Source organism: Hibiscus syriacus, unplaced genomic scaffold, assembly GCF_006381635.1.
Source record: "Hibiscus syriacus cultivar Baekdansim isolate YM2019G1 unplaced genomic scaffold, ASM638163v2 tig00112498_pilon, whole genome shotgun sequence".
Lineage (NCBI taxonomy): Eukaryota > Viridiplantae > Streptophyta > Magnoliopsida > Malvales > Malvaceae > Hibiscus > Hibiscus syriacus.
In genome coordinates, this window is record NW_024063347.1 from 329,575 (window position 1) to 390,522 (window position 60,948).

General features: G+C 35.4%; 9 protein-coding genes and 3 pseudogenes across 9 annotated transcripts; 6 read left to right on the forward strand and 6 right to left on the reverse strand.

Moving 5' to 3' along the window:
* Positions 1 to 5,707: 5,707 nt before the first annotated feature.
* LOC120180709 lies at positions 5,708 to 7,813 on the reverse strand (annotated as a pseudogene).
* Positions 7,814 to 15,430: 7,617 nt separating this feature from the next.
* LOC120180711 lies at positions 15,431 to 17,730 on the forward strand. Its single transcript, XM_039185998.1, has 3 exons — positions 15,431 to 15,732; positions 16,621 to 16,777; positions 17,546 to 17,730. Exons 1-3 carry the CDS (start codon positions 15,486 to 15,488, stop codon positions 17,607 to 17,609), a joined length of 468 nt encoding a protein of 155 aa, XP_039041929.1. The 5' UTR covers positions 15,431 to 15,485; the 3' UTR covers positions 17,610 to 17,730.
* Positions 17,731 to 20,544: 2,814 nt separating this feature from the next.
* LOC120180708 (probable serine/threonine-protein kinase At1g09600) lies at positions 20,545 to 24,200 on the reverse strand. Its single transcript, XM_039185997.1, has 7 exons — positions 23,627 to 24,200; positions 22,780 to 23,064; positions 22,375 to 22,692; positions 21,959 to 22,186; positions 21,719 to 21,819; positions 21,239 to 21,566; positions 20,545 to 20,800 (listed from the first exon to the last, which is right to left on the reverse strand). Exons 1-7 carry the CDS (start codon positions 24,044 to 24,046, stop codon positions 20,666 to 20,668), a joined length of 1,815 nt encoding a protein of 604 aa, XP_039041928.1. The 5' UTR covers positions 24,047 to 24,200; the 3' UTR covers positions 20,545 to 20,665.
* A 2,547-nt stretch (positions 24,201 to 26,747) lies between these two features.
* LOC120180597 lies at positions 26,748 to 29,068 on the forward strand (annotated as a pseudogene).
* A 336-nt stretch (positions 29,069 to 29,404) lies between these two features.
* Positions 29,405 to 31,642, reverse strand: LOC120180485. Its single transcript, XM_039185800.1, has 3 exons — positions 31,165 to 31,642; positions 29,805 to 30,065; positions 29,405 to 29,707 (listed from the first exon to the last, which is right to left on the reverse strand). The coding sequence occupies exons 1-3, from the start codon at positions 31,570 to 31,572 to the stop codon at positions 29,519 to 29,521; spliced, it is 858 nt and encodes a 285-aa protein (XP_039041731.1). The 5' UTR covers positions 31,573 to 31,642; the 3' UTR covers positions 29,405 to 29,518.
* A 1,049-nt stretch (positions 31,643 to 32,691) lies between these two features.
* Positions 32,692 to 35,533, forward strand: LOC120180615 (annotated as a pseudogene).
* Positions 34,433 to 36,938, forward strand: LOC120180492 (pentatricopeptide repeat-containing protein At1g06270-like). The gene is made up of 2 exons (XM_039185805.1): positions 34,433 to 34,519; positions 35,517 to 36,938. Exon 2 carries the CDS (start codon positions 35,557 to 35,559, stop codon positions 36,586 to 36,588), a length of 1,032 nt encoding a protein of 343 aa, XP_039041736.1. The 5' UTR covers positions 34,433 to 34,519; positions 35,517 to 35,556; the 3' UTR covers positions 36,589 to 36,938.
* Positions 36,772 to 39,866, reverse strand: LOC120180617. The gene is made up of 3 exons (XM_039185918.1): positions 38,538 to 39,866; positions 37,951 to 38,447; positions 36,772 to 36,901 (listed from the first exon to the last, which is right to left on the reverse strand). The coding sequence occupies exons 1-3, from the start codon at positions 39,864 to 39,866 to the stop codon at positions 36,772 to 36,774; spliced, it is 1,956 nt and encodes a 651-aa protein (XP_039041849.1).
* LOC120180618 lies at positions 39,866 to 40,945 on the reverse strand. Its single transcript, XM_039185919.1, has 2 exons — positions 40,486 to 40,945; positions 39,866 to 40,437 (listed from the first exon to the last, which is right to left on the reverse strand). Exons 1-2 carry the CDS (start codon positions 40,943 to 40,945, stop codon positions 39,866 to 39,868), a joined length of 1,032 nt encoding a protein of 343 aa, XP_039041850.1.
* Positions 40,946 to 42,736: 1,791 nt separating this feature from the next.
* On the forward strand, positions 42,737 to 44,920 carry LOC120180511 (pentatricopeptide repeat-containing protein At1g71460, chloroplastic-like). The gene has a single exon (XM_039185825.1). The coding sequence runs from the start codon at positions 42,775 to 42,777 to the stop codon at positions 44,839 to 44,841; it is 2,067 nt and encodes a 688-aa protein (XP_039041756.1). The 5' UTR covers positions 42,737 to 42,774; the 3' UTR covers positions 44,842 to 44,920.
* A 2,089-nt stretch (positions 44,921 to 47,009) lies between these two features.
* LOC120180619 lies at positions 47,010 to 53,684 on the reverse strand. Its single transcript, XM_039185920.1, has 2 exons — positions 53,557 to 53,684; positions 47,010 to 47,754 (listed from the first exon to the last, which is right to left on the reverse strand). Exons 1-2 carry the CDS (start codon positions 53,682 to 53,684, stop codon positions 47,010 to 47,012), a joined length of 873 nt encoding a protein of 290 aa, XP_039041851.1.
* A 6,005-nt stretch (positions 53,685 to 59,689) lies between these two features.
* On the forward strand, positions 59,690 to 60,445 carry LOC120180540 (ethylene-responsive transcription factor ERF022-like). Its single transcript, XM_039185852.1, has one exon. It carries the CDS (start codon positions 59,781 to 59,783, stop codon positions 60,315 to 60,317), a length of 537 nt encoding a protein of 178 aa, XP_039041783.1. The 5' UTR covers positions 59,690 to 59,780; the 3' UTR covers positions 60,318 to 60,445.
* The last annotated feature ends 503 nt before the right edge of the window (positions 60,446 to 60,948 follow it).

Here is a 60,948-nt window from a genome sequence, read left to right on the forward strand (position 1 = left end):
GGAAACTCATGATCCCCTCGAGAATCCAACCATTGAAGAAAGGGAAGTATCTTTTCCAAGAGAGTACAACTATGTCAAGGATGGTGAAATTATAGGTGATCCATCAAAAGGGGTAACTACTCAATCTTCTCTTAGAAATATCTGTAATTATGTTGCATTTATTTCATGCATAGAGCCTAAGAACATCAAAGAAGCATTAAAAGATGAACATTGGATTATGGCTATGCAAGAAGAATTAAATCAATTTGAGAGAAGTAAAGTATGGACATTAGTTGAAAGGCCTAGTAATAAATCTACTGTAGGTACTAGATGGGTTTTTAGAAATAAACTTGATGAAAGTGGTAATATAGTGAGGAACAAGGCTAGACTTGTTGCTCAAGGCTATACTCAAGAAGAAGGCATAGACTATGATGAAACATACGCTCCCGTAGCTAGGATGGAAGCAATTAGAATGTTATTGGCATTTGCATGTTTCAATGAATTTAAATTGTATCAAATGGATGTTAAAAGTGCATTTTTAAATGGTTTTATAAAAGAAGAAGTGTACGTGGAACAACCTCCAGGTTTTGAAGATTCGAATTTTTCGGATCATGTTTTAAAATTGACAAAAGCTCTTTATGGTTTAAAACAAGCTCCTAGAGCTTGGTATGAAAGATTGTCAAATTTTTTAATTGAAAAAGATTTTTTAAAAGGAAAGGTTGACACTACATTGTTTTTAAAGAGAAAAGGTAAAGATTTATTAGTAGTTCAAATTTATGTTGATGATATAATATTTGGTTCTACTAATGATGTTCTTTGCCAAGAATTTTCTAAGCTAATGCAAAGTGAGTTTGAGATGAGCATGATGGGGGAGCTCTCATTTTTCTTGGGACTCCAAATCAAGCAAAGAAAAGATGGCATCTTCATTAATCAAGCTAAGTACGTCAAAGATATGCTCAAGAAGTTTGGACTGGAAAATGGGAAACCTCATAACACTCCAATGAGCTCTTCAACAAAGCTTGACTTAGATGAAGGAGGTAAATGTGTAGATGTTAAATTATATAGGTCAATGATTAGCTCTTTGCTTTATCTAACTGCAAGTAGACCGGACATTATGTTTAGTGTTTGCTTATGTGCTAGATTTCAATCATGTCCTAAGGAATCACATTTACTAGCTGTTAAGAGAATCTTTAGATACCTTAAGGACACTCCTAGTTTAGGACTTTGGTATCCTAGAGACTCTAGCTTTAGCTTGCATGCCTTTTCTGATGCGGATTATGGAGGATTCAAATTAGATAGGAAAAGCACCTCCGGTACTTGTCAATTCCTTGGAAATATGTTGATTTCTTGGTTTTCAAAGAAACAAAATTGTGTTGCATTATCTACCACTGAAGCAGAATACATTTCAGCCGGTAGTTACTGTGCACAAGTTTTATGGATGAAACAACAACTTTTTGATTATGGAATTGAAGTAGGTATCATTCCTATCAAGTGTGACAATACTAGTGCTATTTGTCTCACTAAAAATCACATCCAACACTCTAGAACTAAGCACATTGAAATAAGACATCACTTCATTAGAGACCATGTCACTAAGGAAGATGTAGTTCTAGAATTTGTTGATACTTTGCACCAATTAGCGGATATCTTTACAAAACCCTTAGACAAGGAAAGATTTTGGACACTTAGGAGAGAATTAGGTTTGACCAACCTATCTTCACTTAGTGTTTAAAATAATTTTAGCACTTTTAATAAATCTTGAAAAATGCTTATAATAATAATTTTTGATTGCATTCTTGCTATTAGTTAGGGGGAGTTTGTGATTTTTAATGAAAATTAATTTTATGTTCAAAAATCGATTAAAGATTAATTTAATTGTTTGAACATAATTAATTTTTGATATATGAGTTGCCAATACCACTAGAAAAGATTAATTTAGCATTTTGTGCTTAAAAAATCGGATTTTAGCATTTTGGTGCAGAGGGAATCGATCCCCCCCTGAGGGAACCGATTCCCCCTTTGAAGGGGAATCGATACCCCCCTGGGGTTCTGTTAAAATCGGGCAGAACACCCAAAAACGCAAAAACCCTCATTTCCTCTCTTCTTCCGCCGTTCCTCTCCTCTAGATAACCCAAATCTCCATTTTTGTCTCAAATCAACGATATTAATCGGAATTTGCTTCAAATATCATCTTCTAAACCTGTTGAAATCATTAAAATCGTGCAAACAACATCTAAATCCCCTCAATCTTCATCTTTCAAGGTAATTTTTCTAAACTCTCTATTTCATTGTTTTTGAACATAGGATTAGTTTTAATTAGTTCTAGGTTGAATTAGTGATCGGGCATTGATTATTTAGTGATTAGAAACTAGATGTTACAACTAATTTCATCAAAAACACAAGAATTTTTCAAAATTTTTTTAAAATTTTCGAATAAAAAAAAATATTTTTCAAATTATTGTGTTTTGATTAAATTATGTTGTTGTTATGAAAAACTATACATATATTGTTTCTCAAAACTATATTTTCCAAAAGTTTTTCAAAAACTTTGCCTATTAGGATTGATTTAGAGAATCTTGAAATATTGAGGACTCATTTGAGTTTTGGGATTAATTGAATTGCATACATTTGTTTTTAAAATTACAGGTTATCAATTCTATTCCGATTTCCTAAACCATGTCCAATCCTAAACGTGCTAGGTCTTCATCTAGTCGTTCTAGTCGTCAAAATCCACCTTCAAATCCTCCTCCTATCCCTCAAAATCCTATTCCAAATCTTGATCCTAACTTGACTATCCAAAATTCTTGTTTCAATCAACCGGGTCCTAAAGATTATCGTTATTGGTTTTACCAATATTTTGACTCGTATAAGATTAGGGAAGAACGTTTCCCATCTCTTCAAACTATGGTTGATATTAACTTTAAATATCTCCCTATCTTGCACGAATGGAAATTTGATAAACTTTTCGAACTTGAACCCATTGTCTATCATCAACTTGTTCGTATATTCTACTGTAATGCCGTTTGTATCAAAAATCGTGACAAAACCAAAACCATAGGAGTGCGTTCCTACCTCTTAGGTCAATATTTCCATCTTGATCCGGATTACATAGCCAATGCCTTAGGCTTGGACAATGAAGGTTTATCAAACGAAAAACAAGTTTTAGGCTCACGATATAAACGGAATGATAGTGCAAGTGTTTTAGATCTCCATGAGCGTTTCCTTCATCTCATGATCACTTGGTGGTTTCGACCATCTGGGGGTCGATTCAACTCTTAGAGCTTTAGATCTTTGGTGGTTGCACTGTTTTGAAAACAATATAAAAATAAACCTCTCCGAGATTATCTTTGCTGAAATTGTTGAAACCGTTAACCTAGTGCCAAATAAGAAACTCTGTTCTTCACTAGTTTACGGTTGTATCCTTAGTAATCTCTTTTCTAAAGCTGAACTCCGAGTTGGTCTAGATGCCTCATTTCCTCTTAAGAAACAAATCAATCTTCTTTCTTTAACAAGAGCGGGATGGGTCAAAAATAAGGAAACCGGTGCATGGGTTCGATCTTCTACTCCGGGAGCTAGTTCTTCACAAGCTCCACCCGAAGCTGACGAAGATCCCGAGTTTGAACAACTAATGAGGGATATTGATGAAGCTGAAGAAGAACCTGAACAACCCGAGGAGCACGCACAACAATCAACTCAAATGCCTCCATATTTTCAATCCTTTATGGAGACATTTGATTTCCGTTATGCGACAATGGATTCGCGCTTTTCCTCTATAGAGTCTCATTTATCCACAATGAGAGCTCAACAATTAGAGATTCTTCAGGAGATGCGTGCAAACAATGAAGCAACCAATGCTCGTATTAATGAACTAACTCATGAAATGGATGCTATGCGAGCCCGTTTTCCACCTACCGATCCGGATGTTTGATTTTATGTTTAGCTTTAAAACTTTGAACAAAATGAATATTGTTTCAACATTTTGAATTGTTTGATTTTGTGGATTGTTGGATTTTGGATTTATGGATAATGTGAACTTATATGTTTGGTGTGTTTTATTCGTTATTGCATTTATTGCATCATTTACATCATTATTAGCAATATGACCAATTTTGCCATATCACATTATTTATGAATATTGATGAAACTAATGGCTAACCTCTCTTTTGATTGTGATCTTAGCAGCTTAAGCTTATAATTAATAAATCAATTGGCTAAATGATTTCAAAACCTTGTTTTACAATGTCTTTTTGATTTAACAAAAAGGGGGAGAAGAATAAGTTAAGTGTTAAATGTTTTACATAATAAATTGAAGAAGTGTTAAAGTAAGGGGGAGTAGTGTTAAATGTTTTACATAATAAATTGAAGAAGTGTTAAAGTAAGGGGGAGTAATTTCAAAACTTGATTTCAAAAATCTTAAAATTACTAAAATGTTTTGTTATATCAAAAAGGGGGAGATTGTTGAAACATTTTGATATTTCGATATAACAAATTAAGTTAAATGGATTTTAAGATTTTTCAAATGATTTTCTAAGTATATTCGATATAACTATTCGAATATCAAAACATTACTCCAAATATTTCAAAAATCATTTTTAATCCTTACTTAAGTGTAAAATTAAGTTTTAATCATAAAACAATTTCAAAATAATCTTACAAAGTATTTCGAACCAATTCAAAGCCAAAAATTCCAGATTGCTCATAGGGAACCGATTCCCCCCATAGGAGGAACCGATTCCCCCCTGAATGGTTTGGCTCCGAGATTTCCAGAATGCTCGGAGGGAACCGATTCCCCCATAGGAGGAACCGATTCCCCCCTAAACAGTTTTGTTCCGAGAATTCCAGTATGCTCGGAGGGAACCGATCCCCCCCAAGGGGATACCGATTCCCCCCTTGTACACCGGTCGAAATATTTGAATTTTACACTTAGGAACTGATTCCCTTCAAGGGGGAACCGATTCCCCCCACGCTCCAAGCTGTTTTATTAAATGTTTTCACACTAAAACGGCTATAATATCTTCTCTAATCATCCCCAACGTTCAGAAGTGATCCAAGGTGTATTTAAGCAAGCTTAGAAGCCATTGATCAATAACAAGAAACATCAAGCAACAAGAATCAAGAGAGAATCAAAGAGAAAGCATCAAACCTCAAGTTTGAGCATTTCAAGCCTATTTTCATTCAATATTCATTTTGCTTTCAAGAACACTTTTTGTGCTCAATTGTATTCATCTTTGAGTGTTCTTTTCTTTGTTCTAGAATTGTGCAAACATCTTACCTTGTGAGGTTTTCTTGTAAGTTTGCAAATTTGTAATCTTCTCTTTGGGAAAAAGAGTGTTCTCAAGAGTTGGGGTATACTCTTGAGGGAATTGTAAGGTTATCTCTTTGGCCTCAAAAGAAAGAACAAATTAGTGAATTTGTTGGAAAATCCTTAGTGTGGATAGCTAAGGTAGTGGACGTAGACTTTATTTGAGAAAGTCGAACCACTTTAAATCGCTGTGCAATTACTTTCAATTTTCTGCAAAAGCTTCCACAAAAATTTTAATTGCCAATTCACCCCCCTCTTGACCGATTTCGTCAATCGATTAACTCAACAGCCTTCTCTTATTCCTTTTGAGGCCTGCTTTTGTTCCAACATCCAAAAGACCGGAAATTAAGACTAAAGTTTTGACATCTTAGCTGCCAGTTCTCTTACAAGCCTTCGCGGCAACCACCCTGCAACATATAACATATAACATGAATGTGTAAAATACTTTGAGAAAGCTCAACTATAACAGACATTTGTTAAATTTACCTGCAAAAGCCGCCTTGCATAACCACCCTCCATAATTCGAGCAAATGAAGATGCATGCGAATACTTATTTCCTTCAAAAGCATCGTAAATATCAGGATGAGCATCTAAATGAAGTATATCAACATGTCCACCAAGCTTCTCAGAGACCGCTTTTACAACAAGAAAAGATATCGAATGGTCGCCACCTAAAACCAACGGGCGCAATGGATCCTGGAAAGCATGGACATTGAAAAAGTTGAGATTCATCTATATTGATTGCAACCAGCATCATGAGAAAGGTTCCCGGAACACCAATTATCTTTCCTCACTCCACAACCTTTGGTGAGAAATATTTAACAGATCAAAGACTTCTAAAAGGGATGACCAGAAAACTAGTGGAAAACTGGATTCAACCTATTTCAACACAGATGATCACAAGATTGTTTCCAGGACAAAGTTCAAAAGTCTGAATTGTGTATATGTAAGCAGTTCAACACAAACAACAACCATCATGATCAGTCGAAGTAATTCTGAAGAAAGAAGCTAAAGTGGAAAGCAAGATTCAACCTATTTCAACACATAGATGACCACAAGATTGTTTCTGGGACAAAGTTCCAGAAGTTCAAATTGTGTATAAATCCAAGACCTATTCATGTAAGCAGTTCAACACAACAACAAACATCATGATCAGTCGAAGTAACTCTGAAGAAAGAAGCTGAAGTGAGCTAGTGGAAAGCAAGATTCAACCTATTTCAACACAGATGACCAAAAGATTGTTTCAGGACAAAGTTCCGAAGTTCGAACTAAAAAAACAACTCACCTCCTCCGTTACTAGCTTGACAGAATCACTTATGACCTACATCAATCTATCATCATCTTCACCACAATCACGGATTTCTTGAACAGGGATATCGCCAACATTAGTTAGCACCCGTGGATCATTTAGTTCCTTCCCTGCAGGACCAAGGAACACAGATTGAGAATATTATTAACAGGTTACTGCTGGAACTATTTACAATATTTTAGATTCCAAATGTCAATCAAATCCATGACAATGTGTCCAAAAATATATTTTAACTTTTTCCAATGATTTGAAGATTATATATTCACACTCATGTCCTAATACATGTTGGGTACTTCAAGCAGAACGAAGAATCGTAGCAATAAAGTTTCTGCCAGAAACAGAACAGAAGACATTCATGTCATAATGTCTGGGGAAAAACCAAACCAAGTAAAGAGACAGCAGATATGGTATCACTTTCAACTCTTCAATTTTTTCAAGTATTGATGTCCTAACACTCTGTTTTCCACGCATATTCGGATAATAGGGATCTGATCCTCCAAATACATTATAAACATAGAAAAAAATTGAACATAACGGTGTCAAACACTTAACCTTATCCGACACTGAAACCTAAATCTGAGTAATATAGGTCAATACCAACAACAATTATACAAATTATATAAGAAAAATCTGATGCCAAGGAATATAATAACATCCATTACCAAAAGGAAATGAAGAGCCCACCTTCTTCAGTGGTAGAATTAGTGCTGCCACACCAGATAGCCTCCCGAATACGAGGAGGAGCAAAAGCGGGTCCTTGAAGAAACGATGAATTATGTCCCAAGGGAACTCCAAGCAGTGTTGTTGATGCCAAAGCGCGCACAAGTTTTCCCTGTAAATATATCATTTTAAATTTCAAAAGCCTGAAAAAAATGGAATTAAACGAGGCAATCGGTTTAACTTAAATAAATAATAATAAAAAAGAAACCATGAGCTTTGTCCTCTCGCGAATAAGGGTAAGAGAAGCATCTATAACACGATTTTGGCTCTGTTGTATCAAATCAGAAGGTATATTGGCAGCTTTTAGCTTTTTCAAATAATGGATCCCTCTTCGCATTATCATTGAGCCTGACATGTCTGTGAAACATTGATTCATGAATTATTCTAGATTAATGATGATGGGTTCATTAAGAAAAATGAAAGCAGTCGCATACGTGATTTGTACCTTAAAGTACAACTGTACAAGAAGAAGACAACTCAAAAAGCTTTAGGTGATTGAGTAAAACAACAGGGGAATCGCACACGGAAAGATGTTGCTTGCTTTGTATGAACAGTGGCAGTGTGAAAATTGCCAAGATAAAGAGATAAACGTATGCATCTAACAACCCTTTTACATATTTTTTAGAATTTGTAATCGTTTGTCTGTTCAACTATAGTCGTTAACATGGAACATGATTTCTAGAAATGTAAATTAACTGAACGTTCAGCTAACAGTTCGTGAATCTTGTGGTGGGAAGTTCGTTTATGTGCGTTTATTTATTAAATGAACGAACATGAACAAGATTTTGTGTTCGTTTAATTAAATGAACGAACATGAACATAAGTCTCGTTCATTCATTTCGGTTATGTTCGTTTATATTCATTCATTTATGTTTAACCCAATCTTCTTAAATTAATTTTGGTGACCAATTTGTAAGTATCTTAAAATATTAATTAATTTGATATTCTTATGACCAACTCCATAATTAACCCAATTTTATTTCGAGATTAAATCAAATATGTTAATTTGTGAAGCACATCGCACCTATATTCATTTCCCCCTTTTTTTTCCTAACTAGAGAGTGTAGACGATCGCTGAAAGCTTCAAAACAAGTTATATTATAGTGCAATATGAAGTTTTACAGGTATGTTTTCATCTCTTTCTCTGTTTTATTTGGCTTAATAATTGATATGTAAAGTTATTACGAGTATTTTACATCTAAAACTCAAGAAAACATCATACTTCTTTCTAGAAATAGATGAGAAAATAAAGGTAACAATCGGAAGTATATGAGCATCAGTAAAGAGAAAAATATATAGAATTTGCCAGAAAACAAAACAAAAGTTTCTATGCAATTTCTGAAAAAGAGTGTAATAGAGGAAGTAATTGGTTTTCCAGGAAGAACCATTAATAAGTAGAAAATACACTTTGACAATAAACTTTTGTTTTCATGGTTCTTGTGTGACCTTTAGGTGTAGAGTAGACTTTAGGTACGTTAAGATTTTGAATGATGGTTTAGCAATAATATCAGTTACGAAATGTAGCATCAAAGGGATTTCGAATCTATGTTATTACCTTGTAGTCTAATTTGTACCATTTGAAATCTTCATGCGGTTAAATTTTCTACTCTGCCAACGAAAAAGACCATTATTAACAAACCTCACTAAAGTCAGACATTGATGTCACAAAACTTTTAGTCGGCGAATTTATTATAATAACGTAGTGGAAAATGATTGTTCATATGTAATCATGGACCACTAAGATAAATGTTATATCATTAAATTAAAGTCGTGTGAATCATTTAATATCTTTAAAAGATCGATCGAAATATTTGATATCTTCAAACATTTCATCACTGCTAATAAGCTCTTACGCTATTTATCACTATAGATTTGGTTGATTTGCATTGTCGACTATTTTTCATGAAAGAACAATGGAAGGTAGGGTCTCCAACGTTTATGTTCGTGTTCGTTTATGTTCGTGTTCGTTTATGTTCGTGTTCGTTTATGTTCGTTTATTTATTAAATGAATAAACATGAACAAGTTATATTTCTTAATAAACGAACATGAAAAAAAAAAAATTGTTCGTGTTCGTTTATGTTCGTTTATTTATTAAATGAACGAACATGAACATACATCCGTTCGTGTGCGTTCGATTCGTTTACAGACCTAATGATTTCCTCTAAATTGATAAAACTTTATTTAAACCCTTCCACAATTTATAGAATTATATATTGATCCCTAAAATGATAAAAATTAGTAATTTGCATGCATGAATAATTCTTATTACTTATTATACCAAATTAGGGGTGAAATTAAGAATTTTGGTTTGCGGTCAAGAGAAAAAGTAAAAGTTCTTGTGGGTCAAAATTTATTTTTTGTTTGTGTTAAAATATCTTAAATTGAATGCTTAATTATTGAGAGGATTTAAAGTACAATTTTTTTATTAATTAAAGGGTACATATGGAAAAATTCAATAAATTAATTTTTGGAGGACTAAAGCTGAATTTCACCATTAACGAAGGGGCTAAGGCCACACGTCTACCTAGGGATGTAAATGAGACGAGACAGATCGTGAGTTACTCGAGATCGACTCGGTCAAGGCTCGATAAATACTCGGATCGAATGGACTCGACTCGAACTCGAGCTCGACTCGAATTTTTAACGAGCCGAAATGAGTTACTTGATTCTTGACTCGAAAAGCTCGTGAGCAGCTCGAAAATATAATATATGAATATTTTATTTTTTTAAAAAAATATTAATAATATTAACATTTATGTGTTGATTATTTTTTTAAAAATACAATAAGGCTTTCATGTATTTAAGGTTTAAGTTCGAGATTGAGGATTTAATCTTGTTAAGTTTAAGATTTTTTTTTTCATTTCGAGCATTTTCGAGTTGCTCACGAGCTTCAGTTCAAGATTTCGAGTCCGAGTCGAGTTGAACTCCATTTCAGAGTTTTCAAATCGAGTCGAGCTCAGCAATACTCAAGCTTAACTCGGCTCGTTTACACCCTTACGTCTACCTGACGATTTGCCTCCAGCCCTCCACATGCAAATTATGGCTAAAAAGTTGCCAGGTCACTCTCCTGTTATTGAATTAATGGAGTAGTAACTAAAGGAAATTCCAATAATGTTGATGATAAAATTAAAAGTATTTATAATTAGATTATCAAAAGAGGAATATGGCAATAGTTGAAGGAGTAAATTAAGATGTTATTTACCCAAAAGTCTAAAATTGAAACTAAAGCTACAATTAAAGAAGTCTAAAAAGATTAGGGAAAAAGTACACAAATGGTCCCTTAATTATAGGACACTATTTTAATGAGTCCTTAAATTATTAAAAATTATAAAATAATTTTCCAATTGTAAAGTGTTGTTTGTTGAGTCTCATGACTATAAAAAAGTTACAAAATGCTTACTTGACTATTCATATGTTATAAACTCGTCATTTTTCATTAAAAATTAACGGTCGTTTGAACTGAACGTTAACTTATTGTCTAAGATACAATAAAAATTATATTTTAATTACGTTTACTGTTTTTTATCAATATGTGGTAAGTACAAAATAATATCTATTTAAAGAACACTTTCAACTATTTGATATTAAACATTTGAACCCCTGACATTCATGGTACTCGAACCCGAAACCTCAAAGAATAACAATAATTCATTTACCACGTTTGGTTCATGTTTGATATCCAAAGATAAATGACTAATATTTTAAAAAAATATTTTTGATAAAAACAGGATGTTGGATAATTGGATATTTGAATTTACATGCTTATATATTTGGTTTGATTTTCACTTTCATTTTGAGCTTAATGTTTATTTTTGCATCATTTACATATTAGTTGCATTATGACCAATTTTTGTCATTTCACATTGTTTATGAATATTGGATTATGGAACTAATGGCTAATTTTTCTCTTGATTATGATCTTAGCAGCTTACGCTATATTTAGTTATCAATTGGCTAATTGTTTTTCAAAAACTTGTTTAAAATATTTTAAAGGTCTTTTTGATTTAACAAAAAGGGGGAGAAATATTAAAGTGTTTTAAAGAGGAGAAGTGTTAGAGTAAGGGGGAGTAATTTCAAAACTTTATTCCAAAATCTTAAAATTATTAAAATGTTTTGTTATATCACAAAGGGGGAGATTGTTGAATACATTTTGATATTTCGATATAACAAATTAAGATAAATAAATTTTAAGATTTTCCTAAAGATTTTCTAAGTATATTCGATATAATTATTCGAATATCAAAATATTACTCCAAATCTTTCAAAAGTCATTTTTAATCCTTACTCAAGTGTAAAATTAAGTTTTAATCTTAAAATAATTTCAAAATAAATTTACAAAATATTTCGAACCATTTCAAAGCCAAAAATTCAAGATTGCTCAGAGGGAACCGATTTCCCCCCCCCAAGGGAGTACCGATTCCCCCCTGAATAGGTTTGGCTCCGAGAATTCTAGTATGCTCGGAGGGAACCGATTCCCCCAGGGGTACCGATTCCCCCTGTTCAACGGTCGAAATATTTGAATTTTACACTTAGGGAACCGATTCCCCATGAGGGGTACCGATTCCCCCCACGCTCCAAGCTGTTGTATTAATGGTTTTCACACTTAAACGGCTCCATTGACTCCACTAATCATCCCCAACGTTCAGAATCAATTGAGGGAGTATTTAAACAAGTTTTGAAGCCTTTGATCAATATGAAATCATAGAGAAACAAGAAAGAAAGCATCAAACATCAAGTTTGTGCAAATCAAGCCAATTTTCCTTTCAATATTCATTTTGCTTTCAAGAACACCATTTGTGCTCATTTGTAATTATTTTTTAGTGTTCTTTTCTTGTTCTAGAATTGTGCAAACATCTTACCTTGTGAGGTTTTCCTTGTAAGTTTGCAAATTTGTGTATTTCTCTTTGAAAAAGAGTGTGCTCAAGAATTTGGGATATAATTCTTGAGGGAGTTGTAAGGTTACTCTTTGTCCTCAAAAGAAAGAACAAATTAGTGAATTTGTTGGAAAATCCTTAGTGTGGATAGCTAAGGTAGTGGACGTAGACTTTGGTTGAGAAAGTCGAACCACTCTAAATCGCTGCGCAATTCCCAACACAACCGAGAAGATGGCTTCCACCTCCGGCTCGTTCCACATGGAAGACTCCCTACCAACGAACAAGCCTCCATACTTCAATGGAGACAACTATCGTCATTGGAAGAAATTAATGAATGTATTCATCCAATCCAATGATCTTGATGCATGGGAGATAATCGAGAACGGCTACTCTTCTCCAAAGAAGAATGAGAAGAAGATGAGTGACAAAGAACGGAAGAAAGCTCAACTTAATGCCAAGGCCATGCACATGCTGTTTTGTGCATTTGGTCATGAAATCTATGAAGGGGTTTCTTCATGTTCAAATGCCAAGGAGCTTTGGAATAAGCTTGAGGAAATCCATGGAAACAAGAAAGAAGAACCAACAAAGGTGGTGTCTCTAATGGCTCGTGAAGAGCCCGAGGTATCTTCTAACTCAAATGAATTTAATTCATATACGTTTAATGAGTTACAAGATGCTTTTAATAGGTTATATTCGAAGTTTGAGACCATGAACTCCAAATATAAGAAAATGATTTCAAAATTTAAAATCGAAAATGATTTTCTTTTGAAAACAAAAATAGATTTTGAAATCCAAAATGATATTTTGAAAAAGGATTTAGAGCTTTCAAAAATAAAAATTGAAAGTGTTGAAAAAGAAAATTTTGATTTAAAAGTTAAGCTTGAATGCTTAACAAAAGAAAAAGAAATCATTTTAAATAATTTATTTAGTTCAATAATGACAATATGCTCACATTGTCATTATCATGGTCATAAGGAACATACTTGTCATTTGAAGAAAAGAAATCGTTTTAAAATTAGACAAGTATGTATTCCAAAAGGAACAAGGGACATTGAACCTAACGTCCAAGGATCCAAAGCAATTTGGATACCAAAATCAAAATAAATATCTCTTGTAGGTGTGTGGGAGCAATGGTGATGAAAGTGATGATATTCAAGATGCTCTAGCCACACATGAAAAAGGAATGGGTAACCTCTAAGCTTAATGTTTTTAATTTTGGTTGCTCATTTGATTTTAAGCATGCATGAGTTTTGGTTTTAAATGATTATGCATCATTGTTTTAATCTCATGTATGTTGAAAAGATTATTATGATGAACATTTTAAATTTATATTAATTTTTAAGAATTTTTAGTTCATCATAATTTTTTTTTGTCAAAAGTTTTAATGCAAATGATATCTCTCTAATAATTGATATCAACTTTCAAATGTTTTTGATTTTATAAATTTTAAAATTTTTGACCTAAATTTAAATGTTTATGCATGTGGTTTAAATGAAAATGATATATCTAACAATTGATATCAAAATTTTCAAATGCATAACATTTTTGGAAAACTTTATGCATATGCACTTAATTTCAATAATTGATATTGCATAAAGTATTTTAGACGTGGATGTATTGAATTTCATGTGCTACTAACATGTTTGTTATTCTTTGTTGAAATTCAATTTTATTTAAGTGTCTTGTTCTTAAAGCTAAATTTTATTTGGAATGCATTTATTGAGGAGGAGTTTTGATTTTTTTTTCAAATGATTTTTAAAATGTCAAATTTACTACTTACTCTCCAAAGTTATTTTGAACTTTAAAAGATTAGAGTCTTTTTGATTTAACAAAAAGGGGGAGAAGTGTTGAGGTGTTTTAAAGGGGAGAAGTGTTAAAGTAAGGGGGGAGTAATTTCAAACTTGAATTCAAAATCTTAAAATTACTCAAATGTTTTGTTATATCAAAAAGGGGGAGATTGTTGAAAACATTTTGATTTTTCGATATAACAAATGAATTTTAAGATTTTACAAATGATTTTCTAAGTAAATTCGATATAATTATTCGAATATAAAAATATTACTCCAAGTCTTTCAAAGTTCATTTTAATCATTACTAAAGTGTAAAATTGTATTTTATACTTAACTATTTTAAAACAATTTTACAAAGTATTTCGAGCCTTAATCGAGCCAAAAATATTTTCTTTTTAAAGGGTTTCAAGAAAAATCAGATTACCCAGGGGTACAGATTCCCCCTTAGGAGAACAGATTCCCCCCGGGGGTACCGATTCCCCACCCAGGGGAACAGATTTTCCCCCAGGGGGTACCGATTCTCCCTGTCTAACGGTCAAAAACAGATTACAATTAGGGAACCGATTCCCCATGAGGGGGTACCGATTCCCCCTACGCTCCAAGTTGTTTTATTAATTGTTTCTCATCCCCAACGACTATATACGACTTCAAATACATTCCAAGCTATAAATACAAGCTAATGACACTTGAAGATGTAAGAGAACAACTATCGAAGCAATCAAACACAAGAGAAGAGTTTTTCAATCTTATTTCATATTTCTCTTGTAAATATTTTGTTCTTGTGAGCTCAATCTTGTAAACACCTATCTTAGAGAGGTTTTCTTGTTTACATCTTTTATCATTTTGTAAAGGGAAAAAGTTCTAGCTTAGCCCGTGTAAAAGCTAGAGAAATGTTCTAGCTTAGCCCGTGTAAAAGCTAGGGAAATATTCTAGTTTAGCCCGAAAAAACTAAGGAGTTTGTAAGGTTACTCTTTATCCTCAAAAGAAAGAACAAATTAGTGAATTTATTGAAAAATCCTTGGTGAGGAGCTAAGGTAGTGGACGTAGACTTTGGTTGAGAAAGTCGAACCACTATAAATCGCTGTGCAATTCTCTATCTTTCAATCTCCTTACTCCCTAAACACAAAACCGTTCCGATTCCTCTTTACAAACCATTCCGATTGTCGATTCGAGCTTCCAAAAATCCCAACACATAAGATAAAATTTCAACTTTTAAAAACTATTTTCACCTAAAATACTTTATACTCTGCTTATTTTTTATTTTAAAAATAGATTTGAAAACAATAAAAAATGTCCTAAAACAAAGTATATTCTCAATCTATTCGAGTGCCAAAAGAGTCATTTTCAGTTACTTGTCGATCTTCTTTTCATTTTCTCCTTTAATAATTCCGTTAATAATCAAATCCATATAATCTGTTACTACAGGTTTTCTCTCATCATCGTATTTTCCTTTCTTTTCTTCCGAACGGTACCGAGAATAAGATCAAGTAGCTGTCTTTTGAGGGGGGAAATGGATCCTTGGGCAGTTCACTTGAAGAACGCAAACCCTGTGAATCCTTTTTCCTCTGCTTCTTTGTTGTCGAAGAGGAATTCGACTCCTGAAAGACTCAATTCTTTTAAGATTTCGAAATTTGGAGTCTTTCAAATCAGGGTTTCAAGGATATGCCTTCCTTCATCTGCCCATCGTTCTTTCACCGTTAAATCTATGGCCAAGAACAGTAATCACGACAATTCATCTTCCTCTTCCTCATCTTCCGGTATGCCTCACTTTCCCTTTTTTTCTCATGCAAATTTAGGAAAAATCATAGCTTTTGGCCTTGTTTTAATTTCTTTTTTCAGTAATTAATTTTGTGGATAATTTGTAATTTATATCTTTGGGTTTTTCAACCCACTTGTTGAACACTTGAAAGTGTTTAAGGATGATTAGTTCAAATACTGGATTAGTTTTGAACATTGAGGGATAATGACTGACCATTTAATTTAGTTATTGGATTAGTTATTTGATGTACTATTCTTAACTGTAGAATTGCGAATTGCTTATTGGAATTTCGATTTTCTCTAAGGGATATTTATCGTTGCCACAGGTAATGCTATTGTATTAAATTTTAAGTTATTTTAGTCTAAATGTTGGAGTTTTTCTTATTCGAACTAGGGTTTGCGGCTTTGGTACTGATTCTTGGTATATATTTTCCCTTTCAAATGACTTGAAAATGGGGAAACAATTTTATTCTTACATTGTTTTCTTTTTCCTTCATGTGTGTTTGATATGATGGATAGAAAGTAAAAGTAATGGCACCATGCTTTTATGAGTTGCGAGCCTCTTGCTGCTAGGCCAAGAGGTCGATGCCAATATTCATTCAGATTTGGTGAATGCTCTTACATCAACTTTCAAGAACATAGTTTACAAAAGGGATTTTAGGAATTGAGGGTAGCTTTGTTGTTTTGTTTCTTTGGTGATCTTTAACTTTTCCCTTAATTTTGGCCTTATACAATTCATTTAGTCCTTCATTCCTTTTTGTTCCATTAATTCATCTTGTTATTAGTATTTGGTGTACAGTATGATGCATAAATTGGCATTTCAGAGTTCTCACGGACCACAACTTGAATTTAACATAGTTTTTGAATGTTCGTGGTAATTTATCCAGGAAATGGTGATCAACCTATTCCTGATCGAGACAGTTCAAGAATAAATAAGTCTTCAGACAGCAATAAATCTGAGGATGATGCTTCTCAGAAGTCTCATGATGTAAACACGAACTGGAGAGAGTTCAGAGCAATGCTATATAATAACTACCAGGTGGCGTTTTTCCGTCCCTTATTTGTGTACATGCTGCTTCTCCAATATTTGAGGGGTAAAATTTATGTTACTTGCGCTCGGGTGTGTTCCAAACATGGGTATGGTAAACGTTTTCTAAGTGTTTTATGATTATTATTATTTGGAAGATCTTTGGAGATGATATCTTTATATCTATATGTCGGGCAAAAGTCTTTCTCTTAGTGTTTCTACTTTCTAAGAAACAAATTAGTTTAGTCAAGATGTGTACCTTAGTATGCAGCCGAAATCAAATGAACCCCTTGTGCTTATTCTAACTGTATAAAATTTTAATTATTTAATGTTTTATTATGTTGTCTGACTCTATTTTTATTGAAGTACTTGTGTTCAGAATTCGTATCCGACACATGGATATGGAGATATGACTACAAAAGATCCCTTCAAACACAAAAGTTTTTTAAAAAATCTGACAAGTACCCATGTTGTAGACAAACCCATACCAATATTCGCACCTAAATCTAGTAACATAGGTTTTGGTGCCTTTAACGAAGATGATACAGATGTAGTTTAATTTCTCAAACTTGAAGTTGAATCCGGTCATATTGGTAACACTTTTTGTTGTCTTTTATCACATGCTGCATTTGGAAGCAAAATCTGTATACTTTCTGGGGTTATTATTAGTTCTTTTCAATGCCAGTTGACCTTTTTATGTAAATGACAAGCATTGCAAGCGATGTGTAGAAAATTTGGAATTTGTGCTCTATAGAAACATTTAACTTATGTATATCTTTTAACAGGAAGAAAAGGCAGATTCCGATGGTCAAGGTGAGACACCTCATGTGTCGAAACCTCTTTGCCTGAAATGGGCACACCCACTTTCAGTGCCTGATTGCTACTGAGAAGCTTGATGGAGTTCGCTCGTTTGAACGAACGGTAGTTCTCCTTCTGAGATCAGGAACCAGACATCCACAAGAAGGGCCATTTGGAGTTGTTATTAATCGTCCACTTCACAAGAAGATCAAACACATGAAACCCACTAATAATGTATTAGCCACTACCTTTACCGATTGTTCCCTGCACTTTGGGGGGCCTCTTGAAGCAAGTGTGTTTCTTGTAAATGTGGGAAAGAAGTCGAAGCTTCCTGGGTTTGAAGAGGTGATTCCTGGCCTCTGTTTCGGTGCTCGAAATAGTTTGGAGGAAGCTGCCGAGCTGGTGAAGAGAGGAACACTCAAGTCTCAGGATTTTAAGTTCTTTGTCGGGTATGCTGGATGGCAGTTGGATCAGTTGAGAGAGGAAATTGAGTCGGATTATTGGCACGTGGCCGCATGCAGCCCAAATCTGATTTTTGGAGATTCATCGGACACTTGGTCAGAAAATTTGTGGAAGGAGATTTTGCAGAAAATGGGTGGACCCTACTTAGAATTAAGCAGGAAGCCTAAGCAAGATATATAGGGTAGGGTATCTAACAGGTAATGTCCCAATGGATGTAGAATTAAGAAGTTGAATCTTGAATCTTGATGTGTAGGTAATGAAACCATATGTACAGATTATTAACTGCCTTTTTTAGTCAATTGATCTTCATTCTCCTTTCCTTCTCCTGTTCAGTGATAGAAAAAACTGCACCAAACCGGGTGGTTGAACCGGTGCAATCAGAAACTGGTGGCTCACCGGGAAACTAATGATCTTCATTCTACTTTTTTTTTCCTCTGGTTTTTTTCCTGAGGTACTTCTAGGGTAAGGAACGTAGAATAAGGTAAGGCTGGTTATGGGAAAGTTCTATCAAATTACATAAATTGTCACAATTTTAATAATATTTTGTGTAATTTACTCAATATTACGAATTGGGTAGTATTGTGTAATATAAACATTTGAGTATTACACAAAATGTTAATAAATCTTTGATCCTGAATTCATGAAATCTGAAGGCATATTGAGGGAAAAAATACTATGTTGAGAAGTTTGTAGAGCATTACGAGATTCTCAAGGTGCTGGTCGACAGGAACGTGAGAGGAATTTGCAGATGATTTCATGGATACCTCCGTTGGATGATTGGGATAAATTGAATACCGACGGGTTTGGTTACTTCTGGTGGTGTATTACAAAACAGTCATGGAGATTGGATGTGCATCAGCTTTGAGGAGTGTATGACGGGCTGGCTGTGGCCAGTATGCAGAGTGCTATCATTGAAACTGATTCAGTTGAAGTGGTGAATTTGCTTACATAAAGCAGTGCAGAAGGTGATGCAAATGCGCAGGTCCGATCGGTTTCAATGAAATCTGAAGCCATATTGGGGAAAAAATACTATGTTGAGAAGTTTGTAGAGCATTACGAGATTCTCAAGGTGCTGGTAGACAGGAACGTGAAAGGAATTTGCAGACGATCAGTTCTAGGATGGCTAAACATGGAATGGGAGGTTTCTGTTGGACACACGCATTGTGAAGGGAATGGAGCAGCTGACAGGATAGCTGTGGCGGCTAAGCAAGTTGATCTGGATCTACAGGTATTTGGTCTGCTTCCAGCGGAAGTGCTTCAGGTACTGCATGATGATGCAGTCCAACAGTTTGCTTTGTAATGCAGTTCAGCTTACCCCCGTGGGCAAAGGATCAGGACTCGTCTGCCATATCCGTGGACTACTGGCAAGAGTGGGAGATCCGGCTGTCTTACGTGCCGTGTGAGGGTAAACGCAGCCAGCTAATTTTATGGCTGGGCTTGGCAGAAACCAACCGACTGGCTTCACTGCGGTGGATCGCCGTTCTCAAGGGTTGCGGCATCTTATTTACATGGATGGCTTAGGGATTCATGCACGTATGGCGTTCTAGTCCTTAGCCTAATTTTAACTACTAGTAACCAAAACAAAAGGAAAAGAAAATTGGTTCCAAAGAAAATTAAATTTGTATTTTATTAAAATTATTATTATTAAAAGATAAAACTAGACTTTTGAATCATTCATACATTAAACACCATATCATTAAATTAAATATATATCTTTATTACTTAAATAGTAATATTTATTTAATATTAAAATTATACATTAAATATTTAATTTACATTTTAATTGACTAATTTAATCAATGGAGTTTAATAAAGTTGATTCAAAAATCACATCGAGTTAATTTTTAGTTTTTATCTAATTGTCACCTTTCAATCCTACCTTTTCTAATATTTTGTCATCATTAACTAAAAAAATAATTGACACTGAAAGTATAATTACATTTGTCCTATACATAGAAATTTTTAGGGACCAAAATTGAATTATAAATATTTGTAGAAGTAAAAAAGTAATTCTATCATTGTATTAGCTTGTAACATTACAATTTTTAGAATTAAATTGGAATTTTATCATTCTAAGGGATCAAAATACAATTTTATCATTCTATGGGGTTAAAATACAACTTATTATGTCCTAATTTTTAAAGGGACTAACGAAAATTTTTCCCATTTGGAGAGTGAAAATGGTAGAGATGCATATATACATACACATTCATATAAAGAGAATTAACAAAAAGAAATGCTGAAAGAGGATTCTATCTTTAACTTTTTGATCAAAAGCAAATTCCTACTATACAAAGCAAATTCCTGCCTCACCTCATGCAATCGCAACGCAAGTAACCAAACCAACTAAATCAACCCTATCAACATTTCATGAAAATTTGACGTCTCATGACTCCAATTCAATGTAACATCTCGATCTCGTCATGTTTTGGGATTTCGGACGATGAACAAATAAGTTCACAGGGTTGCAACTTGGCATTTCGAAGCGAAAATAGTATCAGAGAGCTCTCAAAGCAAGCTTCTGTCTAGGAGGAGAGCTCTCGGAGCAAGCTTCTGACAAGGAGACAAGCAAAGAGCATATGGTCTTTACGATGTATTCACTATGATGGAGTTGAGTTGTACGTTGCAACGTTTTACTGCTTTCCTCACTTCTCAATGCGTGCTTTTCGTACAGCCTCCTGGATTTGCCTTTCATGCTCTTTAAGCATATCTTCGATGTTTCCCCCAGGAGGCACCAGTGGTCCAGAACAGTGGATCCTGTTTTTCTTCGGTACATATACCTGCAATAGATTGCAAACATATCGAACATTATAAAACGATGCACAGTGATGACATGATACGAGTCTTGGAGTTGACAAGAACCACTTCTACTCAAAACTCGACATTTAACATCCTGATATTGCATATACTCGTTCAAAAAGGTCAGAAACTTGAATAGACTACTATACAAGAATTTGAGTTCATCAGCACAGAACTTCTCAATCAGAACTCAGGTTGTGTATATAACTAATTCTTCTCTCTAAGGTTATGTATATATGTGTGTCTGTGTGAGAGTTGCTCCCCCATGTTAGACAATTCCATATCCATATAGGAAGTTGCACTCATGTCAAAGTAACATAGGTATGTAAGATGACCCGATGATCTGACCTTAGAATGATACGATGATGATAACATGAGAAGTTAAATGAAAAGTAGTTGGAAATAGTTGGTTTATTTACCGATGCTTGATCTTTGTTTGATGCTCCATCATCTTGCTTATAGGAAGTGTTAACTGCCTGAGGCTTCATTGAATTCTGTTTCCTAAAGTTTCTGGTGTTTCTCGTACAACCTGCCTTGTTCAATAACTCTACTGCACTAGGATGGATCATCGAAGAGGAATGAGAAAAGCCATTTTGCGAGGCGACCTTGCAAGGATCGATTCTAATGGCCGAGGCACTAGGATGGTCGTATTTAAGAGTGGTGCCTGGTTTTGATTGCCCCTGAGCGATTAATTCAGGTAAACGAACCGATTCAGCTCCTCTTCCCTTGACAGCCTCTTCTCTTTTCCTGAAGTTACATGAGAGAATAAAGGTTTAAAAGATGGATACAAAAAATCCTCAAAACCTCATAAAATAAAATAGTAGAAGAAGAAGACATGACTACTTAGCAAAGCCTGGGTTTATGTAGGAATAGGTTAAAAAAGGTTGAAAAAGACAAACCTTATTGCTTCCTCATTACGAAGTTTGGCATCTTGTTCCTTGCTTGGAGGATATTTTGGCAGATCTGATGGATTGCAGGGGAAAGGCTCCGTTGTAAAGAACTGATGATTCAACCATAGGTCCAACAATATGACAGAAGGATGTTAAAATTCAAATAAAACCGGAAATTTTGTGTTTCAAGAAGTGAAGAAAAAAATACTGAACAACAACAAAAAAGCATTTAGATGGTTGTCCAAATACCTCACTTCTAAGTGCTGAAGTAGCGGATCCTCGAACATCTGGTTTCAGTGAGAGGAGTTTATCAACAAGAGACAAGGCAGACTGCGGGAAGCTTCTGAAAGTATCGGATACACATCGTTTGTAAGGTTGTTGAGGTTTAAAACTAGTTGCATGCGGAAGTCTCGTTTTCTGCCAATACTCTTCGGAGGGTGAGCCGCATAGTTTAAAGATCTTATGCATTTGCTCCACCTGGAGTAATCAGAAATGAAAGAACTTAGAAAAAAATTGTACATACACATATCTAACATACATGTCGAAGTTCGAGTAACATAGTGTTAGCATGCTTCTTCAGAATAACAAAGCAAAATGAAAGTGCATTTGGAAGAATATGCAGAATCAGCCATGCAGTCATATTCCAACACATAAAGAGAGACTACCTCTGTTCTTCCGGGCATAATCGGTTTCCCAGCAAATAATTCAGCAAGGATGCAACCCACACTCCACAAATCTATTGCAACTCCATATTGAGTGGCCCCAAGCAAAAGCTCGGGTGCACGGTACCAAAGAGTTACAACACGGCTTGTCAGTGGCTGCTTTTGGTCAGGTTTAAACAATGTAGCTAAACCAAAATCTGCAATCTTAAGAACTCCATTGTTGTCGATCAGAAGATTGGAGCCCTTTATGTCTCGGTGCAGAACACCACGGCTATGACAGTGTTCAAGGCCACGAAACAGCTGCTGCATGTAACATTTTATCTACAAAAAAATTGCATATGCCACTTATAAGACCAAAAGGAGATATATCATGAGCAAGGTATCTTATTGCAATAGACAAACATGTACCTGCTGTTCGGTGAACTTGATGCCAGGAGTTGCTGCAAGCCCTGCAAGATCATGGTCCATGTACTCGAAGACAAGGTACAAGCTGCTCGACATCCTTGAAGTGACTATACACACAAGCTTCATAACATTCGGATGGTCAAGCCTCCGTAAAATGATGATTTCCCTAGCCATGAAGCGGACACTTTCAGGATCCATATTAACGAACCGGACCTTCTTCATGGCAACTATTTTGCCAGTTTCTAGGTCACGAGCCTTGTATACACTACTGTAAGTTCCTTGACCAACCTGCATATACAAAATACTATGTCGGTATGTTAAAAAAACACTCATGAAAAGAATTTTGTTGCACATAACAAAAGATAAGCCAAAACATGTTCTCCAACAGCGATGAATGACGACCTAAAAACAATTTGCAGAAACAAAGATGATTTGAAACATACAAAATAAAGTTTTTTTCAAAAATACTGAAGCTATTCCAATATCATAAATTGTTCGTATCGAACACATACTCAAATGACACTCATACAAGTCCGAGTAATATTGCAAAAACTTGCTAGCAATGTAACTTTGACCCATTAACCAGAGAATTTCCCAGTTCAACTATTCAACATATTTACCACTTTTAAAGTGATGGTTAATCAAATTATTCATGCCTGCTCCATGTGCAAACTTTACCTTATTTTCATCTTTCATAAGTTTAAATATTATTGCATATCAACGCCTTTCAAATGAAGGATCATGCTTATTGGAAGAAACCAAATTGAATTTAAGAAAAAGCCAAAAAAAGAAAGAAAGTTAAAACTGGTTTTAGAGAAAGTAAAAGAAAGCATCCGTGAGATGTAATAACCTTCTCTAACTTGTCAAAAGATTCGACTCGCCGAGGCAGCCATCCCCTAACAGCTTCTCCGGCAACTGAAACCAACCAAGAAGGCCACCCGGCAGCCACTAGTTCGGCGTCGGGCCGAGCAGGAGAGCAAGCTGTATCTACTGAAACAGGACCAGCTTTGGATGGTTGACGTAGGGAGGCAAGTCGAGCAACTAAAAGATCATCATTCTTCGTAGGTGTAGGAGCAATCAATTGCACTGATCCCTTGTCGCTGTCGCCCTTGAAATCTCCATCTTTCTCATTGTCATGGTCGTCAACACTCTCATCTTGGCCTCCTTTCGAGCAGATGCAGCCCATAATCCCTCCCAAACAATCCCGTGTTTTGGAATAGCTGTGCCTCGAATACGTTTGTATAAAATATAAAATCCCTCTTCTAACCATGCATTAAGCAACAGGGAAACCCAAAAGAAATCTTGGGATTCCCATGTCCGCCATTGTTGCCGAATTCCAACTTCACGATAGCATCGTTTCTCAACCGATTTCGGTCCCACACGGCATTTAAAACCGTCCGTTTGAGAACCAAAATCTTCCTTCTCCTTCTATAGGAAACGCACAGATTGTGAAAGTACGTCAACAATCAACCAATTAAAATCCGAGTAAATTAGAGAACGATCAGAATGATTAAACAAACAAACAAAAATTGAAGGATGATGCAGAAACAAACTAGCGAGGAAAAGGAATGAAAACCCAAATCAACATTCTCACAAAATAAAAACTATATTAAGAAAAATAAATAAATGGTGGAATAACAGCAAGGAAAGTTTTAGTTTTGGCTAGAGAACATAAAATAATAGAAAATTGAAAGACAGCGGAGACATTATATAAAAAGAAGAAGAACAACAACAGAAGTGGAAGCGGAATTGAAATGGAAGAGATTTATTGAGTTTAGTTCCTAAAATTACGAGAAACCAAAGATTTACATGGACATGACAGACAGACAACAGACATGACAGTAGTGTAGAATCTCATTGTTACTTATCTATTTTCGATTTTCACCTTGTTAAAATATAATTTTCCTACTCATAAGTTCTTTGTCTGAATTTAAAAAAAAATATTTAATAATAATAATAATTTAATAAATCCAGATATAATATTAAAAACGAGCTTAATTTTTATTTTTATTATTTTTATTTTTAAAATATAATATTTTTCCAAATCTCTCTAATAAAAATAGAAATTTAAGTTTGGTAGATCAATATTTGAAAAAATATGTTCGGGTTTAAATTAAAATTAATATTTAAATTCATAGTAAATTTGAATCATATTAGTAAATAATTTAAGTTTGAAATATTTTGTTTTTAATGAAATTATTAGATTTTTTTATTATAATGGTAATTATGTTGTTGGTGTAAATATAAAAACTATTTTTTTAATTCTATGAAATAAAACAAAAGGGAGGGGGAAACAGATGAAGGAAATCTTCAAACGGTTGAGAAAACTCCAGACGTGCAGTGCAGTATGTGTGGCGGTGGGTCCATGCGATATCACAAACAAAGGTTGACACGTGGGCATTCTTTTATGGAGATTGACTCCCGCTTTCTCCAATGAATATGATTGCCGCCAAATTGTACCATATAACGAAGGTTGTATAAAAATCATGGATAAAGCAACATCTAGTCCTTAAACTTAACAAATCTTCCAATTTGGTTCCTCAACTTATTTTGGTCCACATTTGTCCTTGAACTTGGGATTTTAATTTGGTGACAACTTTAAATTTGATTTAATATATATTATTTATCAAAGAATCAATAAAAAATTAATAATTTTTTCTTCTACTTTTTTAATTATATTTTAATATAATATTTATATTATCTCGACCCTTTTTCACCCATAAAACAAAGGATATTGAACATTTAATATTGTTCAATCTTATATTCTATTATGTAATATACTAATAGTTGTTTTTAACTAAAAAGACACAACCCTTAGTTTTGTATTTATCTCTACTAACACTAAACCTCTATTACATCAACAACGTTCAAGTAATTTATAGTTCAAAAACAATTCAAATTTTAAAAATATTATTTATTTATTTTTTTAAGTTTTTAATGAGATAAGAAGAAAGTTTGTTTATTTTCTTAAATTGAATTATTTATTATCGATGATAATGATTATTTTTTTATCACGAACATTCTTTGAAAAGTTGAACGATAATTCACAAAATGTACTTTACATTTATGAATTCGTTTATAACTAAAATAAGTCCTTTTATATTAAAAAGGGAGAGTTTAAATTATTTACTACTTAACTAATTGCGAAGGCTCGCCCCGTTACATCAACTAACAGTAACTGAACAATTCTTTAAATCGACTCCATGTCAATAAATTTCCAATTCTAACTTGAATTTGAGTTCAGTTGTATAATTACATATATTATACAAAAAGTTAAATAATTATTGTTTTTAATTTAATAGAGATATTGTATTAAATTCGGCTAAACTCGTCATTGCATGCCACTCGCAGAATGAATGAATTATTATTTTTAACTTTTTTTTTTTAAAAAAAAAGATATGAAGTTATTTGATATATCACTTATCTATACCTACTAATTGAGAATCTAGTTAGATAATATGTGAATTAAGCTTTGCATAATGCACTCAACATTAGGCTTACATGAAATGCAGTAAAATTATATGCGTTTATTTTCTTTATAGAAATAAAAAAATTAAAGTGTTGAAATCATATTTATATTAGTTATATATTTAAACACTTTTAACAAATTATTATTTTTATTAATGAGAAAACACAAAAATAATTAAAACATATAAAAGAATTTATATAATGAAATTTAAATTAAAATAAAATCTAAAAATAATTAATATAATAACCTATATAATACAAAACTAAAATTATCCAATCCAGTCCTCAGCCAAAGAAGAAGAAAAAACGACTCCTCCTTCGCCTTTGTCTTTTTTTGGTCAGGAGCACCTTCCAATTGTCACGAAAGTGGCTAAGCAAGCGTGCCACGCCCCTACACGTGTTTTCCTCTTCCCAAACCTCACTGCGTTAACGGCTGCAAAAAATATATCGATTTCTTTGAGGCATTTTATCAGTCATTTCTTCTTCATATTGAGAGATCACTGATGATGGATTTAGTAAACTCGTTTCTCAACTTAGTGGTTCCCTTCCCCCCTGCCACCATGATGATGCTGGCCTTTTCATGGCCAGCCTTGTGCTTTATCAATGCATGCGAATGGCTTTACAACACCTTAAATACTACATAGAATATGGACGACAAAGTGGTTATAATCACCGGTGCTTCTTCTGGTATTGGAGAGGTAATATTTACCATTATATTCACGTACATCATATTCGTCGAGCTTTGAATAATTTAGAAGTGTTTACCGGTTGCTTGATTTAAAAAAATCTTTAAATTGTTAAATATATTGATAGAATGATATTATTGATTGATCCGATAGAAATATCAGATCGATTTAAAACTTTTACTCGAATGAAGAGTATAACTATATTGAGAAATTATGCAACTATTTTAATTTTGTATTGGAGACGGATATATGATTTTATGTTTGAGAACAAATTTCTAAGTTTTTAGTAAGGACAAATTATAAAATTTTATCAATAAAAAATATATAAAAGAAAAAAATCTGAAATATATGATAATATGAAATTTTAAAGTCGGCTAGGGCCCATCCATGTTTTGTACTATTGTTTCTATAGATACACACACCAGTATCACCAATCTTTTTAAATCCAATGTCATGAAGTATTGTGTTGTTGTAAATTGTTTATGAATATTGCAGCAAATTGCATAGGATATGCATAGAGGAGGGCAAATCTTGTGTTGGTTGCGAGAGAACAACGGCTTCGAGCGGTAAGCGAGAAAGCTAGATATATAGGTGCAAACTGCGCCATTGTAATTGCTGCAGATGTTGTTAAGGAAGATGATTGTAGGAGATTTGTTAATGAAACTATAAACTTTTATGGGCGTGGTATCCTTAGTCTCGGTTTTCAATGAGAGACTATGACTCAGTATAGCATTAAACACATCTTTTTGCAATTGTTTGCAAACATTTGTCTGATAAATATCCATACTTTTTTTGTTGTTCTTATAAGTAATATATCAACTGTTAAGTATCTGAATGTTCCTAGCCATGCTATTAGGATGTACGTTCATTAACTACATCAAGCTCAAATCATTTTGCTATCCGCTGGTATTTTTTTTTTCTGATAATCGATCTTGCAGTGGATCATCTGGTGAACGTGACAAGTTTGGGACATACATTCTACTTTGACGAAGTTATGGACACCTCAGTGTTTCCCATTTTGTTGGTAAGCCTCGAAAAGCTGGCCTAGTGTAATATAGAGGAGATTCTTTTTGCCCCTCAACTGTTTTTTAGTTTCTTTCTGCAGGATTTGTTGGTTTGTTAATTTTCAGGACAAACTTTTGGGGAAATGTTTATCCGACGTTCGTTGCTCTTCCGTACCTACAGCAGACTAACGGTCGAATCATTGTGAACTCTTCGTTGGAGAACTGCTTACCGCTGCCAAGAATGAGTTTGTATGCCGAGTATATATTACTTTACTATGGCATCATCATCACATGCAAATACCTAGATTCTAGTGATTTCACTGGCTTAATAGATAGAGCTAATTGTAATTCTAATCAGTCCAATACACGTGAACCTGAACCTGACCCTGACCCTGTATTCAGTAATAATGTGCACCAACATGAGCACCTGAGTTGATTTTGCTCTTGATTTGAACAATGACACTTCGATTTTCCTGAACTATTAAGTTTCTTTTTGTGCAGAAAGATATATAAAATAATTAATGTATTAGTTTAACTCTTAGCATCGAATAATTGTTTCCTTTTATATGTATGACCCTGATGCTTCCTTCGTGTTTGTTTTAGGCTGCAAGAGCTGCTCTCGTGAATTTTTACTACACTCTCAATCTCGAAGTGAATCATGAGGTTGGCATAACGATGCAACACATGGATGGATCGGAGGCGAAAAGACGAGAGGAAAATTTATGCTCAAAGAGGGAGCTGAGATGCAATGGAAGGAAGAACGAGAAGTATCAATTAAATAGCAATACTTCTGGAAGTTTTCATGATATCAAGGTCTTCCATAGGATGTGATCACATAATTTGGATTTCCATTAAGGCATTGTGATCACAGTTATCGTTATTGAGGATGCAGTCTGGTTAATGCGTTGCTTTGCATGCGTGCATTTAAATGTTAAATCGTTACAGGTACAAGCAAGTGGTGGACCTGTGGAAGAGTTTGTGAGGCTGATCGTTTCCGTGGCATGCCGGGGAGATGCATACGTGAAGTATCCGAGTTGGCACGACTCATTCCTCCTCTTTAGGGTATTTGCACCCAAAATACTTGACTGGAGTTTCCGACTTCTGCTCTCACATCATGGTAAAAGAAGAACATAGATGGTGGGTGTGGTATCTGAAGGCAGCACAGTCGGGTATATGCTGACGAGCAGTTCTCCTAGGAAGCTTCCTGCCGGTCCATCAATCCAGCAGAAGAGTGAGTAACGGTGGCAATTTTTGTTTACTTCAACATAGGATCATATTTGTCGTTATGTGATAATGTATTTATCGATATTCATAATCGTAACTGATATTATGATTTATATTTCTGGCTCCTTCAAAAGAAGCCTTCATTTTATGAATTGTCGTGTGTCGTCTGTCAAATAATCGATTAAACGCTCAACAATTGGTATTGTTTTCTCGAAACATATTTCGTTGCACGTATTAAGCATGGACTATCAAATAATCAATTCCAGGTAAATATACATATATCCAGAGGATTCAACTTGCAAAAAGTATTTAAGAAAAAGGAAAGGCAAGGTTGTACCTAATGTGAATGAAATGGTGAATCTAATTGAAGGCATTTGTAGCAGCATATAAGAAGTCCAAGAAACCTGTTCCTTTTAAAAGACCTTTACCAGTCAAGAGCTCAAAATCCAGCAACAGCAGGAAACCGATGATAGCTGCCTTCCCGTTTATAATTTCGTTCTTTCCCGTGAAACCAAACCCCTCCGAGTTCTCATCGATTACCATTCTCACCTAAAGAAAAGCATAAGCAAAGATTATCAGACAAGTCGATTACAGGCTTCTAAGAGTCTGAATTTACTATGCCTTGTAAATGACAGCAATGTGTTACCTCGTCCACATTGACATCGGAAGCAGTTACCCCCGGTTGAGCTTTTCCACTGAAGACAATCTCTGCGGCTGCATCGGAGTTTACACCACCTTGCATGCTGATATAAACATTTTCACCGTCGGTTTTTACAGGGTAAACATAAAGTTTCCTCAAAGCAGGTGTAAGGGCTCGCAGCACTGGGTTTTTTGGATACCATTCCTTGATGGCTCCAGTCCGAAGATCAAATGTGCTATCAGTTGTCGGACAAACTATACAACCATCCTGTAAAAGAGAGAAAAAGAAGGTACAATCAGACATCTGATCCTATTCATAATTCTAAGAGTCCTTAGCATTAGCAGGAAAAATACCAGTTTGGTCAACAGCTAAACTCTTTTCATGAAATGAAAACAACTACATAAACACCAGATGTTTAACATCGATCAATACCCAAAGGTGTTTGAGTATTAGATAATTTTGCATGTCAGGACTCAGGACAGACCTTGGAAGTACAGCAATATAGGACAGACCTGAGAACTGGCGGGTCCATAAGAAAAGTCCGAGTTAATACAGATGGTGGTATTTATCAAATGACAAATGGTATTGGTAAGACCTGACAAGCGTAAATGCCTCAAGACATTGTGAAATCTTCAGATGTATTAACACATGAACCAATTACAACTTTTATGAAGTTAAGATGACGATCACCATCAAATTGCTTAATTGCGTAGGAAAGACGAACGATTAAGAGAAGACATGCAGAAGGATATAAGAATTAAAAAAGAAAAAGGTTATAGATTTCTATTTGTTCTTAGAATCAGTATAAACAAAAAGGTTCAACTTCCTTATCGTTATATAACTTCTCATGTTGTCCCAAATTTCCACTTGCTAATATCTCTTAACTTGATTGCCCAAAACAAATGTCAACAACTTGAAAATGTAGCGAACTGCATACAAAAGTGACGTATTTTTCCTCCCACTTCACAGCCTTAGCAAGCAAAACAGAAGAATCTCTGCTTCCTATAGACAATAGCTTTGTAGTTTCATTACCAATTAATCAGTGATTACCAAAGTAAATGCACTTTGAATTCAGAGTTCAACTAATAGTTCCGGTGTTTGCATATCTAAACTGGAAGACCATCATATTTCCACTGTACTAAAAAGAAGGGGAAAAAAGGATATTTTCTATAGGTTTAATTCTGTGTTTTTTTCTTGACAATCTGCTGAAAACCAGTAAAAATCTGGGGTTTAAATCCTGTTAATGTCAACCCAATGCTTCTTTACACTTAAATTCTGCATGACTTAACCCCAAACCTGGATTTTTGACAATTTAGGAAGTATTTAAATCTTCAAAATTACAAAGGTAATGAGGAGAAAAAAGAACCTGGGTAAGCTTGGCGTTGAGCAAGCCCTCAGTGTAAGCGCCTTCAGCGGGCGAACGATTCTCAATAGCGAAAACCTCATCTTTATACCAAAGCAACAGGATGTTCTCTCCGTCTTGTATGATCACACGCCGCTCTCCCTTGGGCAGCACCGCCAGCGGGACCACCGGAACCCAGTTCTCACCACCAGAACCGCCGTCAGACGCCGCTGATTGTTCGCTCACGGAAGGCATTTCCGTGGCTTTGCAAGTGATTCTACTGCTGCTGCATTGTTTAATGGAGAAGCTGTACGTAGCGGAAAGAGGAGCGTTGGGAGGGAGGATAATGGGAGGCGGCGCTGGGGGAGTCCGGAGGCGGCGGAGGATGGGAGTGGAAGTGAAATTGTAATGATGGTGGAAAGCGGTGGCCATTGGAAGAGGAGAGAATTAGAAGGGGGAGAGAGTGATAAGGGAAAAGGCAAGGGATTGCATTCAATGCATTGCATGGCCACAGAAAAATGAGTGGATAAACTAAACCGTCTTTCCATGTCCAAAGAGGAAACCAAACGATGGTTTGTGTATGTCTTTATGTCCACAATCTTTTTTTTTAATAAATATTACTATATGAAAAGAAAACATTTCTAATTATTATTATCTCCAACAAAAACTTTCTAATATTTAGATGAAAACATTTTTAATTATTATTTTTAATTTCATTTTTATCTTTATTTATTCATAATTTAAATAAATAAAAATATTAATATAAAAATAATTTAATAAATCAATATATTAATAATAGGACAATATTTTATTTATTTTATATGTAGATAACTTAATACTAATTATAATTAAATTAATATATTTTATCAATAAATTACAAACTTGATTTCGATGTGTATGTATCACGCATGATATAATTAGAGTAAAAATCAGTTTGTTACGAATATTTATGAAATTATTATGAGCTACATTAAGTTTTACACAAGCAAAATTCTTTATGATATATTTGTGTATATATCTTAAACTCTATACTTATGATCATAAATATTATTATTTTTTATAAAAATGATTATATTTAACATAATATATAAAAATTAACTTTATTACTATATAATTTTATAAAAATAATTATTTTCTAAAATCAATTAATATTTTTTTTAAATAGAGTGACAATAAAATTTAGGGTAAAGTATAGTAATGGTCACTGAACTTTTTTAAAGCTTTCATTTAACTTTTAAAACTTGCAATACAATCCCCCAACATTTAGTCCATTTGCAATATGGTCCCCAACAGTTACATCAGGGACTATATTGCAAACGGACTAAATGTTGGGGGACCATATTACAAACGGACTAAATGTGGGGGACTGTATTGCAAGTTTTAAAAGTTGGTAACCTAAATGAAAGTTTTAGAAAAGTTCAATGACCATTACTATACTTTACCCTTTTTATATTATACAGTTGATTTAGACTCGTTAAAAATTCAAATCAATCTCCGATCATTCATGTATCTTTCATTTACAGCTCTATCCAGTTCCGTAATCCTTTACGCTTTTAATTCCACTGTCCTCCACAGTTTAGTTGAAAATCCCTTCGGAATCCTAGATTCCATGGCGCCGAGGAAGAAATAATCCGAAGGAATTGCTTGCTGTCCATGTACAACGACGAGGATGACGAAGATATGGAAGACATCGAAGAAGACCACTGCCAACAAGCTGAAGAATTACATGATCAAACCGCCTCTGGAAGATAATGACCACGGAGAATCAAACAGAATGGAAGAAGATTCGACAACTGACGATAATATGCTGCCGTTTCCGCACCAAACCTCCACTTCTCAATATCAACGACTAGTTTCTTCGAAAAGTAGTGGCCGAGGAAAGCTTAACATTGTTGATTACGGCCACGATGAAGTTGCCGTCTCGTCGGAGCACGAGGTAACTCTCTACGCTGCTCCCCCAATGCAGGGTCTTTTTTTAAAAGAAAAAAATCCTTGTTTAATGACTTGTGGTTATATTGATTTTTGATTTTTAAGTGCAGGAAGGAGAATTAGGAAGCAATGATGATCTTATGTTTGGTTTAGAGCATCAGATTGCTAATGGTACTTAACTACTTATTTGCTTTTTCTTAAGATAAATTTAACTTCAAATGTTACTCTTGAAAGCGCATTCTTTCCAATTTACTATTTGTTTTCAGTTGATTTTCAAGGAAAAACATCTCCTGTTCAGGGAACACCAGAATCACCCGATGTAGAACCATAACAACCTGAGGCAAACAACGCTATTACTGAGTCAGCTATAGACAAAGGTGATCCCTTGGATAAGTTTCTTCCACCGCCATCACAGGACCAGTGTTCAGAGGAGTTACAAGTATGTGTCTTTTTTATGCTAGCATATGGTAATTATACTTCTTTGGATGTAATTTTTACACTTATGTTGCCCTTGTAAAACTACCTAAATGTTGTACTGTTGAGGTAGATGAATATGTAGTGTTGCAAGTTTTATGTTAATTATATGTAAAGTAAGGTAGATATAGTATTGTAGTTTAAGTGTTTAAGTTTGCTATCACAAGATCTACTGATGCTTGGCACCCTTTAAGCTGCAGATGGTTTTATGCTGCTTTTCATGGGGTCCGGTTATATTTGTGCAACATCACTGGCTGCTTTGAAGTATGAACTTCATTGTTATTGATTGATTCAATGTCATCTCTCTCTTTTTTCTTCTAACAAAAAGATGGGTAGCTCATGCATGTTCTAGTTGCATTCTTTTTGCCATTTTGACTCAATGAACATATTTAAATGACCTTCATTCTTTCTGTTACGTTATTGCAGAGCAGAATAGACAAATTTCTCTACTTGAAGCGGTCTGGAAAAAGCTACAATGCGGAAGTTTGTAATAAGAAGGATTATAGGAACCCCGACATTTTGTTGCATCCTGTGCAGTATCAAGATATTGATCAGATAGGGTCTTGCTTCGGCAAAGATATATTTCATATTTGATCCTCATGGATATGACAAAACTGATTACTATGATGAAATAGGTTATTGCATTTACTTATGTAGTTCTCTCCTGGTCTATTGAAAAAGCTTAGCATGTCTGAATGACATTGGACACATTCAAAGTATCACTTCTTGTTGTTGAGTTTTGCTTTATTTTATTTGTTCTGCCAAAGCTTTTCTTGTTGAACTGTAAGCTTTCTTATTTGTTTTTTAAGCTTCTGTACACTTGTTTGTTTAATGGCTAATGCAGAGGCCGACATGAAACGTGAAAGGGAGAGGAAGGCACAAGAAAGTAAGAAGAATCAAAAGGTTGAATTTGTGTCTGGTGGAAGTCAACCTGGAGCGGGTTCTACTGCCCCAGAACTTGGCATGCCTATTGCAGGTAACTTTTAAAGAAATATTCTTTTATCGCTATTGCTATGCTTGTAAGTGGTATTTTTTACTCATGTCCTTGTATATGAGCTACCAATAAACATAACTTGGTAATATAAAGCTGCTCACATGACTTAGTTTGCACAAAAAGAGGGAATATATATTTTGCTTATTTTGAATAAACATTAGGGTAAAGTATAGTAATGGTCACTGAACTTTTCTAAAGATTTCATTTAGGTCTCCCAACTTTTAAAACTTGCAATACAGTCCCTCAACATTTAGTCCGTTTGCAATATGGTCCCCCAACAGTTACGTCAGTGACCATATTGCAAACGGACTAAATGTTGAGGGACCATATTGCAAACGGACTAAATGTTGGGAGACTGTATTACAAGTTTTAAAAGTTGGGGATCTAAATGAAATCTTTAGAAAAGGTCAGTGACCATTACTATACTTTGCCCTAAAATTTTATCCGGTCCACCAGTGTAACTCTAACCTAAATAATACCTTTTGAGGCATAACGTACACATTCCAAGAGGTGTCCGGTTAGACGGAATGAAGTCGTAGCCTGAAACTTTTGTGTCTAAAATACCCAAATCCAGACCAGCCCCGATGCCCTGTTCCCTAATATCAATTCCGCAGTCTCTCTTTCATCAATCAAGTTCTACGTCAATTCTTATCTTCCTCTTTCTCTTTAATTTATTCAACATTGAACCAAATTTGTATTGTTAACTCCTTAATCATACCAATTTAGGGTTTGAACTCATGAAGCTTGGATTTATTCAACTCTTCTCTTCTTTTGCTCTTGCCCATTTACTAGTTTCCTTGCACTGTTTTTGCTTGATTAATGATCTTGAATGGTTGCTCATTCCTAAGTAAATTGACTGTTTCCATGCCAGGAAATTGTCACTGGACCAACAAAGCTTTGTAAATGAAGCTTGAATTTATTGAACTGTTCCATTTTATAGTTCTGTTACGCTGTTTCTGAATGAATAATTGTCTTCCAGGTTGCTCATTTATGTGAATTGGTAGTTTGTAAGTCTGGAAATGGCTGTTAGTCCAACAAAGCTCTGCAAATCTCTCTTCAATCTTTATCCATGTCTTTCCCATTCCGTCTTGATTCACTCAATCTCTTCCTTGAACTCTGTGGAAGAAACCGTCAAATCTGCTGTCGAAGCCAAAACCTATGAACTACTTCCCAACATCCTTGCTGCCGAAGGAAAAATGGGACGGATTCCGAATCCTTTCTCATTTCTTTCCACCTTATCTTTGAGGCTTAGAACCCAGATTATTGATGAAATATTACAATCTTTTAAATCTGTTCGGCCTCGGTCCCGCCCCCGTGTTGTTTATGATCTTCTTCTTTCCTACACCCTTCAGAGTTCCCACCCCCTCCCTCTTTCCTTTGCCATCCTCCAATGCTCCCTTCGTTCTGGCTGTCTCCCTGATCCCCAAATAAAACTCCTCCTTTCTTCTGCATGGCTCAATTGCCGTGGCCGATCGCAGTCTGTTTCTGATAGCCTTATGGAGATGCAAGACATTGGGTTTTGCCCCGACTCCGTGACATTCAATTACCTTATATCTTCTCTTTGTGCTGTTGATCAGTTGGAGGAGGCAGCTCAAATATTGAAGGGTATGAATGGAGCAGGTTGCCTTCCTGATCTGGAGAGTTTTGCTGGTTTAATTACTGCAATGTGCACAGTTAGAAGGACTCGTGATGCAGTGGAGTTAATGGAGCAAATGGTGCAGAAAGCTAGATTGACTCCAAGGCAGAGAACAGTGATGAAGGTCATGGCGACTTTGCGGGCAAATAGAGAGATATGGAAAGCTGTCGAGTTGATTGAATTCTTGGAAAGAAAAGGCATCCCTGTTGGCTTTGAGAGCTATGAATTAGTTGTTGAAGGATGCTTGGAGTGTTGTGAATATGTTTTGGCAGGAAAGGTAGTTGTAGCAATGACTGAGAGGGGCTTTATACCCCATATTAGGGTCAGACAAAAGGTTGTGGAGGGCTTAGTTAATGTCAATGAATTTAAACTTGCCTATTCAGTTAGGGAAAGATTTGCAGAACTGGGTTCTTAGTTGCCTTTAGCTTCTATGAAGTGGTCGTCATAAGTATCCGAATGAAGAAAATCAGTTGTTGTTCGAAAGTTGAGGATTACACAACCTTCTCTGTTTACTTTCCCATCACCTGAAGTATTTCAGCTCTTGTCAACTCTGAATCTTGCAGTTGTGGGCGAAACATAACCTTTTTATTTTCTTTATTTAATGAAGTAGTATTACAGAAACAATCTGAGCTCTTAAGTAGATGCAGAGAACATACCACCACGGTAGCAAAGGGGGGTGGGAGAATCCAACACCAAGCTTCTCGGTTATATCATTTTCTGTGCCCTTTCTGTCAATAGAACATCGCACAATGGCAGCAATGCCAACTCCAAATTCAAAAACTTCAGATCTTGGATGACTCGTTTAAACTGAAGTTTTGGTGGAATGTTAATAAGTTTTCTCAGGTTTGAGTCTTTCGATCTCTTTAGATTTTATTTTATTTTCTTTGATAAGGTGACGGTATGTGTTATTATTTTATATCATTTTTATTTAAACAAAATTATTAAAAAATATGTAGACTCTTGATGAAGAAAGAGAAAATGATGTGAAAATTAAAAAAAAAGGTAAAAAAATCAATGCCATTATCATTTTAATTTTTTAATGATCAATGATCAAAATAAAAAAAAATGTAATGTTAATGACAATTTTATTAAAAATAATCATTGTCGGCTAATCAAAATAGGAAAAATATAATAATTTAATGACCAACGATATAGTTAAAAAGATAAAAGGGGTAAACTATATACTTAGTCATCATCACCTATTTTGTAATTTTGTTTTTCATCTAATTATTTTTTCAAAAACATATCATATTTTATATTTTGATTCTGTTTTAATCACTTATCGTTAAAAAAACAAAATTATTGATATGTTAATTTCATTGTTAATAATAATCAATGATCAAAATAGAACCAAAATATAGCGTTAGGTATGATTTTGAGAAGAAAAATAGTTAATTGATCAAAATAAAACCCTAAAAATAAGTGAATGACTAAATATGTAGTTTACCAAAAAAGGAAATAAAGAAATCAGAGGAGGACTGAGACTAGGGCTGGCAATGGATCGGAGATGGGTCGGGTGGAGCTTCATCCGCCCCATCACCCGCGATCCAAATCTCCATCCACACCATCCATCACCCACCAAAAATTTCATCCATATCCGCTCCATCCATCATCCGCGAGTGGAGCAGATGAGAAATTGATTATACTATGAACAAAACCTATTTTTACATCCTAAGCTCATATTCTTCTAACATTCATAGAAACCAGACATTGATACTCAAACATTCATAGAAACCAAAACATGAACAATAAATTTTCATCAAATTCAAACAAAAACCCCACCAAGCTGCCATTCAATGAAACAGAATACATGGGTGTAGTAATGCAAGTTCTAATCCAATTGCAGAATTTGTCAGGAAGTCTCATGGCTCCAAGAACATACAGCAAAAAATCCCAATTGACAGAGTCAAAAGCCTTCTGAAGATCTATTTTGATAGCACATCTAGGAGATAAGCTCTTCCTGGAGTAACCCTTAATCACTTCCTGTGCTAAAAGGGTGTTATCCACTATATTCCTACCCTTAACAAAAGCTGTCTGATTGAGGGAGATCATTCCAGGGAAGAAAGGAATAAGTTTGTTAACAAGGATCCTTGTTATAGTTTTGTAGACCACTGAACAACAAGATATGGGTCTAAAATCTTTTGCCAAACAAGCATTAAAAGACTTAGGAATCAACACCAAAGCTGTAGAATTGAAAGCAGGCAGCAAGCAAGAAGTATGAAAAAAGTGTCTCACAGTAGAAATAAAGTCATTACCAACAATTTCCCAAGCAGCCTTAAAGAAGCCAGATGTAAAACCATCTGGACCCGGGCTTTTATCCTCCCCCTATCTGAATAATGCTTCATTGATCTCCAGATCACTCACCTCCTTGGTAAGAGCAAAGTCTGCTCCCTTAGGCAGAGAGTACCCCAATAAATCCTTCAAAATCTCAGTAGAGCAACCCTTTACCAAAGGATCAGTAGAGCCAATAAGATTCGTGAAAAAATTCACTAACTCAGCAGCCATTCCTTCAAAAGAATCATGTCTCATCCCATCCTCACCCACGACGATCCTGATAGTATTTCTTTTCTTATTAGCCTGAGTCCTTTGATGAAAAAACCTGGTATTTAAGTCACCCTCTCTCAGCCAATGTGCTTTTGCCTTTTGTTTGTAAAAAACAGATTCTGCCAGCTCTAAATCCATTAATTCAGCATGGATCCTCTTCTCATCACCAATACTCCTCTGATCATGGTTAGCCAGATTGAAAATCTGGATCTGCTCTAGTTCAACCCTTTTGTTGTTAACCCTACTCGAGATATCAGAGAAATACTCCTTATTGAAGTTCTTTAGGATAGGTTTGAGCCTCCTCAGCTTAAGGAACATGCAATTCATAGCATTATCACCACAAGAACCATGCCATGTGTCTCTAACAGTAGCTAAAAAAAGCTCATATCCAGTCCAACAATTAAAAAATTTAAAAGGCCGAGGCCTCTTGGTCAAACCACCTTTACGAGTCCACAGTAACCCGAGACAATGATCTGAAACGCCCTGAGCAGCAAATTCAACAAAAGATTCTGAATGATCAAACAACCACTGATTGTTAACTAAGATCCTATCCAATTTACGCACTAAAAACGAGTCTTCTTGTTTATTTGACCACGTGAATAATGGACCAAGAAACGGATGATCCATAAGATCAAGACTCTCTAAGCAGTCTTGAAATTCTTTCATGTCTGGGGTGCAATGAAAACCCATTACATCAAAGTCAGAGCTCTCCTCTGCTTTGGCTATGATGTTGAAGTCCCCCCCAAGGACCCAAGAAGAGGAACCAATATCATCTCCAACAGAATGTAAATGGTCCCAAAGTCTTCTTCTAGCAGCACCACTATTGTTACCATAGATAGCAGTAATAAATGTCGTATGCCCATCAACAGTCCCCCAAATAGTAATAGCTTGGTCATGTTTTCTCAGTATAGAAAATGACAAGTGCTTCCTCCAAAAAATCCACAGTCGACCACCATCAATTAAGTCATAATTTTCAGCATAATGCCAGTCAGCAGACATAGCAGAGCAGAAACTATCAACTTTGTCCCTCCTGATACGAGACTCCATCAAACAAATAACATCCACACCATAATTATCCAATCTTCTAAACACTTTCAGCTGTTTATGGGGGTTATTAAACCCCCTAACATTCCAAAATCCTATTATCATTAAGAAGGAATGGATTGCACAGCACCATCAGAACCCAAAGTTACTGTAGCACCCTTGGCTTTCTCAAAATGATCTTTCTTTTTTGACTTGATTTCATTAAACAACACAGCCACCCCCAAGGAAGCAACTCTAGTTTTCCTAGGACCTTCAGCCACACCTTCTGTTTTGCTTGAAGAGCCAATAGTCTCATTCTTCCCCCCCTTAGTCTTCCTCTTTAAAGAGTCTTGGAGTGGAGGAAAATCCCCCTGTTGAACATCCTGTGAAGGAACAAAAACAGGAACATTCGCAGGCACGTTTACCCCACAGTTCTCCTGCAAGTCTTTAACTGATAGCTCAATGGCAGGACCAACCTGCAGATCCATATTTTGCACCATTTCAGTAGCCTTGTGAACATTGACAGAAAGAGGCTCAGGGCTATTGGTCACTACTTTAGAAATACTGGAATTTTCATGAGACACCTCAAAAGCAGATGCAATAGCTGTAATAACATCCTTGCTACCATTACCCAAAGACGACATATCCTTTTTCCTCCAAACCTGAATCTCCTTAGGCTTCTGCAAAGACTGTTTAGCTACAGTACATGATTAAACATGATGACCAAAGGATTTACATTCAGTACAGCTTTTAGGCAGCCAGGGTACAGATACTTTAATAAGCACAGATGACCCATCTTTTAAAACTACATGAATAGAATCAGGTATAACACTCCCCACTTCAATCTCAACGCAGACCTTAGCAAATTCAAGCCTCTGCTTAGAAGCTGTTATAGCATCCATATACAAAGGCCTACCAATGGCACTAGCTATGTAGCTTAAACCCTTCTTAGAGTAAAGCTCTAATGGAACCCTATAGAGCTGCACCCAGATTGGCATGCAGGATAGATCAAAACTCAATTTCTGCGACCCATGTAGCCATTTCCTCAAAACTAGTGGCTTATTTTGGACGTGCCAAGGACCATTTTCCAGAACCCATTGCTTCAACACACAGTCAAGGAATGAAAAAACAAAGAGATTAGGGCCGGCTAAACTAACCTTCACTTGCGAGGAATTGCCCCAAATCATCTCGATGATACGCTGCATAGATCCAAAACTTGGAGCAGGACCAAGAAATTGACCAAACAAAGCGTTGTTCCAATCCGCAATTCCTTTATCAATCACTCTAAACCGAATCTGGTTAGCCACTGGGATTAGATTGGCTCAGCTCCCTGTTAGGTATCTAGGGGTTCCCCTAGTTAGCCGCAAGCTCACTGGTAAAGATTGCACTGCTCTGCTGGAAAGAATAAAGGACAAATTGAGGCAATGGTCCAGCAAGAAACTCAGTTTTGGAGGTAGATTGCAACTAGTTAAATCTGTTCTCTTCAGCATCTTTAATTTTTGGTGTAGGCAGCTTATTATTCCTAAAGGGATTGTTAAGGAAGTGGAGAGGCTCTGCATGCGTTTTTTCTGGAAAGGGTGTGACACCCCGGCTAGAGGAGCCCGAGTAGGTTGGAGTCAGATATGCTCCTTGAAGTCTGAGGGTGGGCTGGGACTCAGGGATCTTGCTCTATGGAGCAAATCGTGTTGCCTGATGCTAATTAGGAATATCCTAGCTAATGTTGGTTCATTGTGGATAGCTTGGATAAAGGCTTACTACTTTAAATCAGATAGTTACTGGCAGGTTCCTTGCAAGCCTCATTATAGTTGGATTTTAAGTAAACTACTGAGGCTTCGAGACGATGCGAGGAGATTATTTGCTCCTGGTACTGATTTAAGTCAGATCAATGGTAAATGGATTTGGGATGGTGTTCGAATAAGTAGAGAGAATGTGAGTTGGCACAAGATTATCTGGTTCCCTTTTCATATTCCAAAATTTTCCCTTATTGCGTGGATGGTTACCCTCGATAGGCTGCCAACTAAGGACATGCTTGTTCGTTTTGGCTTGGATATTGATGATGTGTGTATGGTTTGCGGTTCTGGTAGGGAATCACGTGATCATCTATTTGCAGATTGTCCTTATGCTAAGTATGTATGGAGTAATGTTCTACGGCTGTGTGGGATTCGTTATGTGGATTTCAGCTGGGATCAGCGTCTTTATTGGTTGATCGAGAATTTGAAGGGCAAATCCCTTCGCAGTCGGATCTTTAAGCTTGTTTGGACCGGGTTTCTTTATCATATTTGGGAAGAACGCAACCACAGGCAGTTCCGTGGTCTTTCAAGCACTAGCGAGGTAATTGTAAATAGAATTAAAGTAGCGGTGAAAACAAAAATGTATAGCCTTAGTATACACAGAGTTGATGATGGTAATAGATACTTGTACACAAATTAGAACCTGATCTAGGCTGAGGCAGGTTTGTTTGTAACAACTATGCTGTTTCTTTTGGATGAAATATAATTTACTTATCCAAAAAAAAAATTCAAACAAAAATAAAATGGAACACAATTTATATAGTCTTGTGCACTATGTTTGTGATACATTTTTCAAATGAATAGATGCATCATGTATAGTCTTGTACACCAAATATAATCTTCAAATCTTCATCAACAAACTATCACTTCTCAAAAGTCCTCTCCATCCTAGTATTAATATGGATAAACCAATATTTAAAAATTAGACATATTTTCAATAGGATAAAAGTCAAAATTAAAAGAATATAATCATCCGTTTATTTTTTTAATATATATATATATATATATATATATATATATATATATATATAGATGAATATATTAATGGGTGGATGGATGCTGCGGGTGATAGGTAAATTTTTTTTTATTTATATCTAACCCGACCCATCACCCGATCCATCCATCACCGCGCCTATCATCCGTTTCAAAAAATCATTTATTCGGGGCGGACCCAGATAATTGCCAGCCCTAACTGAGACCGAATATTTGGAGTTTGTCTCCGAATAAGGAGAGAAAAAAAGGGCATGGAATGCGTTCAATCTCATCCCCTTTCATTCAATCTTCACCTTTCCCCTCCAAATCCTGTATCTCGTAAGGCCAAACAATTCTGCAGAATCAAAGCCTCCGCAAGATCCCCACCCAAACCCCCCAAGAAACCTACCAAATTTCCCCGCAAAAGAAGAAGAAACCCACCTTCTTTGCCCTTCCCCTTCCAGAAAACTCCAATTCCCCCCTCTTTGCCACTCCACTCCAAGAACCCACAGGCCATTTACAAAGACATTCAAGCGTTCGCTAGACAGAACAAGCTCAAACAAGCCCTCTCCATTTTGGACTATGTAGACCAACAAGGCATCCCTGTTAATCCCACCACCTTCTCTTCCCTCCTCGCCGCTTGCGTTCGCACCAAATCCTTAGCCGACGGAAAACAAATCCACGCTCACATTCGGACCAATGGGCTCGAAAGCAACGAGTTTTTACGTGCCAAACTGGCTCACATGTACACTTCTTGTGGCTCCATCGAGGACGCCCGAAGGGTGTTCGATGGGTGTACTAGCAACAATGCTTATTCCTGGAATGCTTTGCTTAGAGGAAGCGTTGTGTTGGGTGGAAAACGGTATTTGGACGTTCTTTCTACGTTTCGTGAAATGAGGTCGTTGGCTGTCGAATTGAACGAGTACACGTTCTCTACTGTTCTTAAGAGCTTTGCGGGTGCATCAGCGTTTAGACAAGGCTTAAAGGCTCATGCCCTTTTGTTTAAATATGGTTTCATTAATAGTTCAATGCTTAGGACGGGTTTGATTGACTTGTATTTTAAATGCGGGAAGATTAAACTCGCTCATCGCGTGTTCGAGGAAATCCCTGAGAGAGATATTGTTCTGTGGGGGGCGATGATTGCGGGTTTTGCTCATAATAGGATGCAGAGGGAAGCCTTGGATTATGCTAGATGGATGATAAGTGAAGGTATACGTCCGAATTCTGTTATACTTACTACGATTCTTCCAGTGATTGGAGAAGTTTGGGCACGAAAAATAGGTCAGGAGGTCCATGCTTATGTGATTAAGGCAAAGAGTTATTCGAAGCAGTTGGCTATTCAGTCAGGTTTAGTTGATATGTATTGCAAGTGTGGTGATATGGAATCGGGCAGGCGAGTTTTCTATTGTTCTGAAGAAAGGAATGCGATTTCTTGGACCGCTTTGATGTCGGGATACATATCGAATGGGAGGCTTGAGCAGGCTTTGCGATCAGTTGTATGGATGCAACAGGAAGGGTTTAAGCCTGATGTTGTCACGGTTTCCACAATTCTTCCTGTTTGCTCACGGCTGAGGGCTCTCAATCATGGGATGGAGATTCATGCTTATGCCGTGAAGAACTGTTTCTTTCCCAATGTATCTGTCGTCACTTCCCTGATGATTATGTACTCAAAGTGTGGCGTTTTAGATTATTCTTTGAAGCTGTTCAATGGTTTAGAGGCACGGAATGTGATTTCATGGACAGCCATGATTGAGTCGTATGCAGAGAATGGGTGTTTACACGAAGCAATCGGCGTGTTTAGGTCAATGCAGTTGTCGAAACACAGGCCGGACTCGGTGATAATGGCTAGGATGTTAAACATTTGCAGTGAGCTTAAAGCTGTAAAGCTTGGGAAGGAGATTCATGGACAAGTCTTGAAGAAAGATTTCGAGTCGATTCCTTTCGTATCGGCTGATATTGTTAAGATGTACGGTGGTGGTGGATTAATCGGCAGTGCGAAGTTAGTATTTGGGGGCATCCGTGTTAAGGGTCCTATGACATGGACTGCCATTATAGAGTCTCATGGATGTAATGATCTTTATGAAGATGCAATTCGTCTTTTTCATCTAATGATATCTGATGGATTCACTCCGAATCATTTCACTTTCAAAGTGGTTTTATCGATTTGCAGAAAGGGCGGATTTGTCGATGAGGCTTGCCGAATATTCAGTGTCATGACTCGTAAATATAAACTCGAGGCATCTGAAGAACATTACTGTATAATGATTGAGCTTCTCGATATGCATGGTCGCTTTGAGGAGGCTGAAAGATTCAGGCAGATGAAATCTGTGTCATCCTAAGAAAAACAGCTCTTGTTTTCTCATGTTTCGGTTTCGACAAGAGGTGACGATTGGACGAACTGGTTTGGTTGCAAGTCGGATTAATCTGGATCAAGTAAATTCCGATTTTAATATTTTCAGATCATTTTGAGTTGGAATCATAAATCAATTGGAGTTTATATTTAAATCAGAATTGACAGGTCCACTTCATCCGTGAACCTATACACAATTTTCTTTTACAATGTTTAAAATATTTTGGGTATATACATAATGAAATTTCTTAAATAAATTAATAAAATGTTATATCAATTTTGATAATCTTTTAAAAAGATTTAAAACAAAATTATATATATATATATATATATATATATATATTTTAATTGTCGTCGATATAATGATGTTAATCTTATTGCATTCTTTCGTTATACATGTTATTTAAAATAAAATTATCATTTTAAAAACTATAATTCATTCTCCTTTACTTTAGACTAAAATATTTGTTGATAATAATGTGTAAGTTATCATATATATTTGAAATACCCAATTTATTATAATAAAAAAGCTATATAATCGCGATTTAAATCAATTCATAAAATTGGAAATGAAATTTCTTTTTATGAAATCAGAAGTTTATTTTTTTTTTTGTCTTTAAGAGAACTCGTACTTTTTAAATAAGAATAGTTTGAATAATATTTAATTGTTAGTTTTCAAATATGTCAAATTATAAAGCAACGTAAAATATAAACTCAAATAAATCACAGAAAACCTCAAAGTAACAGTGAAATCAAATCACACAAACCCAAAAAAGTGTTGAACAAATCCCAAAATGACATTGGAATCAAATCATACAAAGCCATAAATCAAGCAACACACACAATTACACTACGCATTGCTTCAGATTGTAACTGGCCACCAAGCCCGAGTGGAAGAAAATGTTGAACTAAAAGTTGGGAAGAGGATGTTTAAATATAGAGTTGGGTGCAATATTCTTCTTATTATAAGCTTGGGAGTCGTTCCAGTGATAAGATCTGGGGTTATAGCGGATTTAGTTAGGAGATTTGATGGTGTTTTTTGTTTTAGGCGTGGATCTTGTATGGGTTCCTTTGAGAATCATTACATATGTGGAATTTTTTTTAATAAATAATACATTTGTAGGCATTGAACACTTTGTCACTATTAATAAATGTTTTTTTTTAGGAACTTACAGTTGCGATTGCAATCAATATGATCTGAATAACTGCAATCCGAATCAATCGTTACAACGAGACTAATAACCGTTATAAATATTGAGAGAGTTCACACGGTGGGACCTATGACCCTAATCAATGTCGGTAAAAAAGCTTGTATGATTGTGTTAAAGGAAACACAGGATATACACAGACGAGCATTGCAAATTAGCATATGTGTGTCAACAGTTTAGAATCAAAGTTGATGTTATTTTTGCAGGAGAAGCTGGTGAGAGTAGGTCACGTCTTTGAGCAGGTGTTCATGGCCTACAAACGACTGCTGGGCATTCATTTAAGCTCGTGCTCTCTAAATATGAAACGGTTTGAATAATAATAATTTGTTACTATTCAAACAGGGCAAATCATAAAGCAACATTGTAATAAAATCATATAATCACAAACCAACCTTAAAGTAACACTGAAATCAAATCATACAAACCCAAATACGTCTTAAACAAATCCCAATCTGACATTGGAATCAAAGCACACAAAACCATCAATCAAGCAACACTCAGAATCATAGATTAAACTCATTGAGTTTTTAGAACTATTTTCTCGAATAAGTCGGAATGAAATGTCAAGTTCTTTGTGAATTATTTGAGCTGGATAAAATCTCCCGACCTGCTCATCAATAACCACAGAGAATTTTTTTTTATAGAAAAGAATGATTACACAGAATAATAATTCTTTAATTATTTAGAGAACTTACTCGAAAGCTTTAAAAGTCAAATTGGCATTTGAAGTGAATAATAAAGTTGCATGTACACTCTTCACACTAGAGAATTTCTTCAAGGCAAAGCTTACCACATCAAGAGCATTTAGGGTAGCCCTCATCTTCTTAAAAAAAAGATGATGATTATGCCCGACATAATAATGTCACGTAATCCCATCCTTGACAAATAAAAATTTTCCAAGAACACAATCGGGATGAGCAGAAGTATCGCAGATTGAACAATAGTAATACTAAAGGTTTGGATCTCTTTCTCTTTCACAAATATCACAATAACAATGATTTGAATAATCATTATCATCATGGTAAGTAAGGTATAGTATCTGTTGATCCACTTTGTGAAGAGCTGAATGCGGTAAAGTTAAGCATACAAAATCCAAAGCAAATTTGCAGCTTCTACATTTCAATGCACCCCAGCCATTACTAGCAGCGCCACATCCCTTACATCGCTCCCAACATTTGAAATCAAAAGAGAGAAAGTGTTGGTGTCCTTGATCTTCATCGGGAACTTTAGCACACCTTATGCAAACATTGTAGTATCCTCCAATGTTGTAGAAGAAACCACTACAACATCGATTGCACAAGCAACATTTCAGAAAGACAGCGGATTGAAGAGTGGCATTGGATTGACGAAACCAATGTTGCTTGATTCTTGGCAACTTAGCACAATTTTTGTGAAGACAAAAATGGCAATCTGATTCCAAACAATAATAAAACAAATTAGTTGAGACAGGCAGCATGCACCCATCACATTTTCTATCAGTTTCCTCCTCCATCTTGTCTGCTAACACCAGGCAATGACCTTCATGGCTGAAATGTTCAATCTTTGTGGCTTCCCCATCTTCATTCATCTCAATAACACGAGTGATGGAAGACTGCGTAGCGGCATTGAGCTCCTCACATTGGCATTCTTCCTCAATTACCTCGTACAGATCTCCTTCTCCAAGGCACAATTCACATGGACAACGTAATTGCAACCTGGCTTCACACAAGAGTAACTCCCACGCTCTAGTTTCTGTTAGGAAATAAACCGAGTACAAGTAATTTCCCTATAACCAGATTAGTGAGAACGCGAAATAAAATCGGAAAAATAATACCCGAAAAATTGATAACGGAGTTCAGCCAATTTTGCTTACGTCTCCGGACTGCTGCAGATCTTTTACTAAGAGAGAAATTTTACAGGTGTTTACAAAACACTCACTACTCACAAGAAAGCTCTCTAGTATTGGGAGAAAGAAATGATTTTTGGGATGATTTTGAAGCTAAATGAGCTAGGGTATTTATAGCTGAAGCTTAAAGACTAATATTGTAATTAACCATATTATAAAAAATAAAAAATTACAGCAGCCCCCCCCTTAGCAGCCCCCTTATCAGCCCCCCTTAGCAGCCCATGTGTTTTATTAATTTTCAACAATCTCCCACTTGAAGACTGATTTTAATCTGTCTTCACACCTCGATCAATGCAGCAGCATTTCTGGTCTTTTATTCTAGCATGCCAACTGAAGCTGAACACAACTTCAGTTTTTCTGTGGTCACCGTCTTTGTTAACATGTCTGCCGGATTTTGAGCTCCACTAATCTTTTCAAGTTTCAAAATCCCATCTTCCAGAAGAGACCGGATAAAATGATATCTCAATTGTATGTGCTTCGTCCTGGAATGAAAAGACGGATTCTTCGCTAGATGGATAGCACTTTGACTGTCGCAATACAAGACATTGTTTTCTTGTTTCTTGCCTAACTCTTCCAAGAAACTTTGGAGCCAGACCATCTCTTTGCTGGCTTCCGTAACAGCGACATATTCTGCTTCGGTTGTAGAGAGAGCAACTATCTTCTGTAGTTGAGAAACCCAACTCACTGCGGTTCCTCCTAGAGTATAGACATACCCTGTAGTGCTTCTTCTGATGTCAACATTTCCGGCTAAGTCAGCATCTACATAGCCTGTCAGTATCGTATCTCCACCTTTGAAACAAAGTGCTTTGTTTGTGGTACCTCGCAGATATCTGAGGATCCATTTGACTGCTTCCCAGTGTATTTTGCCTGGATTATTCATGTACCTGCTAACAGCTCCCACTGCTTGAGCAATATCTGGTCTGGTACAAACCATGGCATACATCAGACTTCCAATTACTGAGGCATACGGCACCTTCACCATGTGTGCACGTTCTTCCTCCGTCTTTGGTGACTGTTCTTTGGAGAGTCTGAAATGAACACCTAAAGGTGTACTTACTGGTTTAGCATCTTGCATGTTGAACCTGGAGAGTACTTTGTTGATGTACTCAGCCTGTGATAACATCAAAGTCTCCGACTTTATGTCTCTCTTGATCCTCATCCCAAGAATCTGCTTTGCAGCGCCCAGATCCTTCATAGCAAACTGCTTCGACAATTTTTGCTTCAAGTGTATAATCTCTTGCATGTCTGAGCCTGCAACGAGCATGTCATCAACGTACAATAATAAAATAATGAAGCTGTTGTCGAACCTCTTGATGTAGCAACAATGATCTGCTTGGCATCTGGTAAAACCACTGCTACCCATGAAACTATCGAACTTCTTGTACCACTGTCTAGGAGCTTGTTTTAAACCATACAAGCTCTTCTTCAACCTGCATACCAGGTTTTTCTTGCCTGCCTCTATGAAGCCTTCTGGCTGCCTCATATAGATTTCTTCCTCCAAATCACCATGAAGGAAAGCTGTCTTTACATCTAACTGCTCAAGATGTAAATTTTCTGCAGCTACAATTTTCAACACCAGTCTGATTGTAGACAGTTTCACGACTGGAGAGAAAATTTCATTGTAATCAATACCTTCTTTTTGCTGAAAGCCTTTGACAACCAATCTTGCTTTGTAACTTTTGCTCCCATCGTGCTCTTCTTTGATCCTGTAAATCCACTTGTTATGGAGCGCTCTCTTGCCTGGTGGTAATTCAGCTAATTCCCACATCTGATTTGACATAAGCGAGTCCATCTCATCTTTCATGGAAGACTCCCACTTGACTGAATCCTCCACTTGCATTGCTTCATCATAACACTCTGGTTCACCATTGTCAGTCAACAACAAGTAGTGTAAAGAAGGTGAATACCGTTGGGTTGGTTTAGGAATTCTGGAGGAGCGTCTCAGTTCTGGTGTGCCTGGTTCTTCCTCTTGAACTGCTTCAGGACTGATCTGAACATCATTTTCAGAAATCTCCTCGAACTCAGCAAATTCCTTTGTTTCAGCCTCGGTATTACTTGATTCTGCGGTTGACCTGTCTTTGTACATCACATTTTCATTGAAAATGACGTCTCTGCTTCTGATGATCTTTCGATTTTCGTAGTCCCAAAACCGGTAACCGAACTCATCACCACCATAACCAACAAAGGCACATTTGTTGGACTTAGCATCAAGTTTACTTCTTTCAGCAGAGTCTATGTGTACATAAGAAATACAACCAAACACTCTTAAGTATGAAAGGTTTATTTCTTTCTTGCTCCAAGCTTCCTCTGGTATTCCGCCATCCAAAGGAACAGAGGGCCCACGGTTGATCAGGTAAGCTGCAGTGTTGATAGCTTCAACCCATAGAAATTTGGGCAATCCGGCATGTATCCTCATGCTTCTAGCACGTTCATTCAGAGTTATGTTCATGCGCTCTGCTACGCCATTCTGCTGCGGTGTTATGGGAACTGTTTTCTCCATCTTAATCCCATTGTTTGCGCAGAAATCTCTGAATCTACTGTCTCTGTACTCTCCTCCATTGTCAGACCTCAACCTCTTGACTTTCAACCCAGTCTCATTTTCCACCATGGCCTTCCATTTTCTGAAGGTATCAAAGACTTCTGATTTCTTCTTCAGAAAATAAACCCACACCTTCCTTGTTGAATCATCGATGAAGGTGACATAATATAGTGAGCCTGCAAGAGATGGAACTGGGGATGGTCCCCATACATCAGTATGAATCAATTCTAACCTTTCTGCCTTGGGTGCCTTGCCAATCTTTTCAAAACTGACTTTCTTTTGTTTGCCAAAGATGCAATCCTCGCATAGTCCGACATCCACATTCTTTAGATCCGGCAGCTTCCCTTTTGACAGAAGTATCTTCATTCCTTTCTCGCTCATATGGCCAAGCCTTTGGTGTCATAGGTTTGATTTTCCATCAGCATCTGCTACTGCAATGATATTCTCTAAATTTGAGGTTACATAGAGAGTACCAGTCTTCTTACCACGAGCAATGACGAGTGCTCCTTTGGTAATCTTCCATTCACAACCTGAAAAGGTTGTACTATATCCTTCTCCATCAAGTTGTCCAACAGAAATCAGATTTCTTTTGAGGCCAGGAATATGTCTCACTCCTGTCAGCTTCCAGGTGGTCTGGTTTGGCAGCTTTAGTCGGATATCTCCTTTTCCGACGATCTTCAAGGTTTCATCATCAGCAAGATGAACCTTCCCAAAATCACCACTGATATAGTTCTCCATGATTTCTTGGCATGGGGTGGAGTGGAAAGATGCCCCTGAATCCAAGATCCATGATTCAATCGGACTGTTGACGCTTAGAATCATGGCATCACCTGTCTCCTCTGTCACGTTGGCAGATTCCTGTGCACCGGTATCTTTCTTCAGTGCTCGGCAATCTCTTTTAAAGTGACCTTTCTTGCCACAATTATAACAGGTAAAATCTTTCTTTCCCGTTCTGGATTTTTCCCGTCTGGATTTGGATCTGCCACGATTTGAATTTCTTTCTGAAGTTCTCCCTCTGGACTACGTGTGCAAGGCTGAGGAGGTTGATGCTTCACCCGATTCTCTCCGTCGAATTTCTTCGCTCAGTACCAGATCCCGAACATCGTCGAATTTCAATTTACTATTTCCCGACGAGCTGCTAACTGCTGTAACAGTAGCATTCCAACTGTCTGGTAGAGATGATAAGAGAATTAAAGCTCGAACTTCATCATCGAATTCAATTTCTACAGAACTCAACTGGGTTGTGATTGTGTTGAGTTCATTCAGGTGTTGAGCCACTGATGCCCCTTCCGTCATCCGCAAATTGAATAATCGCCTCATCAAGTGAACTTTGTTTGAGGCCGATGGCTTCTCATACATACTGGAGAGAGCTGCCATAAGAACTGCCGTGGTCTTTTCCTTTGCTATGTTGAAAGCAACATTTCGGGATAACGTCAGTCGGATAACTCCGAGGGCTTGTCTGTCGAGAAGAGCCCAATCTTCATCCTTCATGCCCTCTGGTTGCTTTCCTGAGAGGGGTTGATATAGATTTTTCTGGTACAGAAAATCTTCGATCTGCATCTTCCAAAAGCCAAAGTCCGCACCATCGAACTTTTCAATTTTCACCTTCCCTTCGTCTGCAGCCATCGCTCCCACTCGAATCTGGCTTCGTTTGGATCGTTTCTGACAATTTCTGCGAACCGCCGTGTATTAGAACACCTCCGTCGACAAACTCGTATCGCCGACCGAATTTCACTATTCACGAAATTCACTATTCACGTGAATAGTAATGAATAGTAACCTCGCAGAAAATTGACAAAATTCACAACCAAAAGCTCTGATTACCAGTTGTTAGGAAATAAACCGAGTACAAGTAATTTCCCTATAACCAGATTAGTGAGAACGCGAAATAAAATCGGAAAAATAATACCCGAAAAATTGATAACGGAGTTCAGCCAATTTTGCTTACGTCTCCGGACTGCTGCAGATCTTTTACTAAGAGAGAAATTTTACAGGTGTTTACAAAACACTCACTACTCACAAGAAAGCTCTCTAGTATTGGGAGAAAGAAATGATTTTTGGGATGATTTTGAAGCTAAATGAGCTAGGGTATTTATAGCTGAAGCTTAAAGACTAATATTGTAATTAACCCTATTATAAAAAATAAAAAATTACAGCAGCCCCCCCTTAGCAGCCCCCTTAGCAGCCCCCCTTAGCAGCCCCCCTTAGCAGCCCATGTGTTTTATTAATTTTCAACAGTTTCAATTCTTCGAAACAGGTCTTGCAATCCTGCCTTGTAAGCTCTTGTTTTCGGAGAAAATATTTGTGAAAAAGACAGTGATCATGTCTGGAAAATTTGATAATTGGTGGGAGTTTTGTAAAGTCTTTATGGACAATGACGCTGCATGTGGGACATATATATGATATAGAATTCCCCTCAGTGCCACACGCATCGCAAATGAATGCGTCCTGCCTCCAAAGTAAGGTGAATGGGTGCTGGTGGCGGCCTTTGTCTTCAACAACGGGCCTCGGCCGAGCACATTCAACATTAATGTTAAAATTGCAAAGAGAACAAGAATAAAAGTATCCACCATGTTTCTTTTGGCATGGCTTGCAAAAGAGATGATTCTTTTTACGCTCAAGAAAAAGGGTGTAGCTGATGGATTTTAGCGGGTAACTCATCAATGCATTTCGTATGGAAAACAAAGGATGGACAGTGAAAACAAAAATAGATAGTATCAAGCGATGGTTGATGACACCAGAGGCTGTTGAATCTTTTGAGTTCATCCATGGGAGTTTGAATGAAGGTTGATGGATGTTGGTGGAAGTCATGTTTGGACACTGGGTTGACCTTACCATACGAAGAAGATAAATTAAAACATTCGATGTCAAGGGAAAACGAACAATTATTACATTCATAAGAGAACATGTCACGTTTTTCCTTGCATAATGCACAACCATATACGGTTTTCCTTTCTCGAAGAAAAAAACCTGAGTGGTGGGGATGGAGAGGGTGATTAGAAATTGAATAGGGTACCTCTGCACATTTTTTATGAAGGTGATAATAGCATAGTGCACAAGTAAATAAGGAACCTGAAACCAAATTCACTGCATCCATAACAGTAAGCTTTGAGATCACCTTCATTGATTTGCTCTTCCGCAAACACCAAAGGATGCACATGGAACCTATGCTTAATCGCTCTCTCATTTTTCATCTCCATTTGTGTTTTTGTGAGTAAAGAATATGAGATAGCTGTGAATGACAAGTAGATGTTCAAACATCAATTTCTTATAAATACCACTTAAAGGGAATAGGATTCTTGCCTGTACAGAGACTAAATAAATAAAGTTGGTATTTCAAACAAGTAAAGAATTTCTTGAGAAGCAACGAAGGAACAAAACAAACAACAAATTAAATACTTGAATATATGAGAATAGATTCACTATAAATCTAAAGATTTTTTATACAATTCTTAATTCCATTAATATTTTAAGGGCTCAATTATTGAACTTATCAAATATATTTACCACCAACTTAAATTTTAGAATTAATCTAATGTATATAGAGAACGCCATCTTTATTAATATTTGAATTTCTTTTAAAAAAAAATAATAATTTTTAATTTATTTATTTGTATTAAGCTAAATGTGATTACAAAGTAGAATATGTTCTAACTCAATTATTTGACAATGAACGCTCAATCACCTCGCAGTCGTTGGTGCTCGAAGCATGACCTTTAAAAAAAATAACGATTCCTTTAATCACTGAGGTAAGTTGGTTCCAAGAAGTAAAAATCTTAATAAAATAGAGTTTTTTTTCCACCAAGAACTCTTTGTATTTTTTTTATAAATTTAAAATTTCATTTTGTAATTTTAAAAACCTTAATAAAAATAAATTTTCTCCTCAAAATTCTTGATCCAAATATAATCAATGTTCAATGTTGATTGTTGAAGAATATCATTTATATTTATTGTTGGAGCTCATCCGATCAATTATTTTAATATGATAATATATTTATCGTAAAACATTCTCTATCATCCGTGTAACAAATTCATTGTAGGTTTCAGATTAATGTTATATCTTGGGTAAACTACATTCAGGGTCCCTTAATTATGATGTTAGCAATGAATATGTCATTTACATGTCACTTTGTCGTTAAATTTGAAATGAATGTTTAATATGTCCTAATATAATAATATTTTTAGTCTCTAAAACTTATTTATTCTATCAATTTTGTCCTAACTTATAATTATTCAATAAATTGAACCTTCATAATTTAAAATTCCATCAATTTATTCTTTTTTACGATACTATCAAACCAAACGAGTCGAACAAATCAAAACAATAGTTGGATACAAATCAAAGCAATAGTTGGATAATTACATTCTGACATAAAACAACAATAATTTACCGTTGAACTATTATTATACCAGGAAAATAACATAAAGGCAATATAATATTTTTTGGAGACGAATAAAGACAAAATAAAAATGAATTATTTATTGAATTTTTTCAGATTAGGATCGAAATTGATAAAGTTACATAAGCTTTAAGGATTAAAATTATTATTATATTGGGTCACGTTACTATTCTATCTAATATTTAACGATAGAGCTATAATTGACTTTGGGTGTAGTTTATCATTATATATCTTTTAGGTGTTAGCATATATAATGTTGATATAATCGATAAACTCAATTAGTTCATTCAGTGAGATGAAATATTAAGTCTTTTAATTAAGTATTGTTCAAAGTTTGAATCTTAACGTTATGAATGGAGCAAAATGAATAAAAACAATCTCTTCATAAAGAACACTTGCGATACCTGATTTCAATTAGTAGACCAATAAATCAAATATCAATATATATAATATAATATAAGTTTAAGTATCATATTACACAAAATTAATTAGGAAATTATTGGGTAGGGGTGGATTTAAATAAGAAAAGTGAAATTATTTTAATGTCATTATTTTAAATGATAAACTGAACTAAATCAAATATGTAATCGTTTTAATTATAGACTTATATACAATTTATAAAAATGATGACGGCATAAAGATAATATAAAATAAAGTTATATTATATTATATTTAATACATTAATAATGTATAATTTTATATACTACCAATAATAGATTACAAAATGTGATAGGTTAAAAAATAAAACTAAATATAATTTTATTTTTCTAAAATTATTTATTAAGGATATATACATTAAATATGTTGACTATTAAACCTTATATGCAAATGCCGAAACATCAAATACAGACAATGAGTGATAAAGTAAATAAAATGTAGTGTACGACGCCAACTTTGACGAATAAAAGACTTTGAAGGTGCTGCCCATCACTACAATCATGTTGCCTAAAGTTGTTTTCTACCGCCGGTGCAGTCGACACCGGCTTTTTCTCCCCATATCTTTTAATAATATTTTAAAAAATGCGTAAATTATATATATTTTATAATATTTTATTTGAATAATTCTTTGAAATTGATAAAAAAAATTGTTTTTAATGAATATTAAACTTAAAAGGAGAAAAAATACCAACTAAAAACGTTTAATCACTCGTTCTAAAGATTATTGATTGTATTTGTCTAATATTAAATATACAAGAAGATCCAAACAAACATATATATATGAACAAAATAGATGTATGCTAAAAGAAAGGTTGTCCATAACGTATCAATATACTTATTTTTTTTCAAACACGTGAGTTTAAAATGTTTAAGTTTGACTCAAACTCAAAATAAAAAATTAGAGTTAAAAAAACTTGAACTCGAAACATTCTCATATTTAACTCGATTGAAGCTCAAACTATAACTAGAACCTTAATTACATGAAAATCTTATATTATATTTTTTAAAAACATATAAATGTTCATATTACTAATAATTTAATTTTAAAAATAAAAAAAATAATATTTCTTTTTAATTGCTATTGAGATTTTTAAGTCAGATATAAAGTAGCTTGCTTTGACATGTTAGGAATTCAAGTCAAATTCATTCGAATCTAATATTAATCAAACTTTAATCAAATCAAATTCAAATAAATTATGATATGTCTTCTCTCGTTTACATTCCTAATCAAAATACATTAAAAGTTTAATTGAAATAAATTTTAAATAATTTTATAATGATTTAAGATTAGAACGTACCGACGAATACAACCGGTATAAAACATTTTAGCACCTACGGTAACTAAAAGTATAAAACCCAAAACCTGACAGTCATCAGGCATCAGCAGGGCGTAATTTATAGTCCACGAGGTGTGCATAAGAGTTGCGCCATACATTTATTTAGGGTTTGGTAGGACGTTTGTGTTGAAACTGCGAGGACGGTGAAGCAGGTGGTGGCGGTGGACCCGAAAACCGTACTTACGGGTACGGCATGAATGGGTCGACATTCGACAAAGGGCGGTGTCAGTTCCAAACTGAAAATCACGAAGGGTCAATTAATAATCGGTTTGGAAGTCAAAAACAAACATGTTAATGGAAGACAGACGCACCAAAGTGTGTGCAGGATCCAGCTGTTTCTCTTCCCCAATCTCCAATGATTCGTTTGGTGGTATGTTCCAATCAATCTCAGGCTTCTAAAAGATGACATGTTTCATTTGGAAAGACCCTAAGATGAATTGAGATGCCTAATCCAAATTTAATATTTTCATGTCGAGCTTTATGATACTTAGTGATATATAATTACTTTATGATACTTACTGCTTTAAAATAATAAATGAGAAAAACAAATATTAACCCGTTTACAGTTTAATATTTTAGTAAGTAAAACTCTAACTGGTTGCTTTAAAAATTATACCAATAATTAAACGATTTCTAATAAGGACTTAAATAATAAAAACTACAGTACAATTGCGAATGGTGCAATGAATTTCTAGAAGGCTCGGTTCGTTTTCCTGGCGTGGTAGTTACGGTTTTACTTGGCTCGATATAATAAGTAGGATTAAAAAGAGGAGAGTGACAAGGAAATATTACAAAAAACTGAGCGTCGATGGGCCTGGAAAGAAATGTGCGGTAATTATTGCCTTTTGAAGCTCTTCTGCCCATGAAGTGGGATAATCTTTTATGTTGAAAATCTTAAATCAAATATTTTTAATTAAAAAATATATATCAAGATGGACTAAACTCATTTTTTTCTTAAAAATATAATATAAGATTCGACTTGAATTTAACGAATTAGTTTTTACTGCCCAATTAAACCTGTAAATAACAACAACAACAAAAGTTTTTACTGACTAATTCGGAAACAGCCCAGTCCCTCTATGCTATAGAAAGGGATTTAAAAAGAGGGATTGGTTAGTTAGGTGTAAAGCCTATCGCCACGTGTGAGTAAACCGCGTTGTCAATAGGAAAACCATTTTGCTTATGGAAATGGTTCTATTTCGTCTTCAACAACAATATTTTTTCTATCACTTTAACTAATTTGAGCTCATATTAATTTTAGGCTTAATATAAAAAATATTTAAATATACTTTTTTATTTAAGTATTTAAATTTTTTTCACTGATATAGATATTTAACGTTACAAATATTATTATTTTAAATACGTTAATTATAACAATTATTAAAAAAAATCGTTATCCATTCAAATGTTAACACATGACATTATTTATAATTCTAAATAAGTTTTTAAGTTTAAATCTAAAGAATTAGATTAAAAATAAATTATACTTCTCCTTCTCTCCTCTCTCTCTCTCTCTCTCTCCCCCCTCCCCCATCACCACTTGTCTTTTCCTTCCTCTTTCACTCTTCAATTTTAGTGAGCAGTCCGTCCTGTACTCAAAATAAAATTCAAACCATAAACAAAACAATGAGTTTTTTTATTTTTTCTTTCAAAAGATAAAAAAAGTCTTTCTTTGTCTTAGTGTATACCTCTTTTTCGTTATACACGGGGATCTGAACGAGAACCATTGGGAAGAATCCATTCTCAAAAGTTGCAACAACGTCTTCTTTGAAAATTGGTTTGAACGGATCCGAAGACAACATAAACAAAGAATTAACCTATTTAAGCCTTTGATTAAGAAAACAACAATACAGACATTTATCACCACCATTTCAGATTGCATGGTGAACCGACGGGTGTGGCCGTCGATGACAGTAGTTGGCAATGAAATTGATTTTGGGATTAAGGATTTTATGGACATTTTAAAAAATTTGAGTTTTTTTTATAAAAAAATCATTACCTTAATTTGTTTAAAAAATAAAGAAAATAAAAAATTATGCCACGTATACTTATATTGACCACTATTGATTGTCTGACTAAATTTTAACGAAATCTTTAACGACCATCACGGATCATACACTTAAAGTCGTCAGATACTTATATTGACCGAAAAAAATTTAAACATCTAAATAAAAAAAGAGGTATAATTTAGATTTTTGTTTGTATTAAACCTTAATTTTGTTGAGTTAGATAATACGGTAAAGGTGAAAAGGTTAAATGATATATAACAAATCATAATTTTTTATAAAAATAAAAATGCTTAAGTACCAAATTCAAAATTATCATTGACTAAACATTTTAAACAAATACACGAATCATCAAATATTGGAGTTTATGACTCCCACAAACATGCAGAGTGTACTTTGAATTCCTACCAGTAAACACGCATATCTCATCTACAATCCTATGTATAGATATATGTGGCCTCTTTGATGATGACTCATCAACTTATATCATTATTTCTTAGGATATTCAATCAGGACCAACGCCACAATAACTCCTAATCAAAACATGTCTAGAACACCATAAATAATCATGCAATAGAGTGTAAGCTACGAACAAACTCCCTCACCAAAAACTAGACAAACTCTACCAAGACATCTGTAATCACCTTTAGAACTACGTACCATTTACTTTCTACGGTTGTCGTTTATCTTATTAGTTAACAAAATCTAATCAGTTTAACTGCTTTTTAAAAGGCTATAAATTTCAAACCCCATTGTCTAAGCTACCTAGTGTATAACATTTAAACGGATTATTATATTTTTCAAAATCTCGATAACTATTAATTATATTGGTTGAGTTGAACCACGGACTAAAAAAAAACTCTTTTAACACTTATTTTCTTCATTCTCAAAATTTAAAACATTTTATTTAAGTTCATGAAAACAGATGCACTTATGACAGCCTCTACGCACTCACGTAGCTACTCGGAAGTTCACTTCCTCCATAATATTAATTCAGTCCCCACCCTTCACCATCACTTCCCTATATATATATTTATATATGGATATCATCCATCCAAGCATCACTCTTCTTTCAACCTTGATCAATTTCTTTGTTCTGCAGGATATTAAGTTAAATGGAACGCCAGACAACAGTTAGTCCATCAAGTTACAGAGGTGTGCGCCAAAGGAAATGGGGGAAATGGGTGTCTGAAATCAGGGAGCCAGGGAAGAAGACCCGAATATGGCTGGGAAGCTACGAGACAGCCGAAATGGCATCGGCGGCCTATGACGTGGCGGCACTACACTTCCGTGGTCGAGCTGCTCGGCTTAACTTTCCGGAGCTGGTCGATAGCCTCCCACGTCCGGCTAGCTCCAGTGCAGAAGACATTCAAATGGCAGCTCAAGAGGCGGCACTGAGGATCGGTCGAAGACCCAAGTTGAGCTCGGAAGTGGCTTCGGAGGTAGCTGGTGGTGGGAGCCTTGGTCCAATTAGGACCGGACTGTCACCGAGCCAAATTCAGGCTATCAATGAGTTCCCACTGGATTCTCCCAAGATGTGGACGGAACTGGCTGGTGCACTTTTGTTGGCTGATCCAATCATGTTTGGGGTTGATGATACCGAGTTCATGAGTGAATATGAAGAAATTCTGGTTGAGCCTATTTGGGATTAAATATTTTTTCATCTTCGATATACTGTCGGTTAAGCCTTTCAATTTAATTCCATGAGTAAACTACAAAAATTTACACGTAGAATTTGAAAATTGACCGACAGTATATCAAATCACATAAGATTCCTACATACACACCCTTCTTTTTAACGGGGGAAGAATTATAGCAAAATTGTTGCTCCTATCAAGCTAGGTGACAATGCTTGCAAGTAGCATATACATATTACATAAAATAAATAATCAATAATTTCATAACAAGGATGACATTTAAGAGGTTTAGTTCTAGTAATCTTTTTCCTTTTATTTTCAGATTGTGAGTATATATCAACATATGTGGTTTGGGGATGCTTTGGTAGAAGAATTGAAGGATCTAATAAATATTTTCTTCTTTTCTCTTAGTGTTATTGCCCAATGCAACAACAAACAAATGGATTCTTCCATTGCTTAATTATTACGAAGTGTGCATTCATTAGGGCTCGAATATTAAACTTAAAAGTCAAAAATGAGGAATTGGGTTTTCCAGTTTTTGCTCTCATTTGGGTTGCTCATTGAACAAGAAGTGGCGGCAGGTGCTCGTGCTTCCAAATATTTCTATGCACAAAAGGAAAATTTTGACTATTTCTATATTTGGTAG

What these genes read in the sequence shown, in the direction of transcription:
- LOC120180511 (XM_039185825.1), top strand. Translation starts at nt 42,775, where the DNA reads ATGGAATGCGTTCAATCTCATCCCCTTTCATTCAATCTTCACCTTTCC.
- LOC120180540 (XM_039185852.1), top strand. Translation starts at nt 59,781, where the DNA reads ATGGAACGCCAGACAACAGTTAGTCCATCAAGTTACAGAGGTGTGCGC.
- LOC120180492 (XM_039185805.1), top strand. Translation starts at nt 35,557, where the DNA reads ATGGCTGTTAGTCCAACAAAGCTCTGCAAATCTCTCTTCAATCTTTAT.
- LOC120180708 (XM_039185997.1), bottom strand. Translation starts at nt 24,046, where the DNA reads ATGGTTAGAAGAGGGATTTTATATTTTATACAAACGTATTCGAGGCAC. An exon ending in TTATGCCCGGAAGAACAGAG is followed by an intron (nt 22,187 to 22,374) that starts GTAGTCTCTCTT and finishes TGATTACTCCAG; the next exon opens with GTGGAGCAAATGCATAAGAT. An exon ending in CTTCAGCACTTAGAAGTGAG is followed by an intron (nt 21,820 to 21,958) that starts GTATTTGGACAA and finishes TTGAATCATCAG; the next exon opens with TTCTTTACAACGGAGCCTTT.
- LOC120180711 (XM_039185998.1), top strand. Translation starts at nt 15,486, where the DNA reads ATGGATCCTTGGGCAGTTCACTTGAAGAACGCAAACCCTGTGAATCCT. An exon ending in TTCCTCTTCCTCATCTTCCG is followed by an intron (nt 15,733 to 16,620) that starts GTATGCCTCACT and finishes TAATTTATCCAG; the next exon opens with GAAATGGTGATCAACCTATT. An exon ending in TATAATAACTACCAGGTGGC is followed by an intron (nt 16,778 to 17,545) that starts GTTTTTCCGTCC and finishes ATCTTTTAACAG; the next exon opens with GAAGAAAAGGCAGATTCCGA.
- LOC120180617 (XM_039185918.1), bottom strand. Translation starts at nt 39,866, where the DNA reads ATGATAATAGGATTTTGGAATGTTAGGGGGTTTAATAACCCCCATAAA. An exon ending in ACTTTGCTCTTACCAAGGAG is followed by an intron (nt 38,448 to 38,537) that starts GTGAGTGATCTG and finishes GGCTTCTTTAAG; the next exon opens with GCTGCTTGGGAAATTGTTGG. An exon ending in TTGAATGGCAGCTTGGTGGG is followed by an intron (nt 36,902 to 37,950) that starts GTTTTTGTTTGA and finishes TTCTATTGACAG; the next exon opens with AAAGGGCACAGAAAATGATA.
- LOC120180618 (XM_039185919.1), bottom strand. Translation starts at nt 40,945, where the DNA reads ATGCAGCGTATCATCGAGATGATTTGGGGCAATTCCTCGCAAGTGAAG. An exon ending in ACCCTGGCTGCCTAAAAGCT is followed by an intron (nt 40,438 to 40,485) that starts GTACTGAATGTA and finishes CATGTACTGTAG; the next exon opens with CTAAACAGTCTTTGCAGAAG.
- LOC120180619 (XM_039185920.1), bottom strand. Translation starts at nt 53,684, where the DNA reads ATGGAGATGAAAAATGAGAGAGCGATTAAGCATAGGTTCCATGTGCAT. An exon ending in TGCAGTGAATTTGGTTTCAG is followed by an intron (nt 47,755 to 53,556) that starts GTTCCTTATTTA and finishes GTGTGAAGCCAG; the next exon opens with GTTGCAATTACGTTGTCCAT.
- LOC120180485 (XM_039185800.1), bottom strand. Translation starts at nt 31,572, where the DNA reads ATGGCCACCGCTTTCCACCATCATTACAATTTCACTTCCACTCCCATC. An exon ending in TCAACGCCAAGCTTACCCAG is followed by an intron (nt 30,066 to 31,164) that starts GTTCTTTTTTCT and finishes TCTCTTTTACAG; the next exon opens with GATGGTTGTATAGTTTGTCC. An exon ending in CCGATGTCAATGTGGACGAG is followed by an intron (nt 29,708 to 29,804) that starts GTAACACATTGC and finishes GCTTTTCTTTAG; the next exon opens with GTGAGAATGGTAATCGATGA.